The 72,089-nt window shown below is 33.8% G+C and overlaps 1 protein-coding gene across 1 annotated transcript; it reads left to right on the plus strand.

The window, feature by feature from the left end:
- Window positions 1-4,773: 4,773 nt before the first annotated feature.
- Window positions 4,774-57,140, plus strand: LOC138324972 (rho GTPase-activating protein 100F-like). The gene is made up of 5 exons (XM_069270279.1): window positions 4,774-6,341; window positions 43,442-44,578; window positions 49,213-49,373; window positions 49,971-50,172; window positions 50,867-57,140. The coding sequence occupies exons 1-5, from the start codon at window positions 4,778-4,780 to the stop codon at window positions 50,965-50,967; spliced, it is 3,165 nt and encodes a 1,054-aa protein (XP_069126380.1). The 5' UTR covers window positions 4,774-4,777; the 3' UTR covers window positions 50,968-57,140.
- The last annotated feature ends 14,949 nt before the right edge of the window (window positions 57,141-72,089 follow it).

The raw sequence follows: 72,089 nt of genomic DNA on the forward strand, positions 1-72,089 counted from the left end.
TAATTTGCAAGAAAGGTTATGATATTTACTTTAAATCACACATTATACAATTGTAACTTTCTGTATTTTTATAAATTGTAAATGTAGATTGTGTATCCATCTTGTCTTTTTATATATGTATGAATATGTTTATGACCTCATGTAACATAACAAATTTCCATGTGTCTGAGTTGAAATCGTGAAATTTGATAACTCGATCAGGCCCGTGTTATGTATAACTCCAGCAGGCCCGTGTTATGTATAACACGTTCAGGCCAATGTTATGTATAACTCGATCAGGCTAGTGTTTTCACTCGTACCTACGGATGTAATATTGGCTGGTTTTATACAATAAAATCATGCCGCCTGATGCTGTATTACATGGCTACCCATGTAATACAGTCTTGTGACGTCACGGCGTCATCAAAATTATTATTTCTGTTTCAATTTTTTTCCAGAACTTATACTGGTTTTATTATAAAAGTTGAGTCAGGATTTGCACTGAGAATATTACGCAATTTTCAAGTATGAAGACTGGACTTGCAGTCACCCTTTTAAAACTTATTCAAAACGGAGGGATATCATGGTTGTAAAATTGCTATAAAACGTCAAAGTATGGCAAAAAACAACAACTTGTAAATGTTGATATGAAGGAAAGGGATTTTCTACTTTCGAGATCACAAAACGTTTGCAAAACACTCGATCGGTAGGCCTGGGGCTTTACAAAAAATTGTGACTCTCGCGTAAGGTTTGCGATATGTTTAACTGGTTATATACGAAAATATGATAAATACCGACAGAAGCTCAATCATGGCTTTTATCATGTAGGAATCAGTTATCTGGCCCGTGTTATGTATATCATCATGACTTTACCGATGTTATGTGATAATCATACTCCAATACCGGTGTTATGTGATAATCATACTCCAATACCGATGTTATGTGATAATCATACTCCAATACCGGTGTTATGTGATAATCATACTCCAATACCGGTGTTATGTGATAATCATACTCCAATACCGGTGTTATGTGATAATCATACCTCAATACCGGTGTTATGTGATAATCATACCCCAATACCGGTGTTATGTGATAATCATACTCCAATACCGGTGTTATGTGATAATCATACCCCAATACCGGTGTTATGTGATAATCATACCCCAACACCAGTGTTATGTGATAATCATACCACAACACCGGTGTTATGTGATAATCATAGCCTTGTTGTTTTGTATCATAATATTGTTACTACGACCGACAGTTCAATGGCCGAGCGATAATTTCGGTTTGTGATGTAAAACTTGTTTATAACTGGTTTGTCTACGTGTTTAGCAGTATAATAGCTATCGTAACCATGACACAACAATTACATAACTTGTCAAACGTTAAAAAATCATCCATTGGTGCTATTCTTATTTCATTGTTGTTTCATGTTCTGACAGATTTATCACCCCGATGCTATATTAAGGTATTTCCAATGTATATATGCTATTGATGAGGCAGGTTTACATTGTCGTGTGGTGTATTAAGTTTCTTGATGGTGTACACACATTTTATTGTATCTGCATTAACTTTTATTTTTCACATGTCGATATTCTAGATTACACACATCTTACAACAAAGCACGAATAACGTAAAACTTAAAAAAAATAAAAAACCATATGGAAAATCTTCAATAATTATCTTTTATTATCTTATAACAGAGACGTTCGCCATTTATCCATGCTACGAAAACATAACGATGAGTGGGAAATTTTAAAATCATATAATCAAACAACTTACCTTACGGGTAATGATCTGAATTAGGCATTACAGCAAAATGTCAAAAACGAGTAATAGAAACAGAATAATTATCTTAATCAATATACTTTCATTCGTCTAAATATAGAGTCACGCACAACCTTAATAAAACATGAGTATGAACAAGACAACAAAAGTAAAATAATATTTATGAAAATATTATGAAAAAAAGAACAAAATAATGTAAAAATGTAAATACCAAATGTCGTTTATTTCCATGTATTTACAATCATATATTCACAACAAAATGTTTCGTTAATCAATTTTCACCGAGCTCTGAAAAAGCATGCTTGATGAACACGTGGTCAGTTGATTAAGATTAAATGCATATACAATTTGAAACATAAAACCCGCGAAGTAAAACGCTTATAGAGGATAACACAGATATAAATACATTCTTTATCAAATGTTAACATACATCGTTCCCTACCCATTGTAATACGACATATATCAACTAATGTGTAATATAAAAGACATTAAGCCAATATGAATGATTTACCTAAATAACAGTTTCTGATCTGAAACAAGAAAAAAATACACAAAGCTATTAAAACGAGCATTAGACTCACATGCTCATATGAGAGGTAAAATTGACTTTTCTTTTTATATTGATAGATCCCTAAAACAGTTACTAGAAAGTATAAAACTGGTTATTCGACACAAGCAACGAAATTATTACTCGTGATGTTTCGAATAATAATTCGTTTGCTGTGTCAAATAACAAATTTTAAAACATTCCTTACTAAGCTGAAGAATAGAATTCACAATTACTAGTAGTACTCTGAAATATCCATATATACCACGGGTTGGCAATTCTTAGTTTTGTTTGCTTTATTAGGTTTAATTCCCATTAACAGCAAGGGTTGTTTATTGCGCATGCGTCAAAGGTGTTTTTGAGGCTGTGGTATGTTCATGTTGTCTCATTGTGATAGTTGAACGCATACTTATGTAACACGACCAATAGCGTCATTAAATGTATAAGGTAACTACAGTTACATATAAACCAGTGTATCAAATGCATATTTTTTGCCTTGAAAACTACCTTATTCTGCTTGTCACATTTGAAAGAAAACCCATTCGATATGACATGCGGTTTAAAAGACAACAATGCTATGAAGCATTTCCAAATCACTTGTTTTAATATCAAATCTACCCATTCATATCAATGGCATTTTGTTTGACCTTTTCTACATATCGAATTTTGTTGTCTCCAAATGCCAATGAGTTTTACTTTTAACATTATAAGCAAGCCAAATGAAAATAAAAAAAAATAAAAATATATTACTGTCAGATGTGTTTGTCCTCATTCACTCCAGAAGCCACATTTGAACGCCTCAAAGTTAAAGAATATACCAATCCATTGTGGAATTTTAGTAGTGAATCTGTTAAACATTTTCCAATAATGTGGATGTGCGTTGACCAATTCTTTGTATACTGTAAACCAAAATATTTTAGCATGTAATTAATTTTCTTATGTTTCAGGACGATAGAAAATCTCGAAAGTGTCTCAAACACAAATAATAAATTGACGCGAAAACCCGACGTTATCATCACGTCACAGTAGAGATGTCAATGTCGCGTATTACTTCGGAAAAAAAAATCCATTGGAAAATCAATGGAATCATACGTTTAAACTCATTTTATTTTACCTGAAAAATAAATCATAAACATTGATGTTACTATTTTTTTTAACTTCATCAGGTTTTGAAGTGAATTTTGCAATAAGATATAGTCAGAGGAGAATAGATCGCGAAATTAAATCATCGCGAATAACCCGTTCGGCAGAAATAATCCCTTGAAATAAGGTCGTCGATAAAATAAGATTACAGAATATGAGATAGACAACAATTGGTTTCACCGTATTTATCTATTTATTAACTTTATTACACATACAAATATACTAAAGCACTAATATGTTTTTCATATAGTTTTGCGGATAATGATATTAAATTTATCAGTATATCTGTTGACATATTTTATACTGGTTAATTCTTTATCTTCATTTAGCTCGATAATTAATACCTTAAGATTAATAAACAATTCATATTCATGTTCATAATCATATAGAAATGATTTGGTTATCTGATCTTGCTGCTTGCGTACCAGTACATCACACACCGTCATACATATTTTATTAATCGTAATACCTATCAGACCATGATGTTACTTATGCAACGTAATATAACACAGTACTACCGGTGGGATTAAATATTTAAACATCCGCCGGCAAGTATGAGTAAACGCTAGATGTTCTGTTACAGATATAAACAGAAGAGGTCAAGGGATACTGATTCTTCTAAAGGAATCTTCAATACGACTATGGTTTATGACAATGGTTTTATTATATTTGTCATATAAATCAGTTTTAAAACGTAAACGACATATATCATTTTCCATCATCGTGTAAATGAGTTTTAGAAGTAAACAATAAATAATGTATACCATCAGATTAAACTGTTGAAAGATAAATACAAATAAATATATAAGGTAGAGTCAGTAGCACACGGTGCGCCAAGGTTTGTATAGTATTATATAACTTTATGTTCCATCAGGGACTTTCTGTATTACACCCCATGTAGACGGTCGGCGCTGAATGGTATATTATATCAGGGGTATACTGAGACGTGGAATCAATTTCAGTTTGATATTTTTCTCTATATCCCTATCGATCTTTCGACACTATTCATCATCAATATTAAACGCTAACGTACATGTCTCGCTACTGGTGTTATCTACGTGAGAGTAAGAGAACGAGAGAGTGTGGTCTATCCACCATGTCAGACCAATGCTAGACAATGCACGACTCAGCATAACCCCCTCTTGAATGGAACTCTTTTGCCAGGTAAAAGCAGATATTGCGACCCTCTGGCTCATTCTTCCGGTTATTGATCGAAAAATATGCTGTTAACCCAATCCTTAACACAGTATTGTATTATAGAGAAACCAGAATGCTATTCAATATCTGTGCTATTTGCAGGAAGACGAGGATCCAATGGCACATGGGACTGGCAGACTCAAACAGACGAAACGCTCCACAGAAGAGAAATTATATCAAACGAAAGCGCGAGCTGTCAGCTTAACAGGTGGCGCTGTAAGCAGAAGCAGCAGACGACATCGACAGCGGCCTCAGAGTCCACAGACTGCCGGCGCGTACGGAGGTGATGGCGGTGGGATTATAGACAAGGACTCGTCGAGTAATGGATCGAGATCTCATAACTCTACCTCCAATGGATGTGTCCCCGATATGGGAATAAAAAGCATAGCTATGGATAACTCGTACCTTGTCCAAACTGTGGAGATAAAAAAACGGCCAGGCCAGACCTTAGGATTTTATATTCGTGAGGGGGACGGTATCGATAGGCAAGATGGTGTGTTTATATCTCGGATACAAATGGGTACTGTTGCCGAAAGCAACGGTCTGCTCCATATAGGGGACGAAATTCTCACCGTAAACAAAGTGGAGGTAGGTCATATGTCTCTTGATGATGTAGTCATACTCATGTCAATACCAAAGAAATTAATACTCAAAATACGAACCAAGAAATCTTGCAATAAGAAAAATGCTTCATGTCCATCGTTAGCTATTACCGAACAAGAAGAGCAGCCACCCGTGGTGGTGCTTAAGAAAGGCCGGTCATCTTCCGCCACCGCTTTGGAAGAGACCGAGAAGTGTCCGGAAATATTTGAACCCTACTCTTCTTCAGGTGCTTACACTACCGATTATTTAGGACAGAAGCGAACATCACGATTTGATAGGTCAGCTTCACAATATGCAAGTATATTTATCAGTCCACATAGGGCAGAGGCCAAACTTCTTAACGAGGACGGGGACAGTGAACATTCGAGTGAGGGGTCATTACCCCGGAGTGTAGACTCTGGAGGTAAGAGTCACTATGTCGGACACCGGGGGTACATGTCGGACGGGGCGTACGAAGCCGCTGGGAGTTATTTCAGCCCCGCTCTATCCCCAAGTCAATACGGCAGTGCTAATGATAGGGATTACCTAAAGTACATGTATTCTGATGGTGGGGGTATGCCAAGAAAACTAAACCCCAAGTCACCTTCAAAAGCAATTCCTATTGGTACACAACAGCCTAATCTGACAGTGAGAAGTAACATGACGTATGACACGGTGGAAAGGGTTGCCCAGTCAGAGAGTTACTCTGGGGGTCAGCCCCTTCAGGATTACATATCACACCGAGGCTACGACCAGGCCAAGAAATTCCAAGGAGGTTTCAGGGAAATGTTACACTCTAAGGCCAAGTATGGCCGATTACCTCGTAGCCGTTCCCCTGAGTGTTACAATTCTGATTCGGAAGTTATTTATGCACCTCCGTCTACTCGAAGCCAGGTAGATTCTCGGGGGTTCTCGTCAGATTACGAGACTTACGCGGGTGGGATGAGTGATGATGACCCTATATATTCTATACCTCAACTGCCGTCTAGTAGTAGTACGGAGTTGGAAGAACTGTTACGGAAGTTTAACACGCTGTCACATGAGTTACAACAGGAGCAGTGTAAACTCCAACGCCAGCTCTCTACACGGGAACGAACAGGTAATGTCGATTATCGATCTGTATAACGAGTCTCCAGGGCTCACCACACACTTTACACTGATGATTCATACCCCTCACGTATCTGTCTGTCCATGTACACATATACCAATAATGGTCACCCTACACATACCAACAATGGTTCTACCAAATATACCAATAATGGTTCTACCAAATATACCATGTTACCCATATACCAATAATGGTCACACCACACATACCAATAATGGTTCCACCAAATAAACCATGTTACCCATATACCTATAATGGTTACCCCACACATACCAATAATGGTTCCACCAAATATACCATGTTACCCATATACCAATAATGGTTACCCCACACATACCAATAATGGTTCAACCAAATATACCATGTTACCCATATACCAATAATGGTCAACCTACAAATACCAATGATGGTTCCACCAAATATACCATGTTACCCATATACCAATAATGGTCACACCACACATACCAATAATGGTTCCACCAAATAAACCATGTTACCCATATACCTATAATGGTTACCCCACACATACCAATAATGGTTCCACCAAATATACCATGTTACCCATATACCAATAATGGTTACCCCACACATACCAATAATGGTTCAACCAAATATACCATGTTACCCATATACCAATAATGGTCAACCTACAAATACCAATGATGGTTCCACCAAATATACCATGTTACCCATATACCAATAATGGTCACACCACACATACCAATAATGGTTCCACCAAATATACCATGTTACCCATATACCAATAATGGTTACCCCACACATATACCAATAATGGTTCACCAAATATACCATGTTACCCATATACCAATAATGGTCACACCACACTTACCAATAATGGTTCCACCAAATATACCATGTCACCCATATACCAATAAGGGTCAACCTAAACATACCAATGATGGTTCCACTAAATATACCAATAATGGTCACCCCACACATACCAATAATGGTTCCACCAAATATACCATGTAACCCATATACCAATAATTGGTCATGCCATATATACCAATGATGGTTCCACCAAATATGCCAATAATGGTGACACCACATTTACCATGTCACCCATATACCAATAATGGCCACACCACCTATATACTAATAATGGTCACACCACATATACTAAATAATGGCACACCATATAGACCAATAATCTTCATACCACATATACCAATAATAGTCATGTCACATATGCCAATAATGGTCATACCACATATACCAATAATAGTCATACCATATATACCAATAATCGTCATACCATAAAAACCAATAGTGGTCACACCATATTTACCAATAATGGTCACACTGCATATACCAGTAATGATATGCCTGTCAATACACACATAAAAATTGATGATATTACGCCTGTGTGCACACATGTACCTTAATATACTTATAATGATCTGCCCATGTGCAGATGTATACGTAATCATAGTACATCTATGACCACACCTATATCAAAGATGTCATTGACCACCACTTTAAGCTTTGCTGACATCGTGGCGTACCATGATATAACATATTGTAATTACACACTTGATTTGCCATTATATAACATACTGATACCCTATATATAACCCACTGCACATTTATTTGCTGATATAATATACTTGTACTTGGTCTAGGTTGTAACAATATACATCATGTTATAACACATTGTACTAACACATGGTATTGAGATATGGACTTACCTTTATATAATACATTGCATTTGCTAATCATATAATATATTGCGTTAAAATATATCATCTGGGATTCTACGCTAATCGCAATGACACATTGATGTACCATTTTATAAAACATTGTGAAACTTATGCGTACCATTAAATAACACATTGCATTGGAATCATATTTTTCTATTCTACACAAATTGCGTCTGACTTAACATTATAATTTATTACAACGAAACCATTGATTACCATTTTACACACGTTGTGCTAACAACATTTGATAAAAAATGTGCGAACACATTTGAACTAACACAACATTTTATAGCACATTGTACTAACACAAAATTTTATAACACACATTGTACTAACACAACATTTCATAGCACATTGTACTAACACAACATTTTATAACACATTGTACTAACACAACATTTCATAGCACATTGTACTAACAACATTTTATAGCATATTGTACTAACACAACAATAATTGTACTAACACAACTACACAACATTTCATAGCACATTGTACTAACACAACATTTTATAGCATATTGTACTAACACAACATTTTATAACACATTGTACTAACACAACATTTCATAGCACATTGTACTAACACAACATTTTATAGCATATTGTACTAACACAACATTTTATAACACATTGTACTAACACAACATTTTATATACAATTGTACTAACACAACATTTTATAACACATTGTACTTCATACTACACAACATTTTATAGCACATTGTACTAACACAACATTTTATAGCACATTGTACTAACTCAACATTTTATGACACATTGTACTAACACAACATTTTATAGCACATTGTACTAACACAACATTTTATAGCACATTGTACTAACACAACATTTTATAACACATTGTACTAACACAACATTTTATAGCACATTGTACTACTAACACAACATTTTATAGCACATTCTACTAACTCAACATTTTATGACACATTGTACTATCTCCTTTATTTGTTATTATGTAGCGCATTATAATTTTTCATACACATAAACAATCATATCCAACGTGATGTATAACATATTCCATAGGGACTTTATCATTACCAACCTTTTTTTAATATTGCACATGTATAAATATGGAGCAATATTTATTACTTTCATTTGTCTGTTCAAATATATAATGTTTTCACGTAACATATTACTTTCCACACACAATTATCTACCTAATCGTAAAGCAAATTATATTTCCTTCACAAATTTAAACCAGGTAATAATTTATTCTATTAACATCCTATTCTCATATTCTGCTTGTTACTATAATATGAAAATGCTGATTATGAATATATGTTGTGCACATGCAATGTACGTTCAAACATGACAATAATGACCGCCGAAGGGACCAAGATAAAGTGGTCTGTATGCACAGCACATGTTGTGTTGACAATGATTGTGACAATGACCGTTTGTGATCAGGAGGAAGGTGGTCTTCTTAAGCAGTGGCCTTTATACAGAGATGGACGTTAGTGCAGGTTTTACTTTTCTGAGGAGCTCTAACGCTGTCTAAATATAAACCCACGACATCAATACCCACAATTCCCCGGACTCGTTTCTGATCTGATCCAATACGATCGTCACACTCCAGTTGTTTTGTGATGTCACCATTGGGAATTTCACTTCTGTAAGAAACGTCGTGATAGTGATGTATCTAAAATGTGTCAATTTATAATTTATTTACGAGTTTCATCTACAAAACTAATATAATAAAACATAATCTTATTATTTATTATTTCTAATTTTGCTATTGGTTTTACTCTTATTGTTCATCCTGACGCAATTGATTGTATGCGTGAGGTTATCAAGTTGTAGTGGTAAGGGAGATCCGTCTAGTTAACCTATTCATGTGAAAAATGCATTGATAGCTTAACCGATGTTTTATAACTCGATTCCATAACCATTAAGGAGAGATCTGACTCTGACTATATTACTATGAACGTAACTTTACATCATACTTCGTTCACATGAATTAAAGATTAAAATCAAATTGAAACAATCATAAAATTTCGATGAATCACGCCTCAGACAACATTCACTTTAGTGAGTTGGCGCTAGAATTGCATTTCTAGACTCACATGGGACAGGATACTGAGCGAGGTCTGTGTTTTTTCTCAGGGTACTTCAGTTTCCTTCCTCCTAAAACCTGAAACGAAACAGGAAAATTAAGCCAAAAGAACTGTATCTGAAAACACCAGTGGGAATAATAATATCATCTTAGTAGTAACTTCATTATTTTTACAATGCATGTTATTTAAGCCAAATTCTTCATCCTGCTATATATGCTATTGCACGACACATGCATTTAGAAATATTTTGGTGAGCGACATGAATATTTCAATGTGAGAACACACTCTTGAAAAATTAAAATGTAGCTAGCTCGTTTTACAGCGCATTCGTTACTGATAGTATCGCTGTTCTTTTGTCAATGTTGGTGATTTCCCCTGAGATTCACGTTTATTCGGTGTAATATGGGTGAATATCAATGACGTTTAACATCTATAAGTTAATATCTCTACATCCTGGTATTCTATTGTCCCTATAACGACCTTATTATCATATCTCTATATATCCTGGTATTCTATTGTCCCTATAACGACCTAATTATCATATCTCTATATATCCTACATAATTATCATATCTCTGTATATCCTGGTATTTTATTGTCTCTATAACGACATAATTATCATATCTCTATATATCCTGGTAATCTATTGTCTCTATAACGACATAAATATAATATCTCTATATATCCTGGTATTCTATTGTCTCTATAACGACATAATTATCGTATCTCTATATATCCTGGTATTCTATTGTCTCTATAACGACATAATTATCATATCTCTATATATCCTGGTATTCTTTTGTCTCTGTAATGACATAAATATAATATCTCTATATATCCTGGTATTCTATTGTCTCTATAACGACCTAATTATCATATCTCTATATATCCTGGTATTCTATTGTCTCTATAACGACCTAATTATCATATCTCTATATATCCTGGTATTCTATTGTCTCTATAACGACCTAATTATCATATCTCTATATATCCTGGTATTCTATTGTCTCTATAACGACATAAATATAATATCTCTATATATCCTGGTATTCTATTGTCTCTATAACGACATAATTATCATATCTCTATATATCCTGGTATTCTATTGTCTCTATAACGACATAATTATCATATCTCTATATATCCTGGTATTCTATTGTCTCTATAACGACATAATTATCATATCTCTATATATCCTGGTATTCTATTGTCTCTATAACGACATAATTATCATATCTCTATATATCCTGGTATTCTATTGTCTCTATAACGACATAAATATAATATCTCTATATATCCTGGTATTCTATTGTCTCTATAACGACATAATTATCGTATCTCTATATACCTGGTAATCTATTGTCTCTATAACGACATAATTATCATATCTCTATATATCCTGGTATTATATTGTCTCTATAACGACATAATTATCATATCTCTATATATCCTGGTATTCTATTGTCTCTATAACGACATAATTATCATATCTCTATATATCCTGGTATTCTATTGTCTCTATAACGACATAATTATCATATCTCTGTATATCCTGGTATTCTATTGTCCCTATAACGACACAATTATCATCTATCGATATATCCTGGTATTATATTGTCTCTATAACGACATAATTATCATATCTCTATATATCCTGGTATTCTTTTGTCTCTATAACGACATAATTATCATATCTCTATATATCCTACATAATTATCATATCTCTATATATCCTGGTATTCTAATGTCTCTATAACGACATAATTATCATATCTCTATATATCCTGGTATTCTATTGTCCCTATAACGACCTAATTATCATATCTCTATATATCCTGGTATTCTATTGTCCCTATAACGACCTAATTATCATATCTCTATATATCCTGGTATTCTATTGTCTCTATAACGACCTAATTATCATATCTCTATATATCCTGGTATTCTATTGTCTCTATAACAACCTAATTATCATATCTCTATATATCCTACATAATTATCATATCTCTGTATATCCTGGTATTTTATTGTCTCTATAACGACATAATTATCATATCTCTATATATCCTGGTATTCTATTGTCTCTATAACAACCTAATTATCATATCTCTATATATCCTACATAATTATCATATCTCTATATATCCTGGTATTCTAATGTCTCTATAACGATATAATTATCATATCTCTATATATCCTGGTATTCTATTGTCTCTATAACGACATAATTATCATATATCTATATATCCTACATAATTATCATATCTCTGTATATCCTGGTATTTTATTGTCTCTATAACGACATAATTATCATATCTCTATATATCCTAGTACTCTATTGTCTCTATAACGACATAAATATAATATCTCTATATATCCTGGTATTCTATTGTCTCTATAACGACATAATTATCATATCTCTATATATCCTGGTATTCTATTGTCTCTATAACGACATAATTATCATATCTCTATATATCCTGGTATTCTATTGTCTCTATAACGACATAATTATCATATATCTGTATATCCTGGTATTCTATTGTCTCTATAACGACATAATTATCATATATCTGTATATCCTGGTATTCTATTGTCTCTATAACGACATAATTATCATATATCTGTATATCCTGGTATTCTATTGTCTCTATAACGACATAATTATCATATATCCGTATATCCTGGTATTCTATTGTCTCTATAACGACATAATTATCATATATCTGTATATCCTGGTATTCTATTGTCTCTATAACGACATAATTATCATATATCTGTATATCCTGGTATTCTATTGTCTCTATAACGACATAATTATCATATATCTGTATATCCTGGTATTCTTTTGTCTCTATAACGACATAATTATCATATATCTGTATATCCTGGTATTCTATTGTCTCTATAACGACATAATTATCATATATCTGTATATCCTGGTATTCTATTGTCTCTATAACGACATAATTATCATATATCTGTATATCCTGGTATTCTATTGTCTCTATAACGACATAATTATCATATCTCTATATATCCTGGTATTATATTGTCCCTATAACGACATAATTATCATATCTCTGTATATCCTGGTATTCTATTGTCTCTATAACGACATAATTATCATATCTCTATATATCCTGGTATTATATTGTCCCTATAACGACACAATTATCATATATCCTGTATATCCTGGTATTCTATTGTCCTTTAACGACTGATTATCATACGATCCTGTATTATATTGTCTCTATACGACATAATTATCATATCTCTATATATGGTATTCTATTGTCTCTATAACGACATAATTATCATATCTCTATATATCCTGGTATTCTATTGTCTCTATAACGACATAATTATCATATCTCTATATATCCTGGTATTCTATTGTCTCTATAACGACATAATTATATATATCTGTATATCCTGGTATTCTATTGTCTCTATAACGACATAATTATCATATATCTGTATATCCTGGTATTCTTTTGTCTCTATAACGACATAATTATCATATATCTGTATATCCTGGTATTCTATTGTCTCTATAACGACATAATTATCATATATCTGTATATCCTGGTATTCTATTGTCTCTATAACGACATAATTATCATATCTCTATATATCCTGGTATTCTATTGTCTCTATAACGACATAATTATCATATCTCTATATATCGTATTCTATTGTCTCTATTACGACATAATTTTCATTTCTCTTTATATCCTGGTAATCTATTGTTTTTATGTTCTGGTTACTATTGTCTCTTTATATGATTCACCTGTCTCGGTATACGATATAACGCTACATCACACGGAATGATGTAAGTAATTAAGTATTGCCGGCAGACTACAATGTGATGAGGGACCAGAATGATTCATGCCTCTCGTCATGTCATCAGATATAACATCCTATCAATATCCCCTGTCTGCACAAGCAGAAATATGATAAATGATGCATACTATTACGGACGTGAATTGTTCGAGTGTCTGTTTTGAAAGCCAAACTCAAGCTCAGAATATCGTGTTATTTTATACAGTATTGATACATTATTGTGAAGTGAATAATCGTTTCTGTATCAGATTTCATTTTCATTTCGATGTATCAACCAATTCATTTTCTATATATTTATCATTTGTTTAACTCTCTATACAACGTTACAAACTTTTCATAATTCATTCATGCAAGGTTTACTAGTTGCCTACGTATTTAAATTTCGTATAGCCGACTGTAGGCAATTCGATGAAGGAATAGTTTTATCAGGACAGCAGTAAATGCAATATCGTAATATATTTACGCAAATGTCTACAAATTGTATATTTGTACGTCACCATGTTGGTATTGTTAACCAGATAATGACACATTGAAAAAAGAAGACATCACAAACTCATATTACCCAGATTCATAATTGTTAATATGGGATAAGTTATATTCTTTCATACCTACACGTGTAATACTGGCTGGTCTAGGGCAATATACTCATGTCACCTGAGGCTGTTTTGCATGGCTACCCATGCAATAAAGCCTCGTGACGTCATGGCGTCAACAAAATCTCTATTTCCTCGGTAAAATTTTAACATTTTTTCACAAAATTAACTGGTTTTACTATAAAAGATGCAAGCAACGGAATTTGTGTTGAAAATATCACGTAATTTTCATGTATGGAAATTGACTTCCAATCGTGGATGTTATAGTTGTAAAATTACAATAAATCGTCGAGGTATGAAAGAAAAATACTCTTTCATAAGTGGATATGAAGGATAGGGATATTCTACCCTCGGGATCACAAAATGTTGCAAAACCCCCTCGGGTTTTACTACATTTTGTGACCCTCGGGTAGAATATCCCTATCCTTCATATCTTCATATGAAAGAGTCTTATATTCATCAATGAACGGACGGTCGCATTAGAACCCCAAACCTTGAAAATGACATTATCGTGTATCGTTAACATAGGGAGGTGTTGGTGCAACATGTGTTGTTTGTCTAGACTTAAATGTGATTGTGACGAAAATAAATCCAGTATTTCAGCCCTAGTGATGTAATATTAACTCCAGGGTGGCGTTACATGGTCTAGGCAAACTATAAAAAGTGATATTGGTAGTAAAAGGTTTGTCTCACGTCTGGGTATGTTATAGGTGTAAAGACTAGGATCAGATTTCCCAAAACAAAACTGCAGACTCAAGTCAAAATAAAAGTTTCTTCTCCTAATGCAACTAATAGACTTTTTTGACTTTAGTAAGAATTTGTCTCAAGAGCCCAGTTGCTCTAAAGGTAACCAATTTCATCACTGTTTTAAAACACCATTTGCACTTTTGCTCTGATAATTTATGTCGTACTCCATGTTTTCACTTGCAAACATTGGGGAAGATATAATCACAGGTTTTGCAGCAAACCGAAATGGAAATTCCACAATGGAATTAAGCTAATCACCTTTTGAACATCCGGGTTCTGGTTGAAGTGGTTGCAATCTTTGTACTGTCAAAACTGTAAGTGTAAGGTTATCTTAAATTGAATTAAGCAATACTTGATTCATTATTCAACAACTATAAGCAGATTCACGCATTCGATTATCAGAAATCAAGCTTAACGCTTTTTGCTAAGGTTATTTCAAAAGGAAATTCATTTCCAATTTTGATGATTAAATTTCTTATTTAAAGCCCTGTTTCATTTTGGTACTTTGACCTCAATCAATACCATTCGATGGTATATCTACCTTTCTATTGTTTGAAAGCAGCTACAGTCAACACAATAAATGCTTCCCGGTAAATGTTCCGGACATGTTTTCATAAACGCACAATTTGTCCAAAGATCGCAAAATGTACATTATACCGCATGATTTGCGCTTGTGTTAGACACTAATACATATGCAGCCAACTTTTGATCCTCTCGAAAGCTGTACGGGATTACAAATGTCAGTAAAATATTGTAATGTGGGATCTCATACTGCTTACATATGCAGGATCAAGTTTTCCAGTCATGACGTGATCAGACCCCAACATTGATATAACTAGAGAATAGCTGATTACATCTCGTCCTGAGATATTTTATCAGTAGTAAATGATTGCTTTGTCTGGTTTGGAGACTGTCCCCCATTCTTTGTATGCGTTTTCAGAAGTATAGTATGTCCTTACATCGTAATAGTAGTCTTACAGTATGTGTGATTAGAAAATGTATCCGCGGTCCGTTCGATACGAATCACGGCATGGCAGAACGAACGTTTGGAACATTTCCGTGGTGATATACTGGATTCGGGGTTGACGTAATCGAACGCGATGTGGGCCCGTGAGGGTTATAAACGGCGTAGATTTAATTAACGGCCTATAGCGCTTTGCCCATATCGACCGACCCAGTCTATTATATGACCTTGAAAATTGCAGTTAGATCGCTTTTTAAGGACATGCTTGGATTTGAATGTGAATCCTAACATTTTGTGATGGAGCATATACCTCTCTAGCTCATTTCAAATAATTCCTTGTTAACGATGTCAGAAGCCTTGTAATACAGTGGAGCTCTTTATCATTTCAACCCGCATCTATGAAAACGACATGAAAAGGCTTTACCATGTATAACGAGTCGTGTAGGAATATTTTCATCGCCGTTCCGTCTTTCTCCTAAAAAAGTATTATATTATGAAAGGAAATGATTATGTGTTCAGTTCTTTTGCAGACACATACCCTTTCTTCACCTCTTTCTCCATGGCATTACTTAAAGTAACCCTTTTTGCCACAAGGCATAATAAACTTGCTTTACTCAATAAAACGTGTATCAAGAAAGGTCAAAGTCCTACGTCGGAAAACTCAACCTAAAATATAATCAAATCAATACTTGTTCTTATGGCACCGTTATTTCTATAATGTCTTGAAGTAATTTGAATACCGTCATTTGAATTGGCTATAAAAAGATTTGACTAGAGGCGCTACTACTATTTTTTGTTTGTTTAATGAATAATAATTCTTTAAGATTTTCCATAGATCAATATGTATTTACAATACAACGTACTTATTATCTATTCATGTCTTCTAATCCTTATATTAAGTTTTGGACCAAAGATTTTTTTATATTGATGAACTCCTGCAATTCACGGAAGTACTGTTAAGTTTAATTTATTATCATTACGTATCTCTGGTCGGCCATTGTTCTAGATATGGTTCCTTTGGTCTACATAATGGATCTCTAGTAGATTTATATCTGAGTTTGAAAGTTTTGAATTAATTTCAAATGTACAGTTTCAGCCAGTCCTGTCGAAAGGGAGTAGACTTTCTACACATGTCGAATTATGTTGAAATGTTTGTATACGGAGATTGTCGCTTAGACAGGTTTTACAGCTTTCAAACTTGAAAAATACCGTTTTTGTTGGTGCTAAATCTTGCTAGATTGTGGATTTAAGATGTCAGGTAGATAGCTCTGATAAGGAAACTTTTTGAAGTTATACCATTATACATCAACAAAGCTGAAGCAACCCGAGGCTTGCCGAGGCAGCCTCAGGCGACACGAGTGTATTACCCTTGTTATACACATACCGGATTGTATTGTAAGTAAATATTTGAGATATGAAAATGTGGTCTTATTAGCCACAGGGACCTGGCACGAAAATTTTTAACCAATAGTATACATATATATATTATAGTATCAAGGGTATGAACTCGGCGGTCGAGAAAAACGGACCTATTTTTTAAAAACCGTGATTATTTTAATAAATGGGTTCTATACAACATTGACAGATATCTTACCTTAAAGAGAAATAATTTATCTTTCCATTGAGTGTTTGATGAACAAAATTGGCCAAGTATTGACGAAGTTATGACTTGATGAATCGGGAAATTTACGAAAAATATGCTAGGTAGACATTTCCCTGTCCGGTCGAAATGTCGTCTCGGCTCTAATGGGTACCTCAAAAACCAAGCCAAAATCACAAAATTTACGCTTGTGGTGGTAAACAGTATCCATAACTGTGATCATCCACAATCTCCTTTGGAGTTGTCATGACCCGTACTTTGTAGAAACTCCATTTAAACATCGTGTAGCTCACTTACTTTAACCGTCACCGCCATGTTCATTTTTCTCTCGGAACGCTTCTCGACTTTACATAAAGTGACTACATTATGCAAATTATGTTATGTTGTGCTTGTCGGTAAACTCGAGAAGCGTTCCGAAAAACAAATGAACATGGCGGTGACGGTTAAAGTAAGTGAGCTACACGATGTTTCAATGTGGTTTCTACAAAGTACGGGTCATGACACCTCCAAAGGAGATTGTGGATGAACACAGTTATGGATACTGTTAATTACCACCACAAGCGTAAATTTTGTGATTTTGGCTTGGTTTTTGAGGTGCCCATTAGAGCCGAGACGACATTTCGACCGGACAGGGAAATGTCTACCTAGCATATTTTTCGTAAATTTCCCGATTCATCAAGCCATAACTTCGTCAATACTTGGCCAATTTTGTTCATCAAGCACTCAATGGAAAGATAATTTATTTCTCTCTAAGATAAGATATCCGTCAATGTTGTGTAGAACCCATTTATTAAAATAATCACGGTTTTAAAAAAATAGGTCCGTTTTTCTCTACCGCCGAGTTCATACCCTTGATACTATAATATATATATATGTATACTGTTAGTTTAAAAAAGTCGTGCCAGGTCCCTGTGTTATTAGCAGGTGGCCGTTATTCAAAATTAGTCGCTTAGACAGGTTCCACTGTATACATTGTACTTTATATAAACCCTTCATACATAGTGAAACATAAACTAAGACTGCGTCTGTTTATTGCAGTCATGGCCCAAATGACATCTTGTCCGATGGACTAGCTAAGCATTGTTCAATTACATTAAGCATTAAAAGCTGTCGTACATGATATGGTTTGAACCCTTCCCCCAGAAGGGAGCAGTTCATCTTGTGACCCCTCCCCTTAGATCATCCAAGCTGTCAATAACAGCGATAAAGAGTACCACAGCGGTATCTGGTGGCTGTCATTCAATTCGCATGTCTGGACGGAGACTGTGAACAGCTCTTTATGAATCATATTGAAATGAAAGATCGAAGAAGAGCTTGTCGTGTGATGTGTGGTGGTGAATACACACCGAACGTGAGTTGAGGTCATCTCATTTGTGGAAATAGTCCAATTGTGATTCAGCTTAATAAAGACAATCTTATTTCAAATAACTGATGTGAACCAATATCATTGAAGTTTTTCTTCTGATAAATTATCCATTTGATGTCTATCAACTTTGTAAAGTATTTGTTTAAATCAGATTTATTATTAATGTCGTATTTATCTTGCAATTTTACTCATGATTTTATTTTCCTAAATATTGTGTAAGCTAACAATACTTGTTATCCTGCTATCAAGAAATGTTACAATTTCATTTGGGCGTGAGATCAGTTCAACAAAACTAAACAAATCGATTTTGACTCATCGTTGTTTTATAGGTTTAATCAATGGATGTCGTATTTTGATAGAATATATCCACAATACATGTCTCCACTTAATTTTCCAATAAATAGACGCGTGTTAATGTGCTGTGTGTATTATGTGATATAATAGAGAATCAAATCGATACGTTTCAAAGCTGAACTAATCGGTTTCTATTTGTATCCGTTATTACTGTTGGCCTTCACTCAAGGCTGTAAGTACAAAATGTACATTGTATCTACCCCGGCTTAGATACAATGTACGTCAATGTAGTGTTAATACAAGGATTTAAATCGGAATGTTTCTAGGAATTCAAAACAAAATCTATATAATAGTAACTATAAGTATATTTCAATTGAATAAATTATTATTCAAGTTTATCACAAGTCGAAATATATATATTTTGTTTATTGATATGTAAAAATTGAATAACTGGTCCATCAATTTTAGTTTGTTTAAATTATTTGACAAATCATTTTTCTTGAATGTTATATATTCGGTTTTAACACTATGCAGTCATACTTGACGGATATTTTTTCATATATATTTTCTAGTAAGGATAGTAAAACAACTTGAAAATTCTTCTTTCATTATGAAACCATCGTAACGTCACATTTTTTTCTTGTATAACGTCACATATACTATTTTTGGTTCTATTACAACGTCACAGATGCTTTTTTGGGATTAGGAACAAAGCTCTTTATTTCAATCGTTGGTATATATTCATTACATTTTAAGACGCCCAAAATTATAACTGCGACATCAGTTCGGATTGTTCTTTCACGTCAGGTTTTATTGAATATCTGAGAAAAATGAATTCAAGTCAATAATCATTTTTTATCATTCGTGTAACACCACGTGGAATTTAAAAAAAAAACCCAACTGTGTCTTTATTTTCACAGTGCAAATGTTTTATTCAACCGACTTAAAAAGTACGTCTAATGTGTACGTACATATGTAACGTACATGTGTGCAATCATTATGTTTGGTACAAAAATAAAGCAGTAATGAACAACTGGTGTTGTTAATCAAATAATATTTAAATATGCTTATCTTTATCTATAATGCAAACTCTGATCAAACCTTAGCAATCTCAACTCGTAAATTAAATTGTAGAAAGTTTATTTCTTTGCTCTATATATTTATATATTATGAACTCAATCGTTAGAAAAAATATGACAAAAATTCGATTGTATGTATTGGATTCCCTTGCTTCGTTAGTTCTGTGAAAGAAGCCGGTACAATCGTTTGTCTATGTAGAAGCCACAAAGACTACGTCACTATATCAAATCCAATACTCCCATTGGGTGTAATTCCGTGTCTATCATTTAAAGTTATAAATAACACAAAACGTGATCACGCGGATGCTTTATTCTGATTCTTTGTTTGAGAAACACTTGTTTATTGGTTTGATAATGGTTTGTTAGTGCTCGGAAACATATTCAAGTACGTCTTGCTTGGTATTCTGTCATTCTCGTGTTGGTATTTAAATCTATTTTTACTCCTTTCTTTGTAATTTTTTTTTCTTGGTCTTAGATTTCTTTTTCATGCATCATCCGTACCAAGCATTCGTTTTCAATTGATATGCCGTTGGCATTTTCATATCTTATTCTTACTTTGCTTTTTTCCTCGCCTTCTTGTTCTTCTTATTATCCTCCTATTCATCTTCTTCAACTTCTACTTCTTCTTCTTCATTATCATCATCATCATCATCATCTTCTTCTTCTTCTTCTTCTTCTATCACACGTTCCCTTCTATTCTTGTTTCATTGCCCCTTGCCAGCGTCTAAGTTTCTGATATTCTTTACAAGTCGAACGCACAATAAACTACTTGTATTAAATAACCCTGTTTGTGCCATGACCTTCATACTATTGACAATTCTGTAGTGTCTTTAATGGTATTCTCACGTTCTGACAAGACAGAAATCTATAAGATGTCTGCCACTGACAGCTATCGGGAGGATAAGCTTGACATGAACTCGTTTTCAATTAAAATTGAAAGAAACACAGCATGAATAAAGCTATGTGTATGGCGATGTTATTGACTTAATGCGAAGTCTTGTGCAGTAATTCACAATTACTGACATCACATATTGATTTATATATTATATGGTAGATCTTTTTTTTATATTTCACATTTTGCTTCTATATACAATCTCAGTGCAAAAGACAGTTTTTTTTTGTTCCAGTCCTTGTTTTCAACCATATAGATACAGTAAAAAACGTTCATCACGAACTCGCTTACTATGAACTTATTATTATTACGAGTTATTTCTATTCCAAATCAAGGTTCCCATTCCAGTTTTGCATAATAAAGAATGATCTGCCCTTGCGGGAAGGTCCTGATTGTGACGCCATGTGTTTCCGAGCTTAACATCACATTAATCAGAAAAACAGTTAGGTTTCCTCACAAAACAATGACGTTACAATCGATACCTACCCGGGAAGGGTGATGACTTTGTATTATGAAAAGACGGGATAAAATATTTGTTATATTGGTATAACGAATTATGCCTATATGAAGGTGATAACCTTGTTTGACTGTATACTATTTCATATGATCCGGGACCTAATTGTGCGCTTGAGGATGTAACTAGATATACGTATGTCTTGTTTGAAAATAAGACATTTCTTAGTCAATGTGAGTCTCGAAAGTAAGCTGGTAATAGTGTTATATAAGTTAAAAACGATTAAGAGGAAATCAATGGGGGCTCCATTAAATTCAGCTTGCAGACTGTCTGCTAAAATTGATAAAATAATGTGGGTTTGGTGCAAACATTAAAGCCAAATAAAGGCGGTTTACTTGATGAAGTCTAGCACGTGTTTGTGTGTTACGTTTTGCAGTATCAGTAGATGGAAGCATGCAATGGCGTAATTAAGTAACGATTCCCAAGGACGATAGCGGACTAAAATATACAGACACTCAATACACTAAATGAAGCATCCGGAAAAAGCTACAGCCTTCAAACACCATATAGCAGCATGTAAATGCACATACCCAGCAGATTGACAGCGCCGTCCAGTAACCAGCCACACCATCGACGAAAATACTGATCCTAGTAAATAGACTGCTATCCAAGTTCATTGTAATTATTTAGAGAGCATTGTAGTATTTTCAGAAAAGCACTTAATATCGTATATTATAAATTGATTTTGATTTAATATTTCTGTGTAGGTACCGATAAATTTAAGTGGTTACTATACATAGTGTATGTCTGCATATTGATGATGTTGTATTATGAAAGAGGCCGCGGCGCCATTGACGAACGCTCCCTGTATTCTCTGCAAATCCCTAATTTTTTTGGTTTGCTAGTTCGAAACCATCGTGGGGCAGATGTTGGTACCGATCTACAATGTCGATCGGTTAGTCTTCTCCGGGTATCGCGACTTTTCTTTATTTTCCAAGTCTATCAAGTCTTTAAATGAACCTGTCTATTAATATGATATTAAGAAAAAAATGTAAATTGACTTATCTTTAAAAACTATCTGTATCAAAGATGTCTGGTTACGCTTAGTTCATCTCCTATGTGTAAAGTAACTAGTTTCCTACGTGTTGAATAACTCAGGGTTATATAATCAAATCATTGTCGACAGCTCTAAATATTGATGATTTCGGCGCCTGGGTATTACTTAAGTAGGATAAAACATTCCTCGCTACAGACCAACGGGGAGTCGTTCTCTTTGACCCCAGACATGTCCATCATCATCCACTCGTCAGCTTCCAACGTCTACTATGATCTGTTTTAGAAAACACGACAATCAGGTTCCAACGTCTCCTATGGTCTGTTTCAAAAAGCCTGACCATCAAGTTCCATTATCTACGGTCATTTTAAATGAACTGACCAATAGTGTGCCTGCATTGATTTTTTTTTAATTTTAGCACAAAAGATATGAAGTGGTCAATTGATATAAGAAAATTAATTTCAATCGATTCTAATAAGAAATCTTATCAGATGATTTATAGACATAAGTGCTTTAAATATCAGGAATAAATATAATATATAAAAGTTTGTTAGCCCTAATTTGTCCCCCCTCCATTTTTAAGTATGTATATTTTTGATTATATTGTCTTTTGTGTTATATATCCACATAAATAAATGCTCAGTCAATTACTTTAGATTGGCCATTTTCAGTCACATTTATTGTTGAGTTTATTGTTTAAATTTCTCTTTATCCGCAAAAACAGACCATGTATAAAGATATACAGCTATTCCTTATTACAAATAACAAAAGGACCACCTATCTATAACGACCGCATGCTTATTTAGGGCATTTTCTTGAAGTACTTAGTGCCCAATTTCTTCCTATTCGACTTTTGTATAAAGACCACGTGCCTTATTAGACCTTGTTCCTTTGGTGGTTTTAGAATAAAGGTATTGAACTGTTAAAAAAGCTCAAAATACTAATAGCTCTGTAAATGCGTGTTAATCAAGCGCTTAGTTAAATGTTACGGTCAGAAAGATAGATATATAAATAAAATTCTAAACCAGCGGAAACCAGCACAATAACTATCAGTATTCGTTTAATAACATTTTAATTAGATAAAGAACGCGGTTATAGTTATTTTCAAGAAGATTCTTTTGATATAAAGAAACTGAAAATATTCTAATATGCATTTTCAGCTAATTTCTGTTGGCATTTTTCATTTAGAAATTTTTGAGTATCTATAGTAAAGATTTTTTTTTGTATTTGTGTATTACGGGCATTAACCTTTCTCACAATGCGCACGCTGTGCTCATCGCTGATGTTTTTTGGATATCGCTGACTATGCAATTATCAGTATTCGTTTAATAACATTTTAATTAGATAAAGAACGCGGTTATAGTTATTTTCAAGAAGATTCTTTTGATATAAAGAAACTGAAAATATTCTAATATGCATTTTCAGCTAATTTCTGTTGGCATTTTTCATTTAGAAATTTTTGAGTATCTATAGTAAAGATTTTTTTTTGTATTTGTGTATAACGGGCATTAACCTTTCTCACAATGCGCACGCGGTGCTCATCGCTGATGTTTTTGGATATTGGTGGTACTATGCTAAATCCGAACGGCATTGTAACCAAAGAATATTCTAGCTGGGCTCGAGACAACACATGTCACTTGATCGGCATAAATAAATGTGTAGGAGGGATTGCTTTTCTGCCATAAATGTCTCTCACAAATGCTTTTTCTGCCAGTCTCGCAATTACCTTGTGGCTTCTTCTTTGTGACGCCTCTAAGTCCCGATGAAGCAGTCTGTTAAGTATGGACAGATCAGTTCGAGGAAACGTGTAATTGTATGGCGATAATACAACTCTATTGTTCCGTGTCACGATGTTAAGTGTGTTTCTTCTTAGAGCTTATAGCTATTGATTATGCATACAAATCAATTAAGTCAAGAACGATAACTCTTTATTAGGTGTTTATTGGAGTTCAATAGCGGTTCGTTTATTTGTTAATGGATCGCTAAATAGAAAACATTTACTTTATAACTTATACAAACTGTACTGTTTACTTAACAACAGCTCGCATATAATTGATAGTCATATTTATCAGAAAAGAAATCAATTTGCTGAACAAGCATACAAGCCGACCAAGGCCTACTGTAATGTTGTCCATTGCTTGAAATATTAAAGGGAATTCTTAGATGGGTGTGAGTCGAGACCGTAGGAGAATGCTCTATTGAGAATCGGCCAAGTGAAAAGACCTTTAACTGGTTTGACCGAATAGACACGTAACTGGGCGAAAAATTTGGCATGTTAAGTTTTCTTCATTAATCTATTGAAAACCATAAGGTTTGATGAATTAAGCCGTGAAAAGTCAAATGGCTTCAGATGCCTTATAAAAGTTAGTTACAACATAGAAATTATGTACTGTCAAATTGTTGGTTTTTCATGCCTGCAGAAATCCCTTTACAAGACTAATGACATTGTAAAATGTGACACGAAATTGTAGACCACAAATAATCTTCATGTTCTGACCGTTAGGTACTCATTTCGCTTCACTATAGATGAATATATATATAATGATTTTTTGGCAGTGATACTAAAATTATTTTCTGCTCTTTTTGTATATGTGAAATTAAAACCAACGCATTGAAAGTACTGTCATTTTCAAAATGTTAATGACTTTTGGTGATGAATAACATATTAAAAGCTTATCTTGATTCGTGAGTATGAAAAATACGGCGCATAAAACTTTAAGCAAGCATATGACTTTGAAGCATTTAGCCTGTTTTGAGAGACAACTTTTCATAAAAGAATCATGTTTCTTCTCTTCAAGGGTCATACTTGACTGGTATGATAGCATAATATCTTTGTCAGCATCTCAATAAACATCATGTTGTCTTCTAAAGTAAACGAACATTTTTGAAGAAGACAGATGCTTCACATATAATAGTTAATATCGGTGTAAAACACAATTGATTAAGCATGATATCATCACTCATATGTGATAATGCTGTAACGTTTAATTAATTAATATGTATTAATCAGAATACTAATGAGTTAATTAATGTTGTTACTGCAGTAATCTGATATAAATAATAAATTTCAGGATATACGTTCATATTGTCAACATCTAACACTGAAACAAATTAACCTTACATAACGTAGATCAATTTATTTTCATGGTGACGGAATTTTTCATTTACTCGCCTATAGACTCTTTATATGAATTAATGATTCTGATGCCACTACCAAAACCTACAAAGATAGCAATAATCTACGCTTCAATCTAATCACTACCAAATCAGTTTTTTCCAAACCTAAGCCATGAACAGTTTGAAATCATTTACTTACTATTCAGAGATAAATGGATAGGTTTTTTTTGCAAGAATGCAGAAAAAAATATGGGGCTGTTTTTCAATATCAAGGGTGTAGTTTGATCAATATTTTCAAACACCTCCGAGCAGTACTGTCTCCACTGGAATCGAACGGGCGAAGCGATTCTTACGGAACATAAACTCTCTTTTGCTATATAAATTATTCACTTTCTACTTTCACACACTAAATCCTTCAGCCGAGCACTCTAGCGTACGAGTACTAGACATGAAGTACTGTTTGTACCACTATAATCAGATTGGGAATGTCGACCTCACTTTATAGGTTTTAACGCCATAAGGATATTACAAGTGGAAGGGACATGTACGTCTAAAATAGATTCAAGCTGTTTTACGGTTACTAGTATACATTAACCGAATACCACTGCAACTTTTTATAGTTTTTTGTGAATTATTTAAGAGTTGTTGAGGAAACGGACTCCATAGTTGTATTACATCTAAGTCCTAATGTAATCAGTGGACGAAAAAAAGAGAAAAAACGATATCACAGTTTTATTTAATCGTTGCAAGGAGACATCCGTTTATAGTACAATTTCCATCCCTTCAATTATTGCTGTCATTTTGTAAGCAAATATCAAGTGTTAGTAAGAACCGGGGATATCACAATTCGCTAAAGGTGATGAGATTGCCAAACAATAGCATCAAGACGCCATATTGTTCCTTTTTGTCACAGGCAAAACTTTAAAGTATGTAGATAAATTTGAGGACACAAAAAAAGAAATAATAAAAGAAGAGAAAAGTTACCAAAGTTATGGAACTATGAACTTTCAGAAACGCCTTCGCAATCTGTCTTCTTTAAATAGAAATATATTGAGTTTTGAAGGATAGCAAAGCAGTTATTAGTGTGATATAGTTCATTGTTGGGATTGAAACGATTGTATTTTGGGAGCAGAAACTGTGGTTCAAGCGATAAAAAAATGAAAAGACATATTTATGAAGCGTGGTATTCATAGGTCGACATTGGCCCACACAATTTATTTTCTTAAACCAACTTTTTTTTGGCGCCGACTTAATTTCACGTTTGTATACCTAAGGACGTTTTCGCGGGGATATGATTTCGCGGTCTAATTTTCTGAAGTTTTACTATTAATTACTTATATTGGAAAGTTTAACGCAAGTTTATTTTCTCGGTTTCTTACCGCCCTCACAAATCCGTGAAATTTAATCCGACGCCTGCACAGCTGGTTTATGTATGTAATAATTAGTAATCATGGGTTAATCAATAAACTCTGACATGTATAACAAATGCCAATACATGTATCTGCTGACTGTTACACTTATATTTGTATTAAGTTGTTCGAGTCGGAAAAGCATTCTGAAGGTAATTCTGATGGGTTTTTTTTTCTGGATTAATATGAGCTGTGTAAATATCAAACCAGCCATTTATTTCCTACCGAACGTTTTCCTTTTATTTGGCGAACGAAAAAAACTGCATAATATGCAAATTCTGACGACAAAGTGTGACATTTAGCAGCACGCGACCTGAATAACATAGCAAAGGTGACCTTATAGTATGCAAAGTAGCAATTAGCGTAGATTAAGTCCGGGTTTAGCGCCATTCCTAGGAGGTACCCTAATTTATCTGGTAGATCTAATTCTATTAGTTTGGGAGATCGGGAGCTGTATCGGCGACGGCGGACTAGATCTATCGATCACAGACAATGGAGCATCCTGTTGGCCGCGACAGGAGCGAACATCCCGGTACCGTATTGACTGCAGGGAGGAACGTTCCTAAAATATTGACTACGATATTGGGAGGAAGGAAATGGGTGTTGTTGATTCCTGTAACATTGACCACCTTTTTTGGGGAAGGGGCGAAGGGAGGGGGATTTAAGTCTATCCTAATACATTGGTCGTGTTATTAGATTATTGTGTGAGAGAGAGAGGGGGGATTGATAATGGTATAACGGTAAAGGGACGAGTATCATTATTGACCACTTTATTGAGAGATAGGGAGAGGGGAGGGATATTAAGATACTTCCTTAAACATTGATCATATTATTGGGTTATTTGGAGAGAGAGGAGGAATGGTGATGGTATAACGGAAAAGGGACGAGTATTCCTCAAACGTTGATGATCTAGCGGAACAGGCCCAATCGTTAATTCAATACATTTGCTACGGTATTTTGATAGGTAGAGATAATATTATGACAAACCGATGTAGCCAGTGTTCTGTTTACTTAATTGTTTTAAGATAGACAAAGAATCCGTTAGATGTTACCAGTATATATCATTAGAAAATCTTACAATGCTTCTTCTAACAGTGTAAAACAAATCCATGTGAGGGAGGACAACACGTGACACAGAAACAAAGGGGTGTTTAGAGGTTATAATGAGCTCTTTGATTAGATTAGATTATTGAACGTTAATTACTATTCCAGTAACTGTAATTACTAAAACAATATTAATGTGTTCGTTTAATAATCGAGATATCTTTGGTGTAATGTCGTTAAAGCGCAAGTATTTAACCAATTACATAGTGTGTTTAATAGGAATTACTGCAGCAATTAGTTTTAAGGAGGCCTCTATTCTCTTAAGGTTCCATTAATTTCATAATTGTAGTTGGAGGTGAATGCAAATGTCACTTTTGCAGGGCAATGTACCCTTACCCGCTTACGTCGGGTAAAGTGCACTCTGATCTTGTCGTCGCCCTTATAAAAGCCGATAATATCTCATTAATGTGAACTGTTCTTTATCATATTATTGCCTGAAGACGCGAAATCTCACAAGCACATTTTACTAGCTTTATTCAAATGATATCTGAGGGTTCTACCATAGAAAAAAATGAATGCAAAAAAGTTTTAAAGTTGCTGTTGAAGTTTCGTCTGTTTTCTATCCCGCCAACTATGCAGGTTTTGAGTTTTTAAGTCCTTAAAAGTCGATGTTCTTACATCACTGATAGCTTCTTGAAAGATAAAACGGTTACATGGTGTCCGTAGAACAATTTAGTTATAGAAAGTCAACATAACTGAATAGTAGAGAAGGACGAACTGCAGGGTAGCTCTCGCAACACTCAAGAGCCAAAGAAATTCTTATAACTGCATGGTTTCATCGACTCTTTAAAAAACGGCTGTGTGACCCCATTGGGTCATAGAAATAAGAAACAACTGAACGATGCCATAGTCTTAATGACATATCCTAGAACTACAGTCAACCCTGTCATACGTGGATATAACGTCAGTGAAAGTAACCACTGGATTAATTTAGGATGTGAACGGATATAAGGAAAAGATAATTGAAACAACTATATGATGACTATAGCTAGATAGTGTCTTAGTATAACTGAAACATCCTAAAGAGACAAAAGGATATTTGTTTATTTCCCATCCTTGATGGGTTATAGGTATACTAATAAACATTGGTTTCTTGTCGTCTGTGACCGTTCCTAGAAATAACTGCACGCGCAACATTTAATATCGCTCTAACAAAATATTAATGCGTAGAAACTATTTTATGGTCCTTTCGTACAGCATCAAAACAAATCATGTTCATCACCCGTAGTGTTTGAGTATCTACAGACTCCTTCCGTTAAAGTAACGAATGGAATTCTAGTTTTAGGTTGATACAGGGCTTCTTCTTTTCCTCTTCTCGACGTTAATTTTGCTACTTAGCGGTTTGAATGACAGCAAATTTTGTGATGGTATTTTAACCCGTCATTCATTTCGCTGAATTATATTCACACAATCTATTCTTGTCGGAGTTTACAGTTGTTTTTTCGTAGGGCTCTGGTCGATTTTTTAATACTATGACGTCAATTCTTGTCTATTGCATTCAATCATCTCGAGCCATCACTAGCACTTCCGGTGCAATATTCGGTTGCTTCTAAACACATCTCACATTACTAAAGCCGAACGGGATAAGCTGTCACTCGACTATAGTTTAAACTACACGTTATAATCAATAAGAGTTCCATTATTATGTAACACTCGGCTTGGGATAATGCCTTTCTCTCTTGTTATAGTCTATACCATGATATATATATATATATCACCATTTAGCCGGAAATGTCTCTGTGTAAGCATCTGAGTCACCATTCTGACGGTACCAAATTGATTATATATATTTATATATACCACGTGCGCCAGTGTTCAGTACGACGTGAAAACGATTCTCTGGCAAATGACTCGAAGCTATATCAAATTAATATGATATCGAAACAGGGCGTTCTGAGAATTAATTGAAACGTAGGCTCCGGTCGTACGTAGAGAGAGGGAACAATTTTCCGAAGAAACCAGCAATTTTTACGTTTCGTATGATTATTAATCTTGCTGTTGTTTAAATTACCTATGGCATTATTGAATGATTTATTAGAATGCTGTTTTGTTGTAATGGGAACACCTGTTTCTGTTAAGTCAGTGTGCTGTTTTAATCAATACACTATATAAGAATGCCTCATTAAACCAAATCTTGCGATCTGTATCACGTCAAAGTTTGGAGGAGATACATTCAAGAATGATCGCCTGCGGGTTCAACTGTTGGTATTTGAGAGGTTCTACTGCATCTCGTACACGCTGTTGTCATAAAATTGGTAATTAAAATTCCCTTATTTTCATAGGCTGACTGAAGGCTGGTTTTTCCTGAAGCCGTCTTTGACATTTTTATTCCGAAGAAGATGCTTGTATGTGGATTAAAGCTTGCAGGATTTACAAATCTCATTTTGAGAGCTGTAAATGTATGGATTTTTCGTTTTCATCAAATTATGGTTCATTAAATCAAACTTTAAAGAGAGAATAAAAGCCACGCAATTAAAGGAAGAAGACAATCCCAAGAACTACCTTAAGATAATGTAATTATATATTATCAATAACATATTTAATTGGGTAGTGTAATTTGTGTGTTTGTAAGAACTACACCATGATATTGATTTCGGGAATACTGTTCAAACTTAAGTATTGTTTTAGAATGTGCCTTTGTGCTTTACGTTGTCCGAAGAATAACCAAACAGCAAAATGTAAAGCAAACTACAATCGTTGTGCAAAAGTTCTTATATTAAAAAAAAAGCTTACGGACACACTTATTTGTGATCTTCTCATTTATTAACTTCCGGGTTTAAAGTGTTGTCTAACGACTTCCGGTATTCTATAATGACAAAAGCAACTTCCTGTTAAGCTTTGTTACATTACATCCAGACATGTTCGATTACTTTTCATTAGCATTGTTATTGCATTTTGGTACTTGTTCAGTACCTTTTACCTTGATCATTGGGAATGCTAATGGTATTGATAAAGAAAGTGGTCCCTTGAGACGGAAATCACATTTTGTACTTTGCTTCATTGAAGACTGGTGATAGTCGATCGCCTTTTTTTCAGACCGGATTGAGTAGCCCCTATGTAAGCAAGTGTGTTTGATTAATTGAATATGATGTAAAGGTGGAAAGAGAAGATCTCGTGCCTAGTTGATTGATTAGAAAAAATTAACTATCTTACATTTAATAGTACATTCGTCAAAGAAACGTGTGTCTGATCCCTTCTTGGCAGGGACGTAAGTCCCTTAGATGATAGGAAGGATATCAGATTGCTACGTACTCGGTGAAAGCTTTTGCACTTCCTTTGTTTTGATGAGCAGAACTTTGAATCTTCCCATATCACAATGGATACTGAGGTGTCCTTCTTTTAGGCCAACGTATTTTCTTTTGAAAAGTTGTTTTATACCATAGAACAAATAATGAAACATATCTATTGATTTTTAAACACCTAGGTCGCACTGGATAGAGAAGTGTCTTGTGTCTTTATTTTAGTCAAATTTATTTTTTACGCGCCCGTCTTTGAAGTGACTTATTTTTTTAAATAAAAATTATCAATGTTTAGAAATTAATGAAATATATTTATCACACTTTTGTCTTTGATAATGAACGTTTTGCCCATGCGATATTAGTGTTGTCCGTGCCGTCATATCAGCGCCCGGGCTGATATCACATTATGACGTCATAATTTGATATCAGCCCGGGCTGATATCAGTTATCGGCCCGGGCTGATATCAGTTATCGGCCCGGGCTGATATCACGTCATCCGGGGTTTTCACTCCGGATTTTAGAGTTGCCGCTTTGATTCAGTTTCCTACAGACGATAAGTTGAATAACGGATACAATTTTCAATTTCAAAATAGCTCTCGGATAAAAATATGTTTCACTTCGTTCATTTAACCGGGGATTATGTATTTGTTAAAAACATACACATGTACATGTAATGAAGTTTTTCCACTGTTTCAATATTAAATTGGCCTATTATGACCAGTGGAATATCGGTCGATCAATACATTTTAATACATGTTTTTAAATTGTTAAAAAAATTTCCTTTTTTTTCAAAATGTGTGATAAAAAGGTTATGATATGTCAATTTTGATATCGCACCTTTTATCAGCCCTGACCTGATATCAGCCCTCGGGCCTGCGGCCCTTGGGCTGATATGGCGGTCTCGGGCTGATAAAGGGTGCGATTCAAAATTGTCATATAATAACTCTAAATCTATTGATATACATGAAAAGGATTGAGTTAAATAGCGTATGAAAAGACACAATAGAACTTGTTAAGGTCGTTACTATCACTAAGATATTAGTATTGATAATGGCTTATCTTTGAATTAACACATTACTATAATCAACATTATATTTTAATATTATAACCCTTGATTGGCATTATTGAAAACTTAAGTAAGTAACTTTTTTTTTTATTTTGACTTTTTTATTTTATAAACTGGCGAATGTAAATATTACCAAATTAGTGTTTTTGGTTTGAAATATCCAATGACATGTATTATATACAGACTTTTTCTGGCTTCGTATCAGAAGAAGAACCTATAAATGAAAAAAAATCTGGATTTAATTTTAATGAAAAATGGTTTTCTTCTCATGGTTTTTTTAGAGTTTGTTCTTAATACCCCACTACGTTTCTTTCGAAACAAAATTTTTAAAGCTTCTTAAAAACAAAAATAACATAAGAAAATACTATCCACTGGTAGGCTTCAGTCTGGTATCAGTCTCGTTTTCGTTTTACATTCTCATTCAAAATAATAAAAGCCGTTTTAGCGTGTTCCTTTAATATTTCATTTTTTTATCAAGACCAAAAATGCAACGTTTATCAACTTAATGCCCGGCTATTTTGAAAAACGATGCAGGAATTGCTTATTTTACTTTTGTGTTCCGTTTGTTATGCCCTTGCATGTTAATGTATTGGTCATTTACTAACTTGACCACCGTCCTATCTCTGCGTTGTACTTGGAAATAGAGATTGAAAAAAAATAACCATTTTAGTTTCTAATTCATTCGGTGGTCTAAAATACAAATTTGTATAGAATATGGTCGAATTAGCAAAAGGCTTCTGAACATTCAAACAAGTCAAAATAGATAAATAAAACCGTATTTGAATATTCGACTCATCGATTTTCAAGGCAAAGAACAGTCACAAGGAAGCCAATAACACCACTTAGACGTTTGTGGTTTTCAGACTAAATTAGATTTTCTTGAAAACAATTGCAATATGCAATACTATCAAGAACCGTCCGTACATATTATACCTTTAAGATGTGATATTGCCTAGAAAATATCTTTACATAATCATCTCAATGAATGTAAAACAAACATCTAGAGTTGCACAATACGTACGTTTGGCCAAACTAAAATAAATTTTCATCCCGAAGTTTGACAACATTAAAAGAACTTGCTTTCCAACAATGAGGTAAATAACTGCTAGGCAAATTCCAATCATTCGTATGTTGGGGACTAGATGATAATTAAAAACACGTGACTTTTGTATTTAAAATAATTGGAAAAGATGGCATAGGTGGTATCATACAACTGTTTATGGATCATAATTAAAAGCAATATCAAGTTATAATTAACGAAATTTCTATGGGTCGATGTCCCCTTGCATGGCCATTAGACACACATATGTTCACACATCAATAGTATCAGCGATGATTCATTCGTTCATTCATCAAATGAAACAAGTGATGTGTTCCATCATTTCATTGGTCACAACGTGAACACACTCTTCCATCGATCCGTTTCCGCCCTCTGCATTATTCACATGCTGTCCCATTCATATCGTGTTCAAGTGTAATAGTAATCGATTTTATCCCGTGGCCTGTATTTTACTTGTTGATTTTTGACGCAACTGGTATTGTGAGATTCAGGAATAACGATGACCTTGAAAAGGCTAACGAGAAAGGGCAATAAAATTATGAATTTGAAAATATTAGATTAAAATATTAAAGATGGATTGCTGCGTATTTGTACTCGGGGTTATTCTCCGCAAACATGTTTATTTCGTGATATTTCCTTGGATAATAAATCATGTGCCAAGGAAAAAATACAAAATAACAAAATATGAAATAGAAATAATATCGACATTTCAAAGCATTTTTAAAGATAAACTGGAATATACATCCGTTTCTTCTCAGCTCCTGTAACACTCCATACAAGTATGTCAATAACATTATGTCAGCAAAAATAATACAAGAAATCAACAGAGTGTGCCAATGTGTATGTTTGTACAATATTGATAAAGTAGATGTGTGTCTGGGAATATCTACTTTCAATCATTTCTTTCACCTTTCAAATAATCATACATTCTTAAGTTGTTTATTCTGTGATTAAAATAGTGTTAAATGCAAATAAAAAAAAATCGACGAAGGAGACAAAAACAATATGTAATATTTAATTTGTTGAAATTCTTCAGTTTTGTAACTAGATACAACCATGCAATTTTGCCGACTGAAATGAACCACGCACACTGTATGGTTTAGTAGGCATGTTATGTGCAAATAAGAACTCATAGAAGGCATATACGATTCATAGCCTATTTACCCATTTAAATTTCCATTAGAGTAGCAACCTGTATTCTTGGATATTTATTATTCAGCCAGTTACAAGTGTTTAATTCGACAATATAAAGTTTACCACGGACGCTTTTTTTCATTTCTTTTCGTATGTCTGGTTAGAGTTTGAGGCAGGCGATGGAAATAAACAATATAGGAATTTCCTTTTAAAGAACAATCTCTAGATCTGTTTACAGTAGAAAATGAAAAACAATGGCACAGACGTAATCATAACATGCCCAGAACTGTCATGTGGCTTTATTTATTAGTTTAATACAATTTATACCTGATCGAAATTGACAAAACTCAAATCAGAGATGTCATGTACAACTATAAGATCAGAGACAAGACATTTTAAAAGCTGGTAGTAACTCCCACCGCCGTGTTTTCGTATTTGTGTTATTAATCGAATTCAGCGAAAACACGATGTTACGCAATGTTCCCACTGGGAATGGGACTGCGAGACTTGTCTTCGATTGCTTTGCACCATTGCGATAGAAATGATATCATTTTAACTGAACTTTGAATCTTGAATCATGTCTATCTTGCCAGAAGGGCTTTTCCAATATCCGTACTGTCTACGTCAAGCCACTCAGTATTGGGTTTGTTACTATATTAATTTCCGCTGTCATGGTGCTGTTCCATTTTTGGTTCAATTTGGACGAGTAAAATGAGGTTCGCATAGTATGTTAGGTGGGTCCATTTTATTGTGGGTCATTGTAGTTACGAGTAAAAGTACAATATACTCCAATCGACTGGAATGGGTTTTAACGTTGTGAACATTGCTTAAATCTAAACATTTTATTTCTAAATTTAGTTAACCTATCATACAATGTACGTATACCCACGGTGAAATTTGGTGTTTGGTGTTTTTATTCTTAAATACTTTGAAGCAAATACTAAGAGGCGCTCAGAACAGTACAACTGGCCCCAGGATCACGAAACAGACTTAAGTTTAGACTTAGCCAATCACAATTGACGTTACAAAACGTTATGTCATATCTGATTGGCTAAGCTAAAATGTTAGTTTAAGATTGTTTCGTGATCCTGGGGCATGGTTTTGGTTATGGTCACTTTTGCAGCTGTGTCTTGCTCATACCGCTATCACATTAAAATGCGTAGTTACCATTTCCTCAGGTCTTCTTAATAGATCTAGAGAGTATGAATATAATCAGATAACAAAGCGACTGAAACTCATTTAGCATCTTTGTAGTTTGTGCTGAGTTTGGCTTCGTTTTGTGTCTTCTACCTGAGATTAGACAAAGTTGAAAAGTGAGGGTACAGCAGTGTATGTTTTATTCTGTTTTTTTTTTAAATAATATTTTGTGAAGACAAAAAACACACCAAAAAACAATGACTGGATCACATGTTTACAGCAAAATGCCATTAATCGACATATTTCTTTATCAGAACATGATATTATATATAAACATCTGTAAAATTCGCTCGATATTATAGGAAAGAACCATGCAGGAATTTTCGAGATTTTTGTTCATCACAATTCCCTGACGTCATTACTAGTTCATACAACACGTTGACCATGGTTAATCTAGCCTTATTTCACGTCCTTAATGACATTCAACCCCTCATTATTGATGTGGTCAATACCTGTCGAAACATTCGGAAAGACCACATCGTAACTAACCTGCTTCATTAAGCCCGTCCACAATTGAAACAGGTACTCATTGCCTATCATATATCGTGTTGATGTCAGTATGATAGCCATCTACTTCCGTAAATTTGGCCTCGAACAGTAGTTTGATGAATTCGATTTTCCATTTAGTGTGACTAGGGTAATGAAATATCCAGGTATGCCTTCGCCGCGTGACTGCTCTGCAGGTACATACCAATATAACACATTAACTACACGCCATTGAACATTAATGGTGCCACGGTCTCCAGGGACTTGTGCTAGTCTAGCAGCATAATACAATGATGTATATTACAGGCAATGACTGACAGTTGAAATAGAATTTCGGTGTCACGTTTCGTGTATAACAGCACATAATGCACACGGTTATGCAGATAAGCTGCCAAATGATGACACACTGACAGGAAAAGACTAGCATATTGTTAAGTTGAGTTAATTCATTTCAGTGTTTTGAAGTAAACATTCTTGGTTATGTTGATAAATGGTTTATGACTTTAAAACACCTGCACAACAGCTGAAGTCAAACGAACACAATGATAAAATGCTCTTTTAATTGTTTTTTTGTTTTTTATTAATTTTTTCCTATTTCTTATTAACATTATCGACATTAAAAAAAGTTCACAGGTTTAGTGCGTGAGCGCATTACATTTGTAATATGTTTCACCAGCAATTGCAACAACACTTTTATTACGAAATTTCTCGTGGGGAATATTTCAAATATTGTTTTCGCTTTAAAATAAACAAATCTTTCGTTTACAATATCATTAGATTTAACTGAAATGATAATAAATCGACCATACGTGTGGTTTGAATAGACCACATGTAGCTATATAAAATGTCAGAAATAAACCGGTAGCTTACGGGGATATTACTACTCTCACAGCAAAGCCTATTGATTTTACTCCTTCCCGTATGTTATATGATCTAGAGTATCAAGTCGTAATAATGATGACATTAACATCGAAATCTACACAAATGTAAGTCTTTGTTGTTCATGATCGTGACGTGGAGTGAGGTGTCAATGACGTAAGTGAACGTGGAAGTGTGAAGGTTTGGGGCGGGGCTTAAACGTAATATTTCTATTTTAGGCAAATCATGTGATAATGGTCACTGGAAGTAATAAATACCTGGCATTATGATACAACATTGTCATCAACTGTTATGACGTCAATTTGAATACTATTAGAAAAATAAAGATCAGTATTCTAAATGTTCGGATCCTTATTACAAAGAATCCGCTATGAAATTACTTTGATGCGGACTTTTGAAGTAAAATTGTATATGTTCATCTAGAGGAAATTGAATTTTCCTCTAGATGAGTAAAACACAAATTATAACGGACACCTTGCTATTAATTGATTCCGTGAGCGCGCGAGCCGCCAAACACGATTACGGTCTAAGCTTGGTGGGGGTGACACATCGTTGATACAATTGATGCCTTTGAAACATTCCCCATGACAACCAGTTAAAAACCTGATCCGAACTTTTTCAGATGATAGTGTGCTTCACGGAAATATTTCGTGTCTAAACTGATACCCATAGTATAATATTGGAGGTCAATAAACTTTGTCAATTAATTAATTCAGACAGTGGTCATTGGTGTATCAAATCATATTTCTCATCAATCTATGCATAATTTTTAATTTCATGTTTTACGGTGTATAGAAATTGCAAATATGTTAAATACCTCTTATTTCAGGCACATTACTGGTATATATTGGTCACGTTTTGTCTTGGTACATGAAAATCATTTAATTTGGCATCACCTTGCTGTATATATATACTTATTTTTAGTGCATTCAAATTTAACGCAAATGCGGAAAACTGTAACATTATGATTAATTTGCGCTGATATGAATTAGCGCAATTCGGTGGTACAATGCCGGAATACCCTTTACAAATTTAGCGTTGTACATGAATTTGCGCTTTAAAGACAACGAGTATAGCTCTCAAATAAAACTAACGCTACGTTATGACTTTTTGTAAGATAGTAAAATGAACCAATTTGAGAGAGCATGGTTTCAGATCGTCCCATTGTTATCGCTACACAAAGGGATGTTTAGTAGGCTAGTGTGCTATATCGTGTTTGGCGCCTAAGGACCGACCAAAATAAGAGGGGGTGTTTTTTACTTTTGATAATCACATATTTTTCTGTTTGCAATACAATCGCATTCTTGATCTTGACAACACAATTCTTTCTCTGAAAAGTAAATTGAAAATCGAGAGTCTTATTTAAATCAATATCAACCTCGACATTATCTTTATTCAAAGTTTAACACCCCTATATAAGCATTTCAAACCGCCTACAACAAAGAACAGACGGATCCATTTTGAAACAGGAGATTAAGACTGGTTTTTCGAAGGGCACATGTACGTTTGTAATTGTTAGCCAACTGCTTCAAACATTTAAGGGTTACCAAGAGACACAATGCGATTGTCGGCATTTAAAAGGTCTTTTTGGCACAAGTTGCATTCTAGCTTCTCCTGTTCTCCATGGACTAAGGTGTTAGAATGATATAGACTCAAAACCTTTGTTATCCTCTTAAGATCTCTTTGACATTTCTGTATTAATGTTTATATCATCCACAATCATAGTTCCGATGGTTAATTAGAGAGCCCATGGATGACTTGATTGAAGATTGAACTTTAAAACAAACAAAAGAATAATCTCAATGGTTTTACTTATAACGAATTGGAATATACATAGCTAGTAAACAAAACTTATTTAAAAAATATAATATTAATAAAAATAAATCATAAATTCAATCTGGCCTAGTAAAATAAAAAAATTCTTTTGCAATATATGTATGTTCATCAAACAATAAAAGATCATATATTTTAAATGTTCAGATATGAATGACCCTATATTCCCAAAGTGTCAACATTTCCCATATTGATCGCTATTTACATGACAGACGTGAATTTGAGAGGGAGAATTTGAGATGAAGACAATGCAATGTAGAAGTTTTAAGGGCGATTCATAATCTCTATAGGCGAGATATAACAATATTTCTGTTTCTATATAAAAGTTTGATATATGAAAAGCGATGATAAATATTAATGTGGTTTCCAAATATTGATATCATTTTGTTCTTCATCGTGCGTATCGGCGAACGTCAATTTGCGCTATTGTAGAGCGAAAGCAAAGCGAAGCCGGAATACTACCCTTGAATTCTAGCAATAAATATGAGCAACTCTAATAAGTAGCCTTCATTTTAACTGCTAGATAAAGTCTTTCTAATCAAAAGCTCGAAATAGAACTTGCATACAGACTTTCACCATAGGAACATTAAAAAAAGCCTTCGAGGTTTCATTCAGAGCTTCAAATCTTTCAACGCAATTAAATCACTTCCGGTGCCTTTTTTAGTTTGCACACGACACAGTATTCAATTGAGTTTAAAAGCCTCGCTTTGAGCAAATGACGTCATCAATTAAAGCGTTGCCGAGCCACCGGTATGACATTCTTAATGAACGTGCAAGATTGTTAACAATTATGCTTCGTCTGGGAACTATCTGTGTTGATTCATGACCGAGTTTCATTTACACTAGTGGAATTCGTATCACAAAATTGGATGTTTCGAACAAATGATTTTGTATTGTTACAGTTTTTAAAACCGAACATAGAATTGGTTGTTAACAATTTTTATTTGACACGGAATTCGGAACGTTTATAAGTCTTGCTCAGGGAATTCGGTTTGATTGAAAACTTTTTTTATTATGGATTGGTAATCTTTGAATATATCGTATATGGGATGAGCTACATAACATGATTAAATGAATGAATGTTATTTTTTTAAATTATCACTGATTGAAAATTGTGGTCATCGAACGAAGATTTAAGAATGTTTTGTGCATTGTGTATTGCACAATTCGAAAGCACAAAAATACGTTTTATGATGAATTGAGATAAAAAAGATTTTGTTTTTATCGGATAAGAAATTAATAGAAAATGAGAAACTGTAGTAAAATTGGCAAAATGTTATCAAGAATAGAAATCGTGTTTGGTCAACAGTAAGAGATATTACGTGAAAGTGATAGTGATGCTATGGTGAACAGATTGATTGAACATGCATCTCAGATAAAAAGTAAACATTTCAAAAGTCGACAACCAAAACATTCATTTAAATTTTTGACATTCGATACTTCATGTCTTAAAGTCTAATTAGTTCTTTATTTTTTCGAAGATATCGTTTTTCAGAAAACATGCCAGTTATAAAAATAAAAAAAAAATTATTGATTATTTGCATCCGTGATAATAACACTGCTATGCTAGTGAGGATGTCGACCCTTGCTGTAAAGTAGGACATTTTGGCGGCGAGATATTGTGACGTTTTCTTACCAAATTGGGGTTGGGTTTTACTTATTTAGTTATTAATTTTGCTTTCCTTGTGTTTGTGTCAAAATATCACATGTATAATGTCATGACATGGACATGGGGTCTGTTAGCAGTGCATCTTCATTGTTTTGCATTATAATACCGATAATGTTGAAAGTTAGCTTGTTAATTTAAAGCGCTTTTTTGGGCCAAGTGTCGAAAAAGCCAAACTCTGGCAAAATCCAATATATTTCAATTGACATCTCATCCTCTTCCCTTTTACTACATACAATCCCTCTTCTTACTAAGAAACAGCATTCCTCTATCCAAACAATTACGTTTGAATAGTATGTTTCCAACACATCAAAGATGTCCAAAACTCGTGTTTTCTCTTTTATTTCACCATGAACAACGCAAAAGGCATGGAAATCATGACGTTTGGCACCACAACAGTAGGTGTTGATACAATTCCAACGACATTAATACGTATCCAAGATAATTAGATAATAATGAATTTCTGTACTTTTACTGATCTATACTACATGTTCGCAATATTTGGAATGGTCAAGCTCAAGGTAAAACTTTCTGTAATACAATGCACTGATCTCACATTGACTACAGAGAATGCACACGTTATCAAAGTTATTGGCATCAAATTCAGATTAATTTTGATATACAGTAAGTCATTTTTTCAAGATTTTTCTGTTGTATATCTCGCATAAAAAACCGTAATATTGTAGTATTAAGAAATACTAAGAGATTGGATTAATATGTGCCAACTTATTACAATTCAATTATTCTGTAATTTTGGTTTCTCCCACGGATACGGATTTGTGATTTAGAAGTCAAAGGTCGACATTCCAGCAGAAAGATGCAGCTGCTGACAGCCCGTGTGTCAGATACTGAATCCTAGCGACACTGATAATCTCTCACCTCAGGACGTGCACTTCATCATGCCATGTAATGGATTACGGGTGATTCACCAGTCATCACGAGCACAGGGGCTCCATAGGGGTGGTCATATATCATCACAAATAATGGGACTCTTCATGGGTAGTCAAATCGTCATTTCAAGGGGTACAATAGGGGTATGCATGGCTCCGTAGGTTTTGTCTTGAAATCATAGGGAATTGTTGCGCTAACAGTAGATCCACTGGGGAATCCGGTTGTCAAAAGCATAATAAAACGTTATCAAGAAAATTAGGGCTCCATAAGACTTGTTTTATGTTTCATTACAAACATAAGGCCACAATTCAAGTCGGGTATGCCAATGCTATCTCCTACAAATAGTCACAACTCTATTAAAAAACCCTAGAAATTGTATCCCATGATGCAATTGCTAGGATTTCCATGATCGGATCATCATTCTCTGCCTCAGGACGACTGTCAAACACATCCAGGTCATAGTTGTGTTAATGGTCATGGGATAAATAGATCCAATATTTGTTTGTTGTGTTAATTAACATCCTTTTACCAGCCATGGTCATGTAAGGACGGCCCTCCATGTGTGCGGTGTGTAGCATGAGTTCGTGTCTTCTTGTATAGTGAAACCCTTTTTGTAGTGCTATATCAATGAAGCATGACGCTGAAGACACAAAACAATACACCCGACCCAGTCACATTATACATACAACAGGCAAACCAGTCGTCTCACTCCCCTGACATTTTGAAAGTTATCAATCACTGCTTTTATGTCGTTTACTACACTTTAACAGATATCGTCGCAAATTATTTTTATATGTCAGTCACTATTTGCATATCATGGTCGAACAAAAATCAAATTTTATTTTATGTTTTATTATGAACAATTAACATTACCTGTTATACATACTAGTAAGCATGATGATATTACTATTTGGTGCAATACACGAGTTCTGTATGTTCTCCAGATTTTTTTCCGCGCAATTCACCAAATGCCGACCAAGACATGGCTAGGCAAGATGAATACTAATAACTGGTCATGTTATGTCAATTGCATTGTATCAGCATAGGGATTGGTGAGCTTTGTCAAGCATCCTTTGATTTGACCATCACAGTACAGGAATACTGTAAATGCACATTTTGCAACACATAGTTACGTCATTCTTCACAAAGATTTGAACGAAACTAAACAAATATTGTTTAAGCGGTTTTTTTTAATTTGCATGGTAAGTTACATCTGGTGAAAAGAGTAACTTCCATAACGCAACTTACGGAGTCTGGATATTGTTTGCATTAGTGGAACTGTTTATTTCTACGCTAATCACTTGTGTGTTTTTGTTCTATTTTAGGTGTGCAGACTCCCAAGATGCCAGTCCCCAAAGTACCAACGAGTGATTCGGACGATTACAGTTATATCTGTACCCCCCGGCAACAACCTCCGCCGATACCACCGGGACCAAAATCACTTTCTCCCACTCTCGCTCGCAAGGCAGCATCTACGCAGACTCCAGCTCACACCAAGCTTGTGCGCAAACATAGCTCAGACGCACTCCATCAGTATAGGACATATCAAAGCGAGGCTGAGACAGCGGAAACCTCCCATGCGCATGACCAAAGACTAATGCCCGGTTACCATCCGGTTTCGCGGGGTGGGATACCTGCCTCCTTATCTACCTCAAGTGCGGTTGACAGTAGGGCAAAAACAATTGACAGAGATGGCAAACCTATATCTCGGCCATCTTCTAGGTTTAAAGATTTACAATTGGTTAAGAAACCTCTTCAAATAGCATATAGTGAATTCGAATTCTATAGGGCAGATATGCGAAGGCGGATAGAGTTATCAAGAACTTCAGGTTTAAATGGTATTTTAGGAATTCACGTTTTATCGGGTCAAGGTCTTAAATCTTCTAAGATGTCTCTAAGAGATCTCTACTGTGTTGTCTCGGTAGATTCAATGAACAAAGCGAGGACTATGATACGGACGGGTGCTGTAAACTTTGACTGGGATGAAGCATTTGATGTTGAACTCGAAGACGCCAAAGATGTGTCATTTCTTATATACAATTGGGATCCAAATTTCAAACACCGTCTCTGTTTCCATGGCACAGTGATGTTACCTAATTATATCACCGGAAGTGGTAAAAAGAGTGTCGCGTTGAAAATGGAGCCAAAGGGTCTATTATATGTTACCTTTCTATACCGTGATCCATCTGTGTGTTTTCAAAGGATTTCTTCTTCTCGCAAAAATGGAGTGTTCGGCATAGACCTGGAGACTGTCATAAAGCGGGAGACAGCCACACGGAATGTTCCGATTCTTATACAGAAATGTGTGGACGAGATAGAACGACGCGGTCTAGAAGTGGTAGGCATACATCGACTCTGTGGATCAGCGAGACGCAAGGCCCAGCTTAGGGAAGCCTTCGAAATGAATGTCATGGCCGTCAGTTTGTCTCCTGAAAACGTATCCGATGTCCATGTCATTACAGGTGAGTTTTAGATAATCTAAAAAAATAGTTTGTTGTTATTTATTAAAATCAAACAAAGAAAAATCACATTTTATGAAATGAATTAAGGGTTCATCAGTAGGTTAGCATTGTCAATTGTAACATGTAAATTGTTCCTTCTATGTCAGATGGAAATGCGTTCATGCCGACAGAGCACTTTAGTCAGTGAGACAAAGCCTACCAATAGACAGAGTCATGTAGGCGATAAAAACAGTAACTAACTAACTAAATCCAACTGCTACAACTCACTTGTACCAACAATATCATTAGTATAAAACAAATTTTCAACGTGGTGTTATACTACCGAAACAATTTCTCAAAAAAAACCCACTGAGTTGTTTTTCCTCAAAAACAAGACCAGACTTTAATGGAATGTGATTTAGAAAACGTTCGACGCTTTGACATGCTATCTGTTGTATATATGGGATTTGGAAAGGGCATGTGACGTGGGTACAATTTCAACTAAAAGAAACTGCTGAGTAAGACTGAGTAAGATGAAAGATTTGGATGGATTTTAGGTACTCTAGTCCTCACAATAGACGTAGAGGGTTTTAACGGTCAATGTATGGTGTACATTTATCTGTCTGTTCATAAATGCCAAAGTACATTCAAACTTGGTTCATTGGTCATTTGTGAGATCAAGATGCATTTTAGTGATATTGTTATACCTGGCCCAGTTTCACGAACATACTTTAAGGAATTCCCTAACTTAAAATTCTCCAAAGTAAAGCATTACAGAAGTTAAGGAAAATATTAAGTTATGGTGTCTTCCTTAAAATCTGAACGGCATTCCTAGGGAGATTTTAGGTAAAGGAATCCATTAATTGTAATGGATGTTCGTAGTACTGGGTCATGCCAAACTGCAAATGGGTAAAAGAGTGACAACAGTCATGCCAACTTATGCAAATATAGTGGGCAAGGACATCATACATATTTCTGAGTAAATGTACTCGATACTTCTATGTCTATAGCTGTATCTTTATTGTTAAAGTCAATTGTTTAACAATAAAGATACAGCTATAGACAAGTCAAATGTTTGTGTTTAATGTTAATCTGCCAACCTCGAAGAGTGTTTCGACATTAAGTTATCTTATACATCCAGTCCGACCATTTTGATAAATTTAATAAATCGAAGTTTTTCAAAATATGGTATATTGTCATATAATTGGTTTCATGCAAGACCAATTAAACATTGCATGTGGAGTGTGCTTAAATCGTTGCTCTTGAAATTGCTCAAAAATGGATATTTATGAGATTAAAGCACATGCGTATGACGTCATTTATAGATAGCTTTTTTTGATAAATTCTTAAACCTTGTTCAATTCAGAAAAAGGAATGAGGAATATAATATATTCCAAGTGTGACGCGTGATTCATAACCTGGTTCCCCTGGTTACGTGGATCGTTGGCCCTCATGGTTACCTTGATTGACTTTCTTTAATTAAACACAAGGAACGACTCACTATTTTTGACCTTCTTTGGTTTTTTAGCTAGATCGGTGTATTGTAAAATGGCCCTTGGATACCTGGACCGACTCACATTTATTGCCCCAATAACCTGATTAATACCTTTAAGTAACACCGTGACATCATCACCCACTTAAAAAAATAAATAAAAATTGATGCCAGCTTCAAAATAGAATTTATCGCGCAGATCTTAGATGGATTCTTCTTGAGTATAAACACAAATTTGTTTGTGCTTTGTTTACTTTACACATCTGTGCTTTGTTTTAATTTACATATCAATTATATTCTAGCCTTTCTTCTGTCCAAAATTCACATCTCCTAATTTTTTGCTGACCAGTCAATTCACATTAAAAGCTTAGAGCGCCTGATAGAAAATGATTTAATGATACCCAAGCGTTCGATTGACTCTGAATATCCAGAGGAGAATAAATGCGTGTAATTGAAGATGAATTGTTCCCACGTGGAAGGATGGCGATCTAATGTCTCCTTGATACCATAAACGCTAGGTTTGATAACGATTTTGTATAAATCCTTTAGCTTGGTTAACTTGTATATGGATACCGGAGCGCACTCAATAGAAATTGTGTTGACATGTTGATTTTTGACTTGTAATAAACATTACATGAAACATTTTCTTTAGCTTTTGTACGACCAATCGTAGCGAAGAGACTTTATTGATATACATGAGCATAAACATATATCGTTCTTCATTGCTGGCATTTGGTTTGGTGTCTGGTTTATCAATAAAAAACAATTTAACACATTCAAGAAAAAAACTAATTAAAACGGACACTAAATTTCATACCAAAATGATGTTTCTGTAACCACAGAGGCAATTTGTCTAGGAACATTAACATAGATTTGTGTATGTGTTTAAAACCTCTTAAATGTTTGATGTACAAGTGCTTTAGTTCGCCTGGCCAAAGGACCAACAGACCACAAATTGACAACCGATGTCTTAAGAGAAAACAAAACAGTGGGCAAAATTTTAAACGGACGAATGACAGACCTTTACCAACGACTGCTTGAACAATAGTATTGCAAAGCATTGAGGATCGGTCACAAAGGAAGCGGGACCTATGGACTGTCATGACAACCATTTGATGCTGATAGGTATTATGTATAAGACTGATTACGGACAATAGCGTTGACAGACAATAACCGGGACATGCGACTGTCGGCCGGGCTCCAGACACCGACGACAATGACTCATCGCCAGCTCTGGTTGTTGCATAACACGGCTCCAGATCGCGAGAACTTGCACTAGCACGCGCCTCGGCCCTGGCTTTGGCACAGCAGGTCTAGTTTGAGCTTCTAAACTTAATACCGTGTTAACTAAAATTTATTACCTGCAGAGACTTCTTCTCGATCCAAAATTTATCGGTAATATCAACCAGCATACGCGGCTATAAAATCAATCACTTTTCTATAGAAATAAATCTATTTATTTGCGATGCTAATGCCTTATTTGAAGCAGAACTAATAGTATGATATAGAGATATTTATTTGTGTAAGTTGTAAAGGCAATACCCAGACGCTTACCTTAGCCAATGGTTACTGCCAGACAAAGAACGGGCTCCATACAATCAATACACAGGCGAGCTTCGTGTAAAAGTTGTCGAAGGTGCCAACCAACATTTGCCATTATATATTTGATTGTGTGCGCACGTGTGCACGCCTAAATAATCACACACATTAACTGTTTTTGAAACCACATTCGCATATTTGCTGAAAAACAATAAAACACACTTGCATACCCATAATCTGATCTTTATTCAGCGAATTATGTTATTACAGAGAATATCCAGCAAGAAAATATATCAGGAAACATGTGCATAACAAAATGGCTTACATTAGATTATGTTTGCATTAAAAGGATCCAAAATACGAAGACAGCGATTAAAACGGAAATTGCTTAATGCGCATGCGTGGCCGTTTATGCTAACGTTAGCAAAAGAGCTAGTTATAACCCCTTCCACAGTCAGTCCTGATTTCAATAATTGTAAAACTTGAAATGTTTATACGGGAGGCTGTGCTTTAATCTGTAATAAATTGATATTACACACGGAATGTTATCGGCAATATTTAAAAATTTTACCCAAAGGGAGTATTTGTACTAAAACAGCCATCGGTTCCACAAAAATGCTGAGTTTGCAGTGTTTTGGAAATGAACACCCAGTTTACAACTGGTATGAGTTGCTTCACGGTTGGTGAGCAATATGACATTGGGCATTATTTTTGTGGTTCATTGCTTGCTCAAGTGATGCAGAAATGTACATTGCAGTAAAGCCAATTTACCACTAAGCATACGAAAGGCGAAAATAGTCCTGCAAGCACTCCACTGTTGGTTATGAACGAGAGATATAAATAGAAACTATATCGATATAGTTTTGATGATCATTAAATCGTGATATCGTTGAATGCTTTGGATTATATATAAACTTGAATAGACTATTGGGACATTTTTCTTCCTCCGTCCACAGCGATCTGCCAGCTCGTGCTATATTTGCCCTAGTCACGCGAGACGTAGTGCTATACCCGTGCAGACATACATCTAACTTCCATACCGCTAACCCCCATCTACTACAGTTACAGTGACATTTGCTTAATCTTGGTATATCATCCCACATACCAAGGCATATGATACTTATTTTTTACGCTAACATGGTTACCCCCATCTATATTGATCGGGATATAAAATAATATCGTTGTAATACTGGCTTTGATAGAGTAGAATTGAGTATTCCCTAATATGACATTTGTAATTTTATCGACGAAGATCGATGATATACCTCTTTTAATGACTTTTTGTTGGGTTGTTATTGGGGAGCTACTGAAATTTTTTTGGATTTAACCGACGATGGTATATTAATATGTTATTAAGGTCATTGAAAGATTACGAAAGATTTAACTGCTTAGAAGTTTTTCTTAAAGAGTTAGTTATGCTTATGGCGGTTTGTCACAGCTGTAACAACTATGAAGAACTAACTTTTTTCATTAACGAATTGCAACTTTTTGATATACAACAAAGTATTGATGAAGGTTTATAATAGGTGCGATGATCTTCTAATCTTTGCTGGTTCAGATCTTCATTTTCTTGTTTTATAAAAGTTATTTTTACTTACCAGAAAAAAACCACTTTTCGTTGTAGGTGTGATGAAGGATTATTTACGGGAACTACCTGAACCTCTCTTCACTAACGCGCTGTACCAAATGTTGCTGGACGCCCTAAGTGTACGGTTGCCAAGCGACCCAGACGGAAGCGCCAAACTCATGCTTAGTATACTGGAGTGCCTTCCAAAAGCCAATCAGGTACTTTTATATTCTGTGACCTGTCGGTCGACGTCATCGTACGGCAAGACTTTGCTCCATTTGATCAAGCTATATTGGCTCCAGTTTCCAGATGTATAGACATTGTTCAGCACCTAACCTGCTGACCTCGATGATTCTTTTATATTTGTTTTCCCCATAATATTGAAATTATCATTAGGGTACGATATTTTTTGTGCTATATCTCTATCACTTAAAAATCTTTTCAAAAATCTATCTATCTATTTTTTTTATGAAAAATAAAATACTTTGAAGTAATAAACAACTTAAAGCAAATAAAAAAACTGAAAATGCTGTAAATCACAGATATTTTAGCAATACATTTATATCATTTTAGCGGGTTTTTTTCCATCAGAATGCTTTGCTTAATATATTATTGCGTTAAAATGTATTTGTACGAGTCGCTTTTATCATTGATGATTGCAAGAATTAATCATTTGGCTATAAATGAATTTCAAAACCTATTCTGTGCTAAAATATCGAATTACTTGAAAACAAGAGCGTTTACAGTATAATCTTGTGGAATGATTATTGAGGAGATGACGTTAAGTTAATCGGCTATTATATTTGTTTGTGTAGGAAACAATGGCTGCGGTGCTAAACCATCTAAAGAAGATTGCATCCAAGTCCGAGAAGAACAAGATGGCCATAGACAGCCTGGCTGGATGTTTTGGTCCCGTCCTTCTCTGTCCCTCCCCAGCTTCCTCCTCGGAAACTCTAGACTTTAAAAAACACATCGAGGTCCTTAAATACCTTCTCGATATCTGGCCAGAAAACTACGGTAAGTCATTAATAACTGCATTGATTTACGTTACTAGTTGCATGATAATTGTATATATATGTATCGACAAGACCAAATCATCAAATCAAAATTGGAGGTAGCTCAGCGGAAAACTTCTGAACCAACCACAGGTCTTCTAAGATTTCCTTTGAAGACTACAGAAGAGCGACTCCCAACATCAAAACCCCACTAAAAAGTACAGCCAAGCACAGTGTACCGTTTTATCGCTTTTCTGGTGTACATCAAAGGACTAAAATACTATGTAAAATGTTTTATTCTGCAGCTTTCAATTTTACTATGATATAGTCCAGGGATTATAGAGATAATAAGTGATCGAAACCCCTGGAGTATCGAGGATGACCCACAGTACGCGATTGTCTAACTTTCTATTAGTGTCATAGGTGTACTGTACTTTCTTATGTATTACTTGTGGGTTATACGATTTAAAACACATTGTCTTTGTAGCCTCGATTTATCAGTACGCTGACAAGTTTGAGTTTTCATTTATCTGTATCAATGGTATTTGTCAGCTTAAATGCAGTCGGAAGTTTCATATGCTCATTCCATTCGAAACTAGAAATTACTGAAAATTAAGCACATTGATAATACCCTTCGGTACCTATTTCACAATAAAATGTGATGTAACCAATGAAACTTCAGACACCTTGTTATATGTTTTCCTCTTTCACTACAGAGATGGTGAAGCTTGAAAACGGTGCTGATACTCAAACACCAACGCCGGAAGAACCAAGAGCAGAATCAAAACCGACGAATGACCAGCCCGGTCCATCTTAGGTCACAGGTCAAATAACCATCCACCGTCTAGTCCTGATTGAAGTCCAAGATCAACAGAACCACAGTCACAAGACCTTTCCTCCTAGAGGTCTATAGCTGGTCAGTCTTATCAGGGGAACATCTCATATAACGACATTTAATCTGACCTGTGTCAGGTTGTTCTCAACTGGACTTTGCTCCGTATGGATTCATCGATAATTTTCAATTATTACAAGCAATCATCACTTTCAAAATTTTCGACGCGGTCTGAGTTGTCAGTTTAATTTCTAACCGAGTTCTGATCGATTCAGTTTGGTATACCATATATACTGTATAACTTCTGAATTTGACACCAACAATCATCCAGTAACTCGTCATCAAAGTTTGAAGTAGCAGACAGTAAAGACCTCATTATGAGTTGAGAGAGACAAATGTCATTTAGGAGTAGCAAGGGAAACTTTAGAACTTCCGGATCCGGCGTTTTCCAATCAGAGTCCAGACAGACGGATATCTACGCCATTAATTGACAAATTTCCCTTGTGTGTTTCCGACAGTGTCCAAAAAGCGAGCCAACTAACTATATTTACCCTACTGGTGCAGAAATGTCATTCAACCTCGATATTTCATGCTTGAATTTGGACGCTTCGTGTGTTTTAATTCTGAGATAATTTCGTCTTTAAACAGAGCATTTGCACCAAATCGTCAAATCCGGTTTTCCAAAATCTCGCACGTAACGGGATCAAAGTGTCTACCGGCCATCTTGCCAACCAATCATTTCAAATGGTTGATTATGATAATGTATATGAGTTTATTTAATGGGAAGTCGAATGAGTGTTGTTTGTGGAAACAGAACTATGAAATAAATTTTATGTCTTTTTTAAAAAAAAATCACCTGTACATAACTTTAGCAATATTTTTACCAAAGAGATCCTCTATAGCTATATAATAGATCCCCTATCATATACGGTACACAGGTATAGCTGCTATGTTTTATAATATACTGTAAATCTAGGCACTAAGTACTGAAAGTTTGAGAAAAGTGAGAGATTTTTCATTTTCACAAATTTCATTTTGCATTATCTATATCAGTGTTATTGTGAGATATTTGTGAGAGGTTTTTAATGAGCATTCCGATTTAATTCCCTCGGTAATATTTACTGACTTAAACCACGAAAACAAGGTATCGCCACTTTTAACTGATTTACAGTATCCGTCGTTTATATGAGTCCTTATGAAAACCACTGTGTGATATGTCTGATTCTCTAACGAACGTTTCTAAAGAACAAGGTTGTGTCTATATCGGAAATCAATTTTATCTCACCTATATATACACGTGTCTATTGATTTGTGTTGCTATATATAGCCTGTTGTCTGTTCCCACTCTTGTTTTGGCGGGAAACGTTGGCGTAGCTTTTCCGTCCTTACTCAAATATTGACCAATGCAAGTCTGGCTTAATTCTTCAAATCCTAATTTGTTTATTGACTGCCTTATTATGTATGTATATCTTTAAATTCGTTAACAATATACACTGAACACAGTGATTTAAAATTTATTTATCACATTGGTTATTAAAAAAATATCAAATGTAATTTAGTCAAACAAATTAAGTTAGCTTTCAAGTTCTAATGATTATATTATGAAGGAACAGGTTGTTGTAATGCTTCTTGAATAAGACTTGTCACATGAAGAACAAACCCAATTATTGTTAATTAGATTATCAATATACGTGTAATAGATTTACGCACTTTTTTAAGTCTTAGATTGTTAAGAGAAGTGTAAATGGCTGTGTTCGTTTTGTCTTTTATGATATTTATTTGTGTTTAATAGTGGCAATGTAACGCTTATTTACTAATAATATGTGTTATACATACGATATCATGACTTTCTCGGATTTCCTCTCATTAAAGAGCGACATTGTTATCTTGGCTGTCCCTGAAGGTAGAGAGACATATTATCCATGTGAGACAGAGGATTCAAGCATAAACGTGAATTTTAAGAAAATTCCCCATACATAATGATGATACATTAATAAGGAATCGAATTTTCGTAACCAAATATAATTGTCAAAGACATAAGTTGACGAGTAAGTATTGAACAAGTGTGATTAATTATGTATCTTATAGCCATTTTAATTGACATAAATACAACACCATCATAAATACTTTTCAATAAAATTTAATTCATCAGCGGTAGAGAACTTCGAAAATCTGTTTGGAAAAAAATATGGTTGAATCCCCCAACCTCCAAACAACGTTCTAGCCAGTATAATTACATTCCCTTCCTCGTTTTCAACAAATGATAGCTACATACAGTTAAACTATTAATGTCACTGTACGTAACAAGGGAGATAACCTCTGTATTTACGTTCATTTAAATGATATTGATATTGAAATATTTGTGTATTTATTTATATTTTGTACCTTTTGTTTATTTGAAGTTTTCTAATTTTCTATTGTAGTATAGTTAAGGTTAAGTATAAAGAAAGAAAACTGATTTAAACCAATAGCTGTTGTTTTAGACGGTTTTCTTTGTTTACTCAGGAGTTCAAGTTGCTCAGTTTCTACAAATCTGATATTTACAACAAACTGTTAAAATATAAATCTATATTCTGTTTTCATTCATGTGATATATATTACACAAAGTATTTAGACAATTGCAATACACACTATTGTAAAATGTGAATATCATTTGATTTATATGACATATAAGAAACACCATGCATCAATATACAATTATTTAATATTTATATAGTTACAAATTATTGAAACCTCTAATATCTACTAAAGTTGAAATGCATTTTGCAACTTTGATTACGATATACGATTCTTAAAACATTATGTAATAATAGAAAATCTAACTACTGTATAGTGATTTCGAGGGGTTTTTAATTTCGCTAAATTCGCGATTCAGTAAATTCGCGATTAGCTGAATTCGCGATTAGCTAACTTCCTGATTCGCTAAATTTGCTATTCGCAAAATTCGTGATTCGCTAAATTTGCAATTCGTTAACTGCATGATTCGCTAAATTCGCGATTTGCCTCGCCAAAAAGATCAAAATCACGATTTTACATACCATAGCCTATCGTCTAAATGACGTTTTTATCAAAACCTACTAAGATAATTCGCAAAAAAAACCGCGAATATTTTTAAAATAATAAATCGCAAAAATTCAACAACTTCACAGGTGATCGCTTACGTATCACTTTATATAATTTATGATCTTTTGAATGTAGGGAAAACATGGCCAACGACACCTGAAATATTATAGGTTTATTGTTATTCTATAAAACAATTAAAATTATCATTGGTAAGAATTTATCAGAGAATATATGAATTGGACTTATCTAGCATATTTTGAATGCTTTACGTTAACGCAAATTACAGTTTACATTATTATGTTAGGAAAATAAAATCTATATATAGCATATATATATAAATATATAAGTTAAAACCACTATAGCAATATTATATGAAAAACGCGTTAGAGTGTCAATTAAAGCTTAGAGACAGTAAGATATTTATAAAAATGATATAACACTCTGGTAAATAATTTTGACGCCACAGAAATTATTCAGGGGTAAATTCTATTACACTTACACAGACTGTTAATATATTAATATAAGACAAGAAGGCTCGTTTCATATATATTAATTGCATAAATCTGTTTGCAGAATACAAATTCAAAGCATTTATCAGCACCAAATTCTTGTTGTAAATCAATTTATCAATTCCATATACAGCATGTGCCGTTGTTGTTAGTATACACCATGCACTGAAACATATATTGTTGTGAATTTCAAATCGATTTAGCTGCAGTTGTATTAGTTTGGTATTTTATCAATACGTATTTTAAAATCAAATTAGGATACATATTGTATCATAAACAGGTAGGTTATGCTAGGCTTTATAGAATATATAAATACGAAGCCAAATAGATTAAATAAATAAATAATTTAATATTTTATTTATTTCTATGTGTTTATATGTGATAATGTATTGTGATACAAATATACTATATGTAGATATAGCGATTGTAATCACTCCTTTTGCCAATTAAGCATTTAGCTTATACCTTTTATGCTATTTGATCTCCATAAATTTTCCCACTCTAAGTAGCACTAAACAATTCCCAATATTGTGTGATTATTCTAAAACCAAATGTGTTTGTTCACTATTAGTACGCAATACAGCGTTCAACCCCATAAACCTTTTCCATCACTCATTCCATATTATATGATATTTATATATGCTACTCCAGATTCTTTGACCACGTATTATTTAAAACTGTGAGAAAGTTCCGTTATCTTTTCGCCTAAAATGAAAAAGTTTAAATTGATAAGTTTAAAACTGAAATGACAATTTCTTTGATCTTTTCAAAATAGAAATAAGGGTCAAGCTGGTATATTTAATTTTGAAACTGAGTCATGTTTCCATGCTTTTATTGTTTTATTTATGAATTTATTTTTGTTTGAACCAAAAGCTTTGCGTGTGATTCTGATGATTTGTCATCGATGTGAAATAGGGGTACTATGCCTTACTGTTAAAATCAGGAACATCGACAAAGGAAATCAGAAGTGCAGTTCTGAATACCTTAGCAGGGTGACTGCTAGGGTGTTTTGAAAAGCTTAAACAGTTTATCTCTAATGCCTATCAGGGCATCTATACTTAGTGTTACAAAAGTATGATATGTTAAAATATTTATAGTTCAATTGTTATTATGTAGATATAGTAACAGAAATCAAAGTTGATATACATAAAATATTACATGGATATGTAATATATTTATTATATGTAATAAACCCTGTTGACAATATATTCCAGACTACATACATTGTTATACTGTGACTTTATATTGTAGCTTTGGCTATTCTCGGACTTAATCGTCGTATTGTAACCTTGCACATTCTGTATACATATCATTCCGAATGGAATCCATTCAGAACCCCTTGAGAATTTCCATGGCATTGTAAAGTCGCCTCTTGATACACAAAACAAAACAATGTAATAATAGTTTAATTTAGCGATGTCCAATATCGATTCCTTTTATGTATGAATGATGATGTTAAATATTTCGGATGTGAAAGATTTTTGTGTCAGCTCTTTGTATACTTTGTTTGACATAACATATATGTACAGAGAAAGCTTACTGCCATCAATGGTATCACTTTTGACAATGCCATATTATAAATTTTATTGAGTTAAAAGAACAATCATACATTCCCTTATAATTAATGAGATGAAAATGAAGTTAAGCTTAAATTAATATTTCTACATCAATTTGAGATAAAACATTTTCTGTTTCCACCAATTCCTTTGAAGTATCACGAATAAAACACATGAAAGCTAAAACAAAACATGAAACATCTTCATAGTATTGTCTGAAACTGTGAGCTTACGGCTATCACTAATTTTTCATGAATTTGAGGAAAATGTCTGGGTGGTTGTTTAGAAAGGATGATACCAGTTACTTGTACAAGACATCACTACAGTATGAGACCAGTACGGTATATATGGCGTAAGTGAGATTGCAAGGAAAATATCTGTGGTTTATGTTCATCTCGATACTGGTACTTATCGGAATGTCTTTTAGGACTTCTGTTGAATGGCTGATTCGTGTTGATGAAAGCGTTATTCATAAAATTTCATATTGAGAACTTGTTGAAATGTAATGAAGTCTTCATACGAAAATGTTTTTCGTCAATAAAATGCTTATCTCAATTATCTTAATTTTACGTAGTTTCATACAATATTAGACCAAAGTTGGTTTTGATATTCAACTTGAGTCCCATTTTAACCACAATTAAGTTTTTTAATGATTAAATAACATTGTAAGTGCATGTATCATAATTCAAATATCTGCCATCGTCCATTTGTCACTGATAAACCAGAAGCTTTGATTTTGGTTACAAGATTGTATATCTGTACTTACGTTTTGAATGACCCTAAGAACGTCAACACATCAGTTCCGGGAAAAACCTACGACATCAACGCCGCAGGTCCGGAAGTGACATTCACCAACAATGGCGAACAGAGACATTTTGCATGTACGGGTTACAGAACTCCTGAAATAATAATTTAAGTAATTTAATACCATAATGTACATAGTATCTATTGTAATTAACTACAGTCTTGTTTAGATAGATTTATATCGATAAGTTAAATAAATAAAGGAGAATTAATATTTTTGTCAAAATGATTGTTTTTGTTTTTTATTTCGCTCAACATTATAATGAAGCCAAATCAATTACATTAACACATATACACGGGGCATCACATAGTCCGCCTGATATTCAGTGATTATTACTTTTGCGTAATAACTTAAGTAGAGATTGGCATTGGCTGTTCCAGATAGAAAATCCATATTGAAATCATGACAAAAACAAGTGACGGCAGGAAAATAGATTTTGAAGACGACGGGAAAAACAGTGACCTCTACTGGATTTTACGGCACAATTTGACGTTGACATTCTTTGAAATGTAGGTTTTAAATCTGTGTTATTTTCATATAATTTAAGATTTTATCAAACTCGCCTCGAAGATTGTACTTGTACTCATATGAAATGAAATATCATTTAATTAAGATCATATACATACAAGAAATACTACGAAAATAAAAACATGAGTTTCTGAAAAGGAAGCATTCTCAAACTTGATCCTAGTTTAATATTCTCTCTACACTCCACATGTGAATTCTGATAACACTTCAAGAAGAAAATATCGTTAGTTACCTTGCATTAAAGATAATATTTTATATTGTAGTTTCGAAGGCAAATTTCTATAACTGAAAGCAGTTTATCAATAGTTTTAAACAATTTAATAGCATGCAAAATAAAACGGTTTCCAGTCATAGATATTTCGCATAAAAAACTAAATCCAGAAAATAATTTGGATCGCAGTATATTTTTTTTTCATATCATTTTAATAGACTTGGGATAGATCCTTTGAAACCGCAAACAAAGTAAAGAAAGAATAGTTCACTATCAACGTAGATGTGGTATGTAATGTTGAATTTCAGTGGTGAAACCTGTTAAATATACTGCTAGCTTCAGCGAGAACGTGATAATTGCCAAAAATAATCAACATCCCTTTTCGGATTTTGTTTAACTGAATTAGTACTAATATGATTTTGTTTAACTGAATTAGTACTAATATGAATAATACTGGTTTATTGCTATAGAAGGGAAGTAACTCTGTTAGCGTTGTGTTTAAAAGGCATATTGACTCATCTGAAATAGGTATGTGAAGTATCGATTTCCTATAGGAAGTAGATAAGACCTTTTAGACTTACAATAGAATTACACCATAAAAACACCACAAACCACAAATCTCCGATAAAATTGTTATGCACAATGACACGTCAGGAGCCACAAAGTGGACATGGTTTACATCCGGCAAAGTCAGGAACTACCACATTCTTATTTTATCTAGTATATACCCACAGTTATGTGCTTATTGATCAACTGACAAATATATCTTGCATAACATCGTTATCGTTTGATTTTATCAAATTTCTATTGCCTTGGTTAAAAGACGTTTAAATACTTTAATTCAATGACAATGAGCATGACATAACGTCGGGTGGGTCGGGGGGAGATAATGTTGTCAAGAGATAGACGGAGGGAAGGATGGGAAGGAGAGAGGGGGATGCATATATACATTTGAACATATCGCTAGAAGCTTATGATAACATCCTCACTTCTGACGATGACAGCAGAAGTACATGTATACAATAACCTTTTTCTCGTGCTTTTACTGTCATTTCACCTGTGACGTCCTTTTCCATTCATGCCATACTCCCTGAATACATGTCGTTTCTCTCTTTTCCCGTCAGCATAGGAAGGGAGACAGTATTACAAAACCAATAAGTTTATTGTAAAACATATAGAGAGGGATATAGGGATATACACAATCAAAATCTATTTTTCAAGAATATATTTCTGAGTGTTTTGACACGTAAGTTCATTATATTTCGTTATTTTAGTTTGCCAAGCAATATGTTAGCGTTTCGATTTCCAATACAAAGTAGACGTAAGGAACACATTTACTGTTAATATTAGTATATATTATTGAAAAAGGAGAGGAAATGCTTTGACGAATCTGTAGGTCTAGTTGATCATATAGTTGTATGATAGTATATTGGAAAAAGATAGGTTTGAAGTTGTAGTTGAAATTAGGGCAGGGAGTACTATATAGCTAGTTGTTAGAATTTCGGAGGTTATAATCGGAATTTTCTTATACTAAAGGCGGTAATAAATTAGATAAATAATTGGGTAAAAGATTCATTATAATATTGTACAAAAACACCCAGGTGCTTATCGCCATCAACACATTTAACACTAAAATAATCAAACTTTAAATCAATAGCAAGTTCATCTTCAATTATATTGGAGATAAGAAGAGCTTCCGTTTCCTGGAGATCTTTTTTTCGACCATGACCATTCATTTTTCTGCCCAATTTTTATTATAATGGTGTAGTTTGTTTTTATCAAGAAATGAGGATACATGACATGGTAAGGAAGTATCACATGGTGAAAGAAATATTAACAACTAAATAGTCTGTGCTATTTTTGTCAAATTTGTGCTTCCGCAGTTCAGCATGAAGTTAAGTTATTTCGGTAGCAAGCATTTAACATTTTCTACACAGCCGGAAACACCGGTTACCCGTGTGTTTCCTATATGCACATATAACAAAACAATCCCATTATCTGCTGAAACAAGATGATGTTTGTTTACTGGGATGAAGATAAGTATGTAAAGTGTAACAACTTACCACTTATAGCTACAGTTGTGGTGTGGTGTGTCGGAAAACACGCTTGTCCATCCTAAATACAGACCAGAAATACCTTTATTAGGATTGTTGTCAATCTCTGCTATGAAAAGAAAATATATTAAATAGCTGTGGCAAACTCATTGTGATAGAAAAGATGTTTTACAATTTACAAGAATATACATCTAGTATTAATAATAAATGAGTTTACTGTCACTTGAGCAGAAGGTAATATTTCAATTGTACGAGAAAGATAAGTTGTTTCGTTTGTACATTTTTTACACCATACGAGTACTTCAGGTGATGATTTACATTAGGAACCGCTTTTACCATACTTTCTATTTCTCTTAATTATTAAAACTTCATATTCAAGAAATTATATTTTCTTGTAGTTCGTATATTATAGTGCATATTTGAAGGTTTGAATGTTCACAAGATATTGTTTTACATTCTTCGGTAACGTTTCTTTTTGTTTGTAATCCTGAAATCAAAACAGGAAAATTTAGTTGTCTCCCTTAGAATTGAAATTTTGCTTTTCTTTCGATATCCCAGAAAGTCGACTTAAGCTATCATATCTTATTTTTTCTGTTGAGTTTTCCCTATAATACTTTCTTTACAATGCCATCCGTAATTGTCTAGTCTTGGTAGTAAATTTATCAATTGTGACATTAAGTGTCAGTGTATTAGTTTCTTTTGGGGTTTTGCATGGATTGTGCGGCATGATAGGTAATGATACACAATTTGTCCGTTTGAATTTGTAATGTGACGTTTCATGCCCTATTTATCCATTTTTGTTTCGTTCTCAATAGAAGACCTTAACTCGATACTTAAACATAATTCGTTGACTATTCTTTAATTGCGTTGATTTCCCCTTATGATACCTGCAAGAAGAATTGATGATGAATTTGCCCTTTTGCGTCAACGATACCTGTATGAAACACTTGCATCTTTTGTGACGTTGTCATGCAATTGTCATCATATATTTGGATATTGTGGTACTGTTATCCTTTGTCTTGAATTTTCGCGCTGTGTTTACATTCACCAGAATTCCTTCCAGTAATTTCACATGGTGTTATTGAAATCTGCATTCATATTAAATATTTCACAAAATGTCCTTGTTATAAAGTGCAGTATGACAAACGCAGTGTTGCAACTGTCATCTCGGTATGCATGGCTAACAGTAGTATATCTACATGTCAGCACTAGACGGGACCAGGTCGACTTTCTGTCACGATGTTCATTATCAGTCCCATAACCCATGGAAGCACCACATTGTTCACACGTGGAACTCGGGCACGTGTTTTACAATGCTTGTGTCCTGTATACATAATAATCTGTGTCATGCTGAAATTTTATGTCATCTATCATTAACATTATTCATATCTCATAATATTTACTGTTTGAAGAATTCATTATGTAAAATATTGCACGGTTGCATAGAAATTTGAAACCATGAAACTGATATTGTTTCCTCTCGTCTAAAATAGCATTCGGGATTGTCACCTTGGCATATAACTGCAGAAAAGAATGGAACAACAATGGGCAAATTTGCCTTTACCAATATTCACTGTACGATATTTCAGTAAGAAGACTTTCTATTGTCTTTATATAGACTATGCATAATGTAGACACACTCTTCTTTTGTATAATTAATAAACTTATTTTAAACATTTTGTATCGACCGGGACCCGTTGCTAAAATTGTGATTTTTTTTTAAAAAATTTCATGACAACGAAATACTTAACATTCAATGAACACTACAAATACCATGTTAATACAAGAAGCCATTACCACTACGTAATTATAATCGACGCAATATGTAACAGAGTGTCAAATTCCAATTTTTGGAAAACCAATTTTATTTCAAAAGTTAATATTTTTATTTTATTATAAATTGCCTCGTTTATTACACGTCGCTTGGCGACAATGCTTACCCAATGTATCTCATAGATATACCTATGTCACAGAGATGCATAACAACATAAATAGACTTTGTCAATATCTACACCCTATGGAACATGAAATCTGACCTATGGTACTATTATCAATTTTGCAAAATCATCTTCTAACCAGCGCATTGATGTGATAATGATTTCACAGTCTAGAACAGACAATTTGTATAGGAAAAAATAAAGGAATCATCGTGTAGGTCCATAAGAGGGCACACTTTGCATGGAAAATGGGAACTAAATTACACCCATTTACATATTTATGATATAAAAGTATATAAAAACACTCTCACGCAAGCTAATTTGAACATGGATTGAATGCAATATATAAAATCGGAACCGCAATATCTTGACATGACTTGCAGTAAATATTACGTAAACAACTTATATTGCTCATATCAAGTCTATCTATTAAATAAAAAACTGATCTTTATTAAAATTCTACATAAACCAAATTTACCAAAAAGAAGAAAAGTTATCAAAAAATATGGGCTAACTGCACCAAAGCATTGTATTATTGGGTTTTTATGCATTGAGCCATATTTAAGCATGATCATTATCAAAGTCTAATTACATGTGGCGATATAAGTGATTTTCTCGGAGATGACGTAATCATTACACACATATGTAACAATGTACTATATACTGTTATGATTTCGTGATTTGAATTGTGTAAACATATCGGTGTTGTTATCTTCGCAATAAAAACAGTTGTCTAGTTTTATTCATATTAATTTTTTCGCGCTCGGAAGGTTTTCGAAAACAAAGCAGACAAATATTAAAGACCGTTTTAGTATCTTTTGTCGTCATTTAATGATCATTAGACAGACGATACGTTAACCCTTACTATCTTTATCCATTCAATATGTTGATCGGGACCAATATGTATATCATGAACTCCAGATAGATACAGCAGGATTTAGTTTCTTGTGCACTCCATTTTCCATCATACTCCAAGGGTTACTAGCACTGCCATTTTATCCACTTCTGGACAATGTCATAGCAAAATGAAGGATCTGTGTGCGACAACAGATGATGCAGGTAGTTCGGTGCTTTGATGTACATTAAACGAATCGAATAATGATACACTGTGGTTGATTGTGCGGCTTTTCATGTTGGGCGTCGCTTTCTATATAATATTGAAAGGAAGCATATATTAGTTTGTAATTGGACAGTATTTTCCTGCCGAAGCTGCCTTCAGTTTAGCTATGACATATCCCATGGGCAGATATAACTACAGTGATAATAACCACTGGAATATCAAGGATGCTCATCCATTAGATATAGCAGAATTTATTTCTAAGTTTGTCCCAATATCCTAGGATCTGAAGACGAGCAGTCCTCTCATCTTGCAAGCGGTTGATAAGGAGTATCTTTCCATGGTTTAGAATTGGCCATTACATGCAGTTAAAGGTGCATAATGGCAAATGATATTTCAAAATAGCAGTGAATTATTTTGAATGCTTCTTTATTCATTAGATACGACAATTTATACTGAAATATAACACTATTTTCCCCCTTTTTTGTGTAATTCAACCTTTCAACAGATACTTGTACCTTTAAAAAGTTCGTTTACCGTCTAATTTCCGGTCAGTAACTGTGTACATATTTACGGATATTTTGACCTCCATTGGGAGGTGAAAACATAAATATTCATATGTAAACACTTATTTTGTATACTTGAACATTTTTACGCCATTAAATGTGAAGCATAATATATACATAATTGGGCTATAAATATATCGAAAACGCTATCTCATCCAGGTCGAGCGTGAATTTGTGCTCTATCATCTTTCATAATAACCCCACGTGAAAATTACACGAACGTATTGTGATGTTCCCATATACAAATCCTACCTGTCGTGAGCTTCACAATAGTCACACTATTCTAGACGCTGGTTGGGGGATGAAATGATTTTAAAATATCACTGATAAGATTACTGAGAATATCTCAGATAAAGACACAGAATTTTAATACCTCTTATCGCATAAAAGAATCTCCACAAGAAATCTTAACTTTCTTAAAGGTCTAAATTTTCTCTCCAAATTGAGACATATTTAGAAAGTTTACGCCAGGTGAGCTGACATGTCTTCTTAAATTCCCACATGCTTTCCTGAAGAGTGGATAGTTTAAATAGTTGATATACCAGGTATTTTAAGATGTAAATCCGTTGTACTTTTTAGTTCAAGTTTCTTGGCTACCTACCCAATTCACATGTTATATTATACATCTTAATGCCAGTTGAGGTCCTAGGTTGCACTAGGTCGGAAGGTTCAATGCTAAAGGTCTCGAACAATGGCAAGAAAATAGACGATTACAAATTAATACGTAAATAACATAGGATGAATTAGCCATTGCCATATGAACTAGTCGTTCTTTCAATGCTTATCAGATACGCAAATGATGATAAAATACAACAAAAAATAGACAAATGAAAAACAACAATTATATATGAAAAATTGCATAAAGGTTCAATTAGAAAATCGAAAAACATCAATCCATATGCTGTTAATTTCAATGAAATATATATTATTTCTAATATTTGTTTTCAGACCAAAAGCCTGCAGAACTGCTGTATCGTAGTAGGTTGGTTTTTGTGCTTCTAGAACCAATTTGTGCGAGACATTGATCAGATCAAAGTAATAAACGAATTAAGACGTCCAAAATCGAGACCTGGACTACATGTATGAATTAGGCATACATGGAAGCCAATACGTTTCCTATGTCATCAGTTATGTAAGTGACATGTCATGTCAACACTTTAATAAATCGTCATTTATCACGAGGACATCTGCAACATTTGTCTATCAACAGACCAAAAATCATCGCGTGTTAACACGAAATTAATCAGGATATTCTCTTACCCTGAGAAAACTGAGTTTTATCAAATTTTGATCAAAATTGTGTGGTAAAAATAGGACAAATTTTCTCATATTTCCGAGCTCTTCTCTAATTCGACTAAATATATCTTTATCACCTTATCTTCTTTTTTCTTTTTTTTTAAAAAGTTTGATTACTATAGTGAGGTCTATGTATTTCACTTCAGTCACAAACCCCTTTAATACCACGAAGTTGTAGACACAAGACAAAACCGATGCACAAGTGTCAACAATGTTTAATATTATCAACGTCCGTTAGGCAACAATTGAATGCATAAGCATTAGCAATTCAATTGAATGAATGACTAATTATCGTAATATACTGTTCAGCTGATTTGTTTTCGGGAAAACGATACATTACATATTTAAAAATGTCATCGGTTGGCTTTCATGCCAAACATCCTTGACCTAGGAACATTTGATATATAACCTTGTTTTGAAAAATATTAAAATCAGTCTCCGAAACCGAAGGATCATATTACTGGGTATGTACTTTTGTACTACAAAACACAATGACAGAGGCCTTTACATAAATAACCCCTGCAGATGTTATTTATGGTAAAAGTGGGATTTCATGTAAATCTAGAAGTATATTTAGTATGGTATGGTTAAATAACAATTTTCAGTATGTAAAAGTATAGATTATTTTTTGATAAATCTAAATATAGTGTAGGATAACAATATTTATACATTTTTTATTTTTATTTAACTTCAGAAGAATATTTCCCTTACTTTGATTAAAATAGCGTTTGACACCTTACTAACTACCAAGGTTTTTTTTTTAGTATAAATCCATGATGTGACCTGGTGACAAAGGTGCGTTTACATATATAACAGGTAAGGCTAGTGCTTCAAATTAATGTCTAATTAACAGGTAAAAATTTGTCGCTCCTACGAGTGTATTACGTCATCTAAATGTCAGCCTCCCGAGGACAGTATGACTCGCCTTTATTCATATAATTATACAGGCAATGTGGTTCAATGGTTCAAAAGTGATTCTTACCACAATTTTAAGACATTTGTGAAAGGGGTGAAATAATGTCTTGTCATATCGATGAGAAATCAATTATTTAAAGCATTGTCAATTCTAAATGATATAACAGGCATCAATGTTTTACAGCAATTATTTTAGGTTAGATTTTAAGCTACAGTGATTGTCTTTAGAACACGTGGGTCCAGTTAAAAGTATTATTACAATTATAATAAGATAATAGCTGTTGTTTTTATGCAAAGATTCAAAGATGGCAAAACGTAAACATCACAGATTAACCATAACCTAGAATAACATCATATCAAAGCAAATATCGTATAGCTATTCGCTATTTCGCGGGTTATTGCTATGATCGCAAAAAATTGATCCTCAAAGTGATAAAAATTGTTAAATTATATATACATGTACTTTAAAGCCAGATCGCGAAAATCTAAAACCACATGAATAACCGACGGTCATATGAAAACCATCAAGATTGCCATACAATTAATCCTTGAAACATATCATTTTGATGCCATTATTTGACATACATACAGTATATGCGTACAAACCTCCAATATTGGTCAGATGAACCACGATGTATAATAAGCATATCTAGTGTTTAGTTTGGTTTATTTCTTTAAAAGTCCTATTGGAACTCGGGAAAATTCAAGGACGTGCCGGGTCTAGATGGTGGAAAAAGCCGGAGTAAGCGGAGTAAACCACTACCAGCGGCCAGTACGTGACCACTATCCCACATTGGATTCGAACTTTAGATTAAAATGTAGAAGGCTTGTGGTAATATGGGCACCGCGGTTCCAGATAAGGATATTTAGTATAGACAGTATATGTCAGTATATATGAAGCAAAAAGAAGTAGGTCCATGTTCTACAAAATTGGGTACTGGACACAAGATAGCTCCAAAAATATTTTTAAATCATAATTTACTTCAGTTGAGTGATGATACCCACCATTTATTATAATATCAGTGTGAGACACGAGGTAGACTTCGTGTAATAAATTCCCGATTTAGGTGTTTAATTGTTCAAATACGTTTGATATAATGATACATGATTTAGGATATGTAATTGTCCTCATTATTTTGTGATTATGATACATAGTGAAGGATATATAATTCTTCGAATTCTTCTGTTATAGTGTAACTTTATTTACCTACACAAGATATGCATATTTGCTCGTATATTATTTTACCATATTTGGGAATATTTACTAGAATTACGATCCGTTTTAAAAAAATACATTGCTATCAATCAACATGTGTGTAAATTGTATTATATAGACTAAGTCAAATTCATCATCACTCAAGCGTGAACGAAACGTAAGAACATAGAAAATTAACATTCAGACCGTGACCATTTCATTACTGCCATCTTAATACCTGTTATGACGTAATTGTGGTAGCCTCTTTCCCACCTAGCTAGCACCTTGATGGACGACCAAAATCCCGCACTGAATACCAATTAGAATGGACTTTAAAAACGATTGCAAAACAAGAAAAATTGTATTTTGTCTTTTGTGATTAATCGTTTCTTTTTACAAAACTGCAATCACTAATCACTTCTAATTATGATTAATAACTCGGTGAATCGTGATTCAAAAAATAGAATCAATTAATTGTCTAGAATTAAAATATCATTTTGAGGAAATTCGAGCTATTATTAATGAAAACGAACTTAAAGCGACAAAAAATGACAAAATATTATAGAGAAAACATAGTGATTATTAATGAGGTAATCTAATGAATCGCCCTTAATTAGAACGACCTACATGTACTGACATAAACAAATTAATTAACAAAAATCGTGACAAATAGTGAAACATTCTACCAAACGGAATAATGGTGGATGTATTGAAAAAAACAGATATAAAAAGGAAGCTCATGTAAGAAGATTTATGATTTTTTATCAAAGATTTATGATTTTTTTATCGAAGATTTATTATTTTTATTAAAGATTGATTATTCTTTATTTAAGATTTATTACCTTTATAAAAGATTTATTAATGGTATATACCTGTTCATATCCTTTAACAAACAGACTTCCTGTGGCACGGGGAAAAATAACGAATACAGAACATCCATCACCTCTTCTGGTCAAATTTGAAATTAATTTTTAATAAAGTTTTGCTAAAAGTAGAAAGCAATGCTCTTTACTGAACTAGCCTTCCATGTGCATGAATGATGATACTCCATCATTAAATGACAGCCGCATGAGACTTATTCTTAAAGATGCTCCACCGCTGACAAATGGTATTTTTGCACTATAAAAAACATGAGTAGACGATTTAGTATTTTTCTCCAGTTACAAAAGTTACTTACTTTACACCATAACCACCATTGAAAAGTTTGAGCTTATAATTTTACTACAAGTTTAAAATATGAATAATAATTAATTGCATCCCGAAAAAATTCCGTGACACTATATCCTATATGGAATAAAGTACTGATTGCGCATGCACCAAAGCCGAAATAAATTTTTTTTTTTATTTTTTGTGTTAATTAGGCATATATATACACGATTAAACACCAATTATTGTTCAAATGATTAACATCATTTATGCTCTGTCGGCGGTGGAGCATCTTTAAAGTACAGAAGAGACGAAAGGTTTATGGCAAGCAATAATCACCAGACTATATGCGAAACGATCACAATATTTAAACTTTATGAATTCATGATAGAAATTTAAGATACTGATTATAGCTTTCTCATATACTCGTTTTGCGTCACTTTAAAGTTTTAATTGCAATAATTAACAAAATCAAAGTCGATAATCAAAAACCTTTGCCCTTTCAATAACCCTCTTTCAAGTTTATAATTATTGTGATATTTGGTTGTGTAAGCCATGCTCAAAGAACTGGATTAAGCAAATTACTGCTTACGTCTTGTACATGTTTTTATTTTTTTTGTACTTTCCAATAGTTATCGATCAAAAATCAATCACTTGATCGTCCTTTATGACAAATTCACACCTTGTAGACGACAACCGGTAGTGGATGGCGACAACTAACAAAAGATCGTATACCGGACCGGAACGGAATATTACTTGTTGTTTTTTTACTGTCTACTACTCATGAAAGCCGTGAAATCTTAAATTACTAACAACTTACAGTAAAAGGATGGTAACTCCTTTGTCTAAAATGGGATTTAAAACAGATAAATTCTCAGTGTGGGGTAAGCTTTTTGTACGATTTTCTTTTCACTCACAAGGTAACTTCGGTCAACGCGTGTCGAACTGGCGCTAAGTTTCAACACTAACAAACGAAATGTTTTTGCTCAATTAGACACTTTTTCAAGCTTTTATTTCAAATTTAGTTTCTTTGAATCCTTTTTGAATACCCTATTGAAGTTGACCTGTTTTTAATGACAACTCGAGACACCGCTGTCTGCAGTAATATCGATAGGAACAGCGATAACATTGAGTAACTCGCCTCACGATTTCCCTACGTAATGTTCCGACCATTCATACTGATATAGGGGTGCATATGTTTACATATGGGTACCCACGTAAACACAGAGGTCCTTAAGGTTATCTCCGCTACTCACGTAGATATGAACTGCCTGTATGTATGACGAGGCCACTAAAATTGACGTATTAGATTATCTAACATTGATTGACATTAATCACACACACATTTCCCTGTCTCTCAAAACAAAATTTCAAGCTGAGCGCAAAAGAAACCTTATGATCCTTCAAACAAACAATGCTCTGCAAGATCCATAGGTTGGTCTCCAAGATCATTATCAACTCTAAAATAGTAAATAATTCATACTTAGCTTATCACCTATGATTTTACAAAAATGTTACTTCAGTTTTGATTGGTTGAACTACAAAACCTTAATAATATATTGCTTGATGTTTCTATAACCTTGTCATATTTATTTTTTTTCTGCTCGGAAATATGTTACAATGTAAATGCACTTGGAATTCAACATATTTTATTTTTCAATTGTAACAAAGAGAAGTCAATCAATATATCATTTTATTCAGAGGTGTACTCTTTGATATTTAATAAAAATATCAAGAGGGTAAATCAGACAAAATTTATTATGTATGATATGCACAGAAGACAATAGATATACCATGATGACATGGAAAAGTACAATGAAAATTCACTTTTGTTTTAAAATGTGGTTATGTAACTTATATACTCATATTTCTGATAAATTATGGTATCCAGAGATCAAAGACATGCATAATGGATTTACAAATGTAGCATGACATCGTCAAAAATTGAATATTAAATATTAAAAGTGTAACAGTTATAAAATGATTTTGATTATAAGAGCACTTAATGTACCAACGAAATCATTTTTTACCTTGACTGACTCTCTATGATAAACAATACTTCACATATTCGGACAGTATTGACAAAAAAGTAATATTGATTTTTTTTCTCAAATGAAACATTTTAATCAAACTAAGAATGATTTAAAGACGTTGATGAATTTGTAATTATAATGTTGCAATTTCTTTTACCAGAGCAAAATGAAACGCGCAAGACTTGGTAGTATATCTTACAGAGTAACTCTACTTACAACACAATTTGCTTGCGATATATCTCAATATAAAAACATTATGCTAGCCGGTTATTAGGGCCTGGACGACATTTACATGAAATAATACATATTAGCACATTACAGATATATTTGCCCTTGTCGTAGTTGCAGTAAGGTATGTATTGTGCCATCATCAGTTTAAGAGTGAAAATTACGTCGTTTTCCCTGAAAAAAAATTGACGTTATGGTCACAAACACATGATGTAGCAATCAATTCCAACCCCGAAGACAGGTAACTCTGTGATATCCTAATGATGAATATAGGGCATCTTCAATAGCTTGCAGCTACAATTTAAATTTTTAATTTGATTTAGAGAACATGTAGTTCTGACTTATGGCCAATAACACTACATACCTTTCGAAGTATTTATCACACTTGTCAAATACTATAGGGTTTCCTATTGTTTATGTACTCCCTAGATGACGGTAAATAATACATAATAACCACATGTACTAATTGCATTCAATATGGTTTATGAGAGCTTAATGCAATAGAGCATTATATATAGAACAGTATGTATTGTTCAGTTTGGTACATCTCGTGATGCCACGGACTCAGATGTACCAGAGCGAACCTCATTTAATTTGAATCTTCAACTGGATATTACAATATCACATTAAATCATAATTATCGCTTCAAGATGAAATACCAAACGAGATATTATATGAAATTTAACAAATGCACTAAAATATTCTAATACCAAGGTATGCTTTAAGGCCGTTTATTTTTGTGAGGATTAGATTTTCGTGATTTGCGGAATATTGACATATAAAATTAAAATGTAACAAATCAAACATATATCTTACAGTCAGCCATCTTCACTATTTCGCGGGCCTTTGATGTCGTAGCGAAAAAATAATTCGCGAGATAATTGTAAAAATAAAAGGTATATTAATTGATTAAAACATTTGACAAGGAATTATAAGGTTTTCTGGTGAAATTCTTTATGGTATTCTTTTTTCTTTCTTTCTTTTTTTCTGAAAATATCAAACAAAAATATAAAATGACGTGCATTTTACAAATTTTCATTTTTAACTGTTGTAACAAATAAGTGATGCATTTTATTATTTTATGTATTTTTTGTTCGAAATCTTTAATCAGGAAATAATTAAAAAGTATTTAAATAGGTATTGCTGCAGAACGAAAGAAAAAAACCAATATGAACTAGTTTTAGTAGGATTAGTCTAGCCCTTGGATAGAGACGCGTAATAAATAGAATATTTCTTGATAAACAAAAGTTATATGTCATCTCATGAAGTGGAAACTTTAATATTTTCACTATTTTGCACAAAAGACAAAATTAAAGTTTCCATCCTACTCGATGGTCTATAACTAGTATTATCAAAGAAACAATAAATATATATAGCCATATCGCAATAAATCCATTCGATAAACATTATGGTCCTGCGAAAAAAGCCAATTCTGTGGTAGCTACATGGGTTTTAAAATCATTACCATAGCAAGTTAACATGGACGAAAGAAAATAAATCAATGTTGCTGAACAGTATTAAAGGGCCACTACCTTTCTGAAACGGCTTTTAATTTTTAAAATGGGAATGAAAAACGAGATCGATAATTTTGTAGAGTCACAAAAGTTATTAACTTACCGATAATACTACACGTATCATCACCTTCTGAACAATTTTATTAAAATAAATAAAATGTTAATTTTCATAACGCGGGTCGTTTTATGTTTCCCGCCGTCGTCCTAAATACCGCGCGGTAGTTGATTATCTCTGCGCCAGACGGCAAAACGGCGAAATGACTCTCCACTGTTATCATATATTACGCAGGAAATCTTGCATGTGTTTGGTGTGGTAACCTCATCTTAGGCCATCGGTATATATTTTCTGATGTTATTAATGTTTTTTAAGAAACCTTTATGTTTTGCTCCGGAAAGGTAGTGGGCCTTTAAATTAATTGAAAATGAACGAAATGCCAACAGACTGGCGATGGGATGTGATAAATAACATGACCAGTGTTGTTTTTTACCGTGGA

This window comes from Argopecten irradians, chromosome 6 (assembly GCF_041381155.1).
Source record: "Argopecten irradians isolate NY chromosome 6, Ai_NY, whole genome shotgun sequence".
NCBI lineage: Eukaryota > Metazoa > Mollusca > Bivalvia > Pectinida > Pectinidae > Argopecten > Argopecten irradians.

Excerpts from the sequence above, each read along its gene's own strand:
- LOC138324972 (XM_069270279.1), top strand. The coding sequence starts at position 4,778 with ATGGCACATGGGACTGGCAGACTCAAACAGACGAAACGCTCCACAGAA. Across the intron at positions 44,579-49,212 it reads CGATGTCCATGTCATTACAG|GTGTGATGAAGGATTATTTA; the intron begins GTGAGTTTTAGA and ends TTTTCGTTGTAG. Across the intron at positions 50,173-50,866 it reads TATCTGGCCAGAAAACTACG|AGATGGTGAAGCTTGAAAAC; the intron begins GTAAGTCATTAA and ends CTTTCACTACAG.